This window comes from Eucalyptus grandis, chromosome 7 (genome assembly GCF_016545825.1).
Source record: "Eucalyptus grandis isolate ANBG69807.140 chromosome 7, ASM1654582v1, whole genome shotgun sequence".
NCBI classification, from domain to species: domain Eukaryota; kingdom Viridiplantae; phylum Streptophyta; class Magnoliopsida; order Myrtales; family Myrtaceae; genus Eucalyptus; species Eucalyptus grandis.
In genome coordinates this window covers 31430521-31502609 of record NC_052618.1, presented here as the reverse complement: position 1 = coordinate 31502609, position 72089 = coordinate 31430521, and the positions used below count along the sequence as shown (strand labels likewise).

General features: G+C 38.0%; 5 protein-coding genes and 1 long non-coding RNA gene across 6 annotated transcripts; 1 reads left to right on the top strand and 5 right to left on the bottom strand.

Moving 5' to 3' along the window:
- Nucleotides 1-2436: 2436 nt before the first annotated feature.
- On the bottom strand, nt 2437-2922 carry LOC104455550. Its single transcript, XM_010070322.2, has one exon. The coding sequence runs from the start codon at nt 2920-2922 to the stop codon at nt 2437-2439; it is 486 nt and encodes a 161-aa protein (XP_010068624.2).
- Nucleotides 2923-12870: 9948 nt separating this feature from the next.
- Nucleotides 12871-13362, bottom strand: LOC104454953. The gene has a single exon (XM_010069824.2). It carries the CDS (start codon nt 13360-13362, stop codon nt 12871-12873), a length of 492 nt encoding a protein of 163 aa, XP_010068126.2.
- Nucleotides 13363-29213: 15851 nt separating this feature from the next.
- LOC104455406 lies at nt 29214-29648 on the bottom strand. Its single transcript, XM_010070204.2, has one exon. It carries the CDS (start codon nt 29646-29648, stop codon nt 29214-29216), a length of 435 nt encoding a protein of 144 aa, XP_010068506.2.
- Nucleotides 29649-33697: 4049 nt separating this feature from the next.
- On the bottom strand, nt 33698-34186 carry LOC104454956. Its single transcript, XM_010069826.2, has one exon. The coding sequence runs from the start codon at nt 34184-34186 to the stop codon at nt 33698-33700; it is 489 nt and encodes a 162-aa protein (XP_010068128.2).
- A 22678-nt stretch (nt 34187-56864) lies between these two features.
- On the bottom strand, nt 56865-57447 carry LOC120296401. The gene is made up of 2 exons (XR_005553353.1): nt 57279-57447; nt 56865-56903 (listed from the first exon to the last, which is right to left on the bottom strand). It is a non-coding gene; the product is annotated as an uncharacterized LOC120296401 (long non-coding RNA).
- A 985-nt stretch (nt 57448-58432) lies between these two features.
- On the top strand, nt 58433-66833 carry LOC120296064 (uncharacterized PE-PGRS family protein PE_PGRS54-like). Its single transcript, XM_039317715.1, has 2 exons — nt 58433-58919; nt 66721-66833. Exons 1-2 carry the CDS (start codon nt 58433-58435, stop codon nt 66831-66833), a joined length of 600 nt encoding a protein of 199 aa, XP_039173649.1.
- Nucleotides 66834-72089: the final 5256 nt, after the last annotated feature.

Here is a 72089-nt window from a genome sequence, read left to right as displayed (position 1 = left end):
AGTCACTCGGATTCCCATGTGCAATTAGGCGAAAGACACGACACGACACAAGAGGTTGTCCCAAGCCTTTGTTTCTTTCCCGTGCATTGCAATGCAATTCCCAGGAAGCAACCAATATGGGGGACCCACGTTGAAATAGGGGCACTTTTGACTTGGCGACGTGTGCATGAAGGCTTTGCTTTGCCTTGTAGTCCGACTCCAATTATTAGGGTGTACAATCGAGCTGGATATACCTAGTTCCTGAACCAGTTCACTCGGAAAATAGGGTTGGGAACCGATTTTCATTTAAATAAGTCTAGAAACCGGTTCGCAAAATTCGAAATTAGTTTAAAATAGGTCTAGAAGCATTTCTAGCCAAAAAGAAAATTGTCTACAAGCAGCCGATATTGAATGATTTAAAAGATTTGTCAGCATAGCATGCCGTGGACCGAAGCCTACCTTACTTGACTTTGTTTCGTTCAAAGTGAAAAAAAACAATAGAACTCAAAAAACAGTTGATATGTATTTTGGGAAAATCACCGCATTCATTGAAGTGATATTTCACTTAAATTCTACCTTAGACTTTTTTAGTGCATATATATAAATAGGGAGATGACATTACACGTGACAAGTGAAATAAATTGGGACAGAATATAATTTCGATAATACATTAGAATGTTTAACTTAAGAGTTTGAATTTATAGATGGGGGAAATCACGTGAATATAAAGAACTTCTAAACCCCATAAATAAGCTAAACAAATTTAACAATAACCATACATATAGAAAAGTGGAACTAAGTAGCAGACAATTATTATTGTGACATAGACATCATACTTATCAAGATATAATGGGAACGATTGATATATATTATGGGAAAATTGTCACATTCATTAAAGTGATGTGATATTTCACTTAAATTCTACCTCAGACTTTTGGACTTGTGTGGAAAAGATATATATATATAGGGAGACCATTACACGTAAAATTCAACAAATGAGAAGGCTATACATGTGAAATAAATTGGGATAGAACATAGTTCTAATACAATGTTACAATGTTTAATCTGAAAGCTTAAACTTATTGATAGAGAAAAACCACTTATATGTAAAGAGCTTATAAACTCCGTAAATAAGTTAAATGACTTGAATAATAACTATACATATGGAAAAGTGGAACTAAGTGGTAGACAGTTATCATTGTGATGTAAACATCATACTTATGAAGGTATAATGGGAATATTTGAGTGAGATGAAAGGAAGGTAAGTATTCCATTAATAATATAGATCGATGAAAGATATATGGATAATGTCTAATGAATTCTTATTTTTCAAAATTTCCAGCTTACTAATTTGTATACTTGTTCATCAATTATGAAATGACAAACCATAGAGCTCAATGGCCAAAAGTGAAGGAAGCAACATAGCTCTCTATCTAATATCATCCACAAGTAGGTTAATTAAATTAGCTTTTCTTGAACACGTATATTTTCTTTTAGAGAAATACAATTCAATAGCTATAACTTGTGTGATTTCAAAAATGTGCTTATGTGTCTCTCAATAAGGCTACAATTTATTCTATCAAGCTTTAAATTAAGAGGAAAAAACATTAATCAACCATCGTAGAAGCAAAAAAGAAGGTGGTTAACATGATTAACATATGATGGGTAAATTTTGCATTTGCTATTGTAAGTCTAAATTTGAGATCTGTGCGATTGCCTAATCAAACCGTCACACTTTAAACTCAATTAGATAGTAATTTGAGAATCAATTATCACAGCACTAGTGGTCTCTTTAATTAGCTTATATTAAACATTAATTCTTCACATGAATCGAATTGAGAATGGAAGTTCTTATTTTTCAATTTCCTCTTTTATTCGTCAAATCATCAACTGTTCCCAGCCTCTGCAACCCCATTCCTTATCATGGATCATATAGCATAGAAAGATTAGTAGCTCTAGTCCTTTTCTTAAGCACTGCATATAAAAGTGAAATTCCCTCGTCTTAGGCTACATAAAAAGTTCAACACATGGAATATCACGAGATCTTTTCGTGCTTCGCACGCTTTTACACCTCTCATGTCCTTATCACGACATATATTGCTGGCTTCTATCATTATTTTACCATATAAAGCTACTTTAATCTAAAACAATAGCAACAGCTACGACGACGACCACAACAATAATAATAATAGTTATAATGACTGTGAATAATAGTGATATTTAATAATTGAAAGAATTTTTATTAGGCTAATCATAATCAGATTGATCACAAATCTAAAAACAATTAGACGAATATTAAGTCTCCCAAAAAAGAGTTGTTAATTTTAGGACGACCAAATAAAGAGTTGTTCACACAAAAAAAGGGAAAGAACAAAAAAGAAGAGTTTCTGGCATATTCTTCAAGCTCTTCCTTCTGTCATATATTCGATTCCCTCTTCATCTCATACTCCTGCACTTTCACAACTCAATTCTTCGGCTGCTCTGAACCAATTCTAGTCTCGCGGCATCGAACCTGATGGGAGCTTGACACCTCCGTTGACCCGCCATTGACGAAACCTTGTCCTTCCTTCCGTCCGAACTCGAGCTGCTCTCGAGCACGGCGCTGGCCTTGATGGCGAGCATGCAGAGCTCTTGTAAAGAGAGCGGCACTCGGGACATGGGGAGAGGCAAGAGGAAATAGAGTTGGCCCAAACAGAGGTCTTCTTCTTCGTGGATTTGGGGGATTATGGAGTCGATGAACATGGACTCTGAGCTGCAGAGGAAGCAGTTTGGGTTCTGGGAGAGGAGGTGAGAAGCCTTGATGGTTTGGGTGAACTCTTGCAGTCTTCCGTCCATGTGAATGACCTTGAGCGTGGATGGAGATGATGATGGCCAGCTATGGTGATAAGTGGTCATGGAAAGGCCACCATTTCTTGTGATCTGAGGAGCCGCACAGTTGCCCATTCTATATCTTTTGGGGAGGGGGAGTTTGGTTTTGGGGGCGTGGGTGGGGTGGTTAGATAGAGAGAGAGATTGATGTTTGTTTGGCCAAGATGTTTGACATGGGCAGGTATTTAATGGGGGAGTATAGGCGTGTTTCAGAATTTTGGATTGACCAATGACCCAACTTTTTGACCCTCAAAAGTGTAATTTGTATACAAATACTTTTTTGGATACTTTGTTCCAAATCTCCTTAAACTTTACGTCCATCGCACAATAAATTTTAAACCTTAGAAAGTGACACATTATCTCTTTCAACTTTGGCATCGTTGGCCCCATAGCCCTCAGACTTTAGATAGTTACGCATTACTTTCCTAACCTTGAAGCTTCGTTGAGCTTGGCCATGGCAGTCCAGAGTTTCTTTGAGCTCGCGGCTATGGCCACTCGGGATTAGCACTAGTGGGGTTGTTAGGTTTTACGGGTTTTGAGGTCAGCAAATTTCGTCGCTAGACCAACTGGAGATGATACTTTCAAAAAGTACATGCATGATTTCGAACCAAAAACAAAAGTAGAAGGGGAATTTTAATCTCTTGATTAAGGTATAGAGACCAACGATGATATTTTACTAATTACTTCCGTTAAATACTTTCAGTAAATTAGATCATTTGGAAGATATTTTCATCTGCTAAGTCTTTCAAATACGTAAGGATATGCGAATAAAGAAAAATCATAATTTACCGTCGATAAGGCAGTGTCATGAAAAATTGACAGATGACATGAGTTTGTTAGTCATTTGGTATGTTCTCCTTAATTACTCAGCATATTCCAAAACGGAAGAGAACAATGAAGTAATCTACTCGGATTCCCACGGGTGGTGGAATGAAAAACACGAAACAAAAGTTGTCCCAGCGGTCGACGTACAAAGAATCAAAAGCCATTAGTAGACGACATGGGGGAGTATAGGCGTGTTTCAGAATTTTGGATTGACCAATGACCCAACTTTTTGACCCTCAACAGTATAATTTGTATACAAATACTTTTTTGGGTACTTTGTTCCAAATCTCCTTAAACTTTACGTCCATCGCACAATAAATTTTAAACCTTAGAAAGTGACACATTATCTCTTTCAACTTTGGCACCGTTGGCCCCATAGCCCTCGGACTTTAGATAGTTACGCATTACTTCCCTAACCTTGAAGCTTCGTCGAGCTTGGCCATGGCAGTCCGGAGTTTCTTTGAGCTCGCGGCTATGGCTGCTCTGGATTTAGCATAGCGGGGTTGTTAGGTTTTATGGGTTTTGATGTCAGCAAATTTCGTCGCTAGACCAACCGGAGATGATACTTTCAAAAAGTACATGGATGATTTTGAACCAAAACCAAAAGTAGAAGGGGAGTTTTAATCTCTTGATTAAGGTATAGAGACCCACAATGATATTTTACTAATTACTTCCGTTAAATACTTTCAGTAAATTAGATCATTTGGAAGATATTTTCATCTGCTAAGTCTTTCAAATATGTAAGGATATACGAATAAAGAAAAATCATAATTCACCGTCGATAAAGCAGTGTCATGAAAAATTAACAGATGACATGAGTTTGTTAGTCATTTGGTATGTTCTCCTTTATTACTCGGCATATTCCAAAAAGGAAGAGAAAAATGAAGTAATTTACTCGGATTCCCATGGGTGGTGGAATGAAAAACACGAAACAAAAGTTGTCCCAGCGGTCGATGTACAAAGGATCAAAAGCCATTAGTAGACGACATGGCAAGACTGGCATCCCAAGCCTCCCCTTTTTGACGCTCAGAGGTTGCCGAAAGGTCCACGCAGTGCAATTCTGAGGCAGCAACCCATGCTTGACCGACGTTGAAAATCTAGACTTGACTGATGACGGGGAAAATTCTCACGCAGCACTGCTGTTGGGAACTTAAAATATAGGGATATGTGCCTTAGGAGGTTTAACAACTTCTCATAAAAAGACAAATAAATTTTAAAGTTTTCAAAAAATATAATCAATTTTTTTTATTAACTCCATTCAACTTAACTAACAAAAAATATCGATATATATATATATATATATATATTTATTTTCTCTCTCCTATGTGGCATTGACATGACTACAACAAGAAGAACAAGACTAAAACAATGTCATTTTTTTTCCAAATTAAACCTTTAAAACAAATTAAATTAGATTAAAATAAAAACTAAATTAAAAGAGAGAGAAGAAAAACTAGGCAAGGGCTTGCCTATAGTTAGTAGGGTGAGCGGTTCCCGGTTCCGATTCGGTTCCTTCGGAACTGAACCTACCCTCGTACAAGTTCCAAAAATTTGGAACCTGGAACCTACCCGTCAAAACCAAGAACCCGGAACCTACCCCCATCACAGTTCCGGGTCGGTTCCAGTTCCACAGGTTCTTTTTTTTTTTTTTTTTTTCATTTTCAAATTTGAATTATAACGTACACGCATACTCTACAGTAACTTGAAGGACAAGGTCTTTTGTTCAGTAATAGATTGCAAACAATCATACTAAAATCTTGCCATTGCTCTATGAGATATCGGTTGACATAATAAGCAGACATAAACATAGTGATATGTCTCCAAAAGTAAAACATAACAAGAAGAACCTTGAGTTTCACAGGGAAGGCGTCTCTATGTCGACGGTCTTTCTTTTGATTGAATAGGAGCAAAGCTTGCATTTAAAAAGGTCTTATATGAGAAGCAGCTGAAGTCCATACTGAAAGTCCGAACCCAATGAGCCTAAATGGGTTAATGCTGCAAAAGAAAAGGTACATAAGAATGGATTAGAGAAAATGGAATCATTGCGACAACTCAAAATTTGCATGTTCAAATGATGATGACAATGAAATTAATGCAAAAGAACAGACACAAGTGTCATTGCTCACTCAAATTAAGGAAGATTATGGCGTAGCACAGGGCCCAAAAAATCCTTTTTCTTTGTGAAAATCAATCCTACATGACAAATTCACTTATCTCAAAATGAATTTCAATAACTTGTGGATGCTCTGCTAAATTTACTGTACTACACATCCAGGGAATAGATCAAAAGCTTTGCTCGAAATGTAGTTACAGCACACACTTTAGAATATCAAAGAGCAACTATTTCTAACAGGGCAACCTACCACTTCGCCTAAAGCAAGAAATAGTAATTTGAAAAAATAAGCATCGCTGAAGATGTACAAGAGAGAAAGCTTGGCATCTTCACGAGCTAACTGAAGACCATATTTACCTGCAAGGTGTTGATCGACAGTTTAATGGCATCAACAGGAACATAAGATCCTAAGAGAATTGGAGCAACTACCACCTACATAAGGAAATATATAGCAAAAGATTTAACCATCAATACTTAACTTGTCTTGTGGCATCTTCACAAGCTGGCTGAAGACCATATTTACCTGAAAGGCCGACGAAGTCTAGCGAAAAACACATCGTGAATTCGATCAAAAGAAAAGAAAGGCCGACGAACCCACAACACCATCCTTTCCACGGAACTCATCGAACCCAAGAAACCATCCCACAATTCCCACAGACCCAAAACCGAAAAATTCATCGAAACAGCGCACGACCCATGAAACACGGAAACGGACGAGCCTTAATCTAACCGGAATCAAGAAACGGGAAGCCCACGTGACCAGCAATGGAGGGCGGTCGATCTTTCGACCGAAGCGCCGAGTCTCGGAGAGATCGAAAAGGCACATATGGGTCTCAGGCGAGCGGCGTCGGCGGCGGCGTCGAGCAGCGAGGGTTTGGGCGAGCGGCGTTGAGCGGCGAGGGTTCGGGCGAGCCGCGTCGGTGACTGGCGTCCAGCGGCGTCCGGCGGCGGCGGCCTCGAAGGTGAGCAGCGTTCGGCGGCGAGACTCAAAGCGGCGTCCGGCGGCGAGACTCAAAGCGGCGTCCAGTACCGTGACTCACGGATTTGGGCAGCGACTGGCGTCGAGCGGCGAGGGATTGGGCGAGAGGCGTCGGTGACTGGCGTCCAACGGGGTCCGGTGGCAGCGGCCTCCTCGAGGGCGAGCGACGTGAGTCGTGACTGTGTGAGTGTGAGGTCTGAACTTTGAAGACTGAAATCTGAATGAAGAGCTGTGGACTGGAGATTCTTTGGAGCCCTAAACCGGTTCCGCAACCGGTTCCTAGAAAAAGGAACCGGAACCGGTCCCGTAGGAACCGGAACCGGTCCCGTAGGAACCGGGAACCGAACCGGACCCTCCCCCGGTTCGGTTCTGGTTCTCGGGTAACCCGGGAACCATGCTCAGCCCTAATAGTTAGTGAGGGTGACCGCCCATTGCCCCACCATTGCTAGCCCTTTCTAGGGATAGTGTGGTAGCGATGGTAAGGGCCCTCAGGCCCTCCCTAGTTTTCCTCCCTTCCCTACTTTTTTTTTTTTTAATTTTTAAAATTATTCTTATTTTAATTTAATTTAACAAAACTTTGGGTCAAAAAATCAATTTTGGATCATTACCAACGTCATTTTAACTATATCCTTCATGTTTTAGTCATTTTAATGCCATGGTTAATAAAATGAATTGATTTCATTAATTTAACACATTTTAGGACTTTGATTATACTTTTTGAAAAGTTTTAAGATTAATTGTACTTTCCCAAAAATATGTATGACACTTTTTGACTTAGTCCAACATTTACTCTAAAGTGGATCGCATAAGAACAAGAAGACCTATTGAGATGAAGTCTTTGCCTTCTTTGAAAAGAAAGACCACATATTGCTAGTACGACAACGATTATTGGTGGTAATCTCTCTTTGAATTTTTTTTTTAATTTGATTACTTTTGAACTTGATGAAATTGTCCAATTAATACTAAATTTATTGTACAAATGTCAATTCAATCCTAAATTTTCTAATTTAATCTTAAATCTCTGTGTGAAATTCATATGTAGTCTTTTTTCTACCAATTTTAGTCGAAAATTGTTGATGTGACGCGAACCATATGATATGGTCACCGATGACTAAATTGTCACGTTAGCAATTTTCGGCAAAAATTGGCCAGAACGATTATATTGAAAGTTTTAAAAAAAAATAGAACTAAATTGGTAAACTTGAAAAAAATTAAGATTGAATTGGCATTCATATAATAGGCTGATTGGAATTTTTTTTTTTTTAAATGTAGGGATTGTTGTAGACAATTTATAAGCGATGTTTTCACTCTTTGATTTATTTAAAATTATGACAAACTAACTTCTTTTCTAAGAATATCTGATCCAGTATGACAAATCCCTTATTTTTTCCTTTCCATTCACTCTATACAATAGACTTTGAATGGCTACTATGTTAACCTATTTCAGATATGAATCTATTTGATTCAGAGGGAACCCACTGAACAAAAGTGAGTATTCATAGGACAATTGTCACTGCTTATGGAACCTAAGTGTAGTCCATCGTGTATTGATCTTTTGGATTTGGAATTTCCTATTCGTCAAAAGAGAAAAAGGGTGCGTTACACCCTAAAATTCTGCAATATGCATAAGATGTAAGCATGTACTATACCCAACTCTATGGAAATAGTAGTATCTTATAAATAATATATATATATTGGAGCCTTCATGTAAGTTGAACGTTATCTCAAACATGAAGTGGGTAGCGGGCCACTCACTAGTTGAAAAGACTCGCGTGTGTTATTTTGAGATAAGTTATGCCGCGTTACTTACTAGATAATCAACATGTTCTATTCTAATTGACCATCCGGCATGATTGATTACAACAGGTATGCTTTAATTGGCCTATTCAATTGTGAAATTTACTTAACGCTGTGTGGAACCATGAATAAGAATATCCTCTAGTAGTTGTAGCTCATTTCTATTGAAATAAAAGCCTGCATAATATTTCATCTATATATTATTGCCATAATGATAAATATTTGATTGACATAAAATAGGCACGTAATGTGTGTTTTACGTTATATATTTTTGGGGGAGGGGAGTTCTTTTATTGTAACACGATCTATAAGAAATGTGTCTAATTTTATTTTTCATTTTTTTTCTTTTTTGGTTTAGAGTCAATAGAAATAATTAGGATATTTCCCTTAATTCTCCATATCTCTTATGGTTGTGCACATACCTCAGAGATTATTCACATCTCTCTTTGAAAGTGTATATCATTGGATTGAACCTCCTAACATAATATTAGAGCCAAGTTCCATCTTAGTTTACTTCACGTGTGTGTCCCCCTAATTCATCAAATTCCATATCTAGCTTGCACATGGGAGGAAATGTTAAAAGTATCACTCATCACTTGTCTATGAATTTACATACTCTTTATATACATGTAGTCTCCCTTCATTTATGTTTAAGTTTTTGGGTTAGACATTCCAACAGAAGTTTGAGTTACAGAATTATTTGCAAGCAACTTGTGCTAAATTTTTAAGCAGAAAAAATTGACTGAAATAAGACTCAAAGGGACCATAGATGAATTCTCGGTTGCCTCTCTTGCTAAATATGGGATATGTCGCTCGACGTTCTTCGTTATTGTCGAGAATAATGGTGACTGTTAGTCTAGTGGTTGTCCATCGCAAAAACCGATTGCCTAAAAATAAATTCGCACATATTTGTAAAATTCATGTACAAAATTTGTCTAATGGACCGACCTAAAAGTTTAGAATTTTATGGTCGTTGATCATCTAGTCCCCATTAAATTTATTTCAAGATCTAGATATATCATTTTGCATTATTTAAGGCAGCCAGACAATCATTTCAATCACTTCCTCGTGCTTCGTTGCCTTCTACTTGAGCTCATACTAATACCGAGGGCTAGATTGAGATATAGAGTCCACGTGACATTAATTCTGCAGTACCAAACAGATAAAGAAAGCGTGTCCCAACATCATTTTTGTTAGGACTAGAAGCGTTTCTGGCCAAAAGGATAAAGGTCTTAAAGCATTCGATAATGAATAATCTAAGCAATTTCTCAGAATAGCATGCCATGGACCAAAGCTTATCGTGCTTGACTTTGTTTGGTTCAAAGTGATAACACAAGCATAAAAAGCTGGGTTCAAAGTGCAAACACAATCATAAAAAGCTGGTTCAAAGGTGAAACTCAATCATAAAAAGCTGAAAACAATTGATATATATATATATACACACACACGACTAATACCATTAAAATTTCCAAGATGGTACCCTAATGACACATTGAACTCAAACTAATTTTCATCTCATTAAAAATCTCAAATAGGTATCCCACGATCCATTTACCTTAAAGTAATTTTCATCTCACAAAATATCTCAAACCGGTATCCCTGACCTAGATATACTCTCTCTCTCTCTTTCTAAAGTGCATATTGGTTAGCACATGTGATAGACAACACAAGATGAACTCGATGTGGAGAATGCCAAATCATAATTGATTGAGAACTACAAGACAATCACATGAGGAATAACATATTCGATGTGTAAAATTTACGTGTTAACACGTATGCGTTTTAATAGGATATTGGATAGAAACAGAGTGTAGATTTGGATCAAGGGTACCGATTTGATATTTTTCATTAGATGGAAATTAGTTTTAAGTAAATGCATCATGGGATACTCGTTTTTTATTATATAGTATTCCCTCTCTATGTTTTAGGAAAATCGCTACATCATATGAGCTGATATTTCACTTAAATTGTACATGAGACTTTTGGACTTGAGTGACAAACAAGATAGCTCAAAGTTAAGAGAACAATATAAGGTCTCTATCTAATATACAGTTAAAAGAACTAACAGTACGAATTTCAAATCATATCGTCGCACTTTAACTTTAATTGGACAATAGCTTAATAGTCAGTTATCATAGCACTAGTGGTCTCCTTGGTTATAGTCAGCAATAGTAAAGATTAATTCTCCACGTGAATTGGACGGAGCAACAAAGTTTCTTTTTTTCTTTTAATTCCCTCTTTTATTGGTCTAAACATTTATCTTTTCAAAACTTTCTGTACCCCCATTTCTTACCATGGGCTATACAACTACTTAATAAGTTTAGGGGAAAAGAAAATCTAAAATGTCAAAACTTGACATAGGAGGGCATATAAGTGCCAAAATCGGAGTAAAATTGATCAATTAAGTGCCAATGGCGAGAAAGTCTAGGCAAAATGTTGACGTGGTGATTTTCCGATAAGACAAGTGCAAAATGATGTCGTTTTGCACACTGATGTAGCTAAACAAATGTAAAAATGATGTCATTTTGCTATTAACGTGAATAAGTAATTAATATAAATATTAATTAAATAAAATTTAAATTATTTTTTTTTTTTAAAAAAAAGCAGGAACATGGAGGTTCTAGGTTGAGCCCTCACCACCTGCAACCTCCATCTTACTTTTTAAAAATAAAAAAATAAAAATAAAAAATAATAATAATAATAAATATTTTAATTTAATTAATATTTATACTGAAATTCATAAAAAGACAAAACGATGTTGTTTTGACAACTCTTCGGCCTACCGCGTAAGTGAGTTATATTATTAAAATATTATCACATAAGATTTCTAATAACTTTTGTCGGACTTGGTACTCAGGTGTCCTATTTTTTATTTTATTTTAAAATGACACTTAAATGTCACTTTCTTAACTTTTAACACTTTAAGTGTTTTTCGTACCAAGTTTTGTCACTTCAGGCGTTTTTTCGAAAGTTTAATATTTAATTGGACAATAGCTTAATAGTCAATTATCACAGCACTATTGGTCTCCTTGGTTATAGTCAGCAATAGTAAAGATTAATTCTCCACGTGAATTGGATAAAGCAACAAAGTTTCTTTTTTCTTTTAATTCCCTCTTTTATAGGTCTAAAGATTTATCTTTTCGAAACTTTTTGTAGCCCCATTTCTTACCATGGGCTATACAACGCTTAGAAAATTTAGGGGAAGAGAACACCTAAATGTCAAAACTTGACATAGAGGGGCATATAAGTACTAAAAGTTACGGAAGTGACACTTAAGTGCCAAAATCAGAGTAAAATAAATCAGTTAAGTGCCAATGACGAGAAAATTTGGGCAAAATGTTGACGTGGCGATTTTCTGATAAGGTAAGTGCAAAATGACGTCGTTTTGCATACTGACGTAACTAGAAAAATGCATAAATGATGTTGTTTTGCTGTTAACGTGGATAGATAATTAATATAAATACTAGTTAAATAAAATTTAAATAAAATTATTTATTTATTTATTTATTTTAAAAAGGAGGAACATGGAGGTTCCACGTTGAGCCCTCACCGCCTACAACCTCCATTTTCCTTTTAAAATATATATATTAATTTAATTAATATTTATATTGAAATTCATATAAAGATAAAACAACTCTTCAGCATACTATGTAAGTGAGTTATATTATTAAAAAATTGTTTATATGGGATTTCTAATAACTTTCGTTGGACTTGGTACTCAAGAGTCTCATTTTCGTAACTTTTGACATTTAAGTGTTTTTCGTATCAAGTTTTGACACTTCAGGTGTCATTTCGAAAGTTTAATATTTATTTTCTTCTTCTTCTGTTACATGCAATAACCCCCCACCCCCCGGCGCGGGGAACAAACAAAAATTAAGCACCGGTTACAAAAATGAAGAAATTACCTCATCTTGGGGTACATAAAAAGCTAAAGAAATGAAATAATACAAGATCTTTGCAACAACAATTTAAGTAATATTCTTCACAATCTTTTACATCTCTCACATCCTTATTACGACATAAAGCTACTCTGTATTAAAATAATAATATTGAGTATAATTAATGACAAGGATGATCCGACCATGTTGATAATAATTATAGAAGCAATTATAGTTGGCAGAAACATTAAGATGTAATTCAACTTTCACGGAAAAGACCCGTTAATTTTAGGACAACCGAAAAAAAAAAGATAGTTAAAATAGAAAAAAGAGCTTATAGCATATTGTCCAAGCTCTTCCTTCTGTCATCTATTCGGTTCCCGCTTCACCTCATAGGCATGCACTTTCACAACTCAATCTTTCGACTGCTCTCACCCACGTCCCATCTCTTGGTGTCGAACGTGGTGGGAGCTTGACACCATCTCTAGTGATCCGCCCCTGACGAAGCTCTGTCCTTCCTTCTCCCCTGACGAAACTCTGTCCTTCCTTCTCCTCGAACTCAAGCTGCTCTCGAGCACAGCGCTGGCCTTGACAGCGAGCAAGCAGAGCTCTCTTAAAGAGAGCGGGACTCGGGACATGGAAAGAGGCAACAGGAAATAGAGTTGGCCCAAACAGAGGTCTTCCTCTTCGTGGATTTGGGGGGCTAAGGAGTCGATGAACATGGACTCTGAGCTGCAGAGGAAGCAGTTAGGGTTCTGGGAGAGGAGTTGAGAAGCCTTGATGGTTTGGGGGAACTCTTGCAGTCTTCCGTCCATGTGAATGACCTTGAGCATGTATGGAGGAGATGGTGACCAGTCATGGTGACGGGTGGTCATGGCAAGGCCACCATTTCTTGTGATTTGAGGAGATGCACAGTTGCCCATTCTATATCTCGGCGGGAGAGAGAGAGAAAGAGAGAGAGAGATTGGTATATGTTTGGAGAATGTGCTTGCTTAGAGTTCGTATTTATAGGGGGGAAATTAGGGCACGTCTGAGAGTTTTGGATGGACGTGTGACCGACTTTTGTCGACGGCGGAAATGTGAACAGCATCATGTCATACATGGACGACGGTCGTGTGTATTAATTACACGTGTCCATAAATGGGATTTGTATAATGCCTGTGTTAATCCATGATAGCGATTGGTCGCATATTGCATCTAGGAAATTTTCTTAAAAGAGTTGCACAACTACTCTTGAACCTCAAAACGTTTCCGATTGACTCCAACTTTGGCACCGCTGTCCAGTGGCGCCTGAACTTTGGAAAATTATAGATTACCTTGTTGAATTTTCATTTTTATTGGCAATCGTCAGTTTTTCCATCTATTTAGCCATTAAGTATTACTTGAAAATGGTTTGCGCATTTTCTTCTATCAATATAACCACTATTTCATGGTTAATGAAGTTGAGAGAAACATAAATAATGCATAACCGAAGATGTTAAATGAAAATTATCAGACATCATTTTGGTCAAGAAGATGGGTTAGTGCAATTTGAAGTAATACTTCAGGTGCGTTTATTGGACTTTTGGGGAAAGCTTTTGAAAAAATACAAAGGACTTTAAGTTAAGGGGGTTTTCTAAAATACAAATTGTGTTTGTTAAATTGTAATATAAAAGTCTATTGTGAAATACCTTTAAGTAAAATAGTGGTTGGAGAGATATATTTACAAAGGACTTTGGTGATTAAAAAAAACAAAAGAAAAATATTATCAAAAGAAAAATAAAAGAGTTGGCTGGTGAGGCAAGTGGTTGCCGGTGGCCTTAGGCAACCCCTGGAGACAACTGGCGAGGGGTGCCTGGTGCCTGGGGTTAGGCAACCTTCAGCGAGGGCCACCTAGGGTTAGGTGACCATCATTGGCCCTTCATGGAGGTCGCCCGACCCAAATCTGGCCTCGTCGGAGGTTGTGCAACCTTGCAGGGACTAGATTTGGGTCGCCAGAGGTCACGTCATTCGCCTAAGGTCGTGTGACCTCCGGCAACCCAAATTTGGTCCACCGGAGGTCGTGTGACCTCGCGGTGACTAGCAACATAGATCTGGTCGCCGCAAGGTTATGCGACCTCCAACGACCCAGATCTGGGTTGTGCGAGTTGTGCTTGAGGTCGTGCAGGTCGCGCCTAGTTCGCGGTGACGCAGGTCGTGGTGACGCAACTTGTCAGGGTCGCGCGACTGGCCGATGATCGTCGTCACAACCTCATCGGCCTCAACCGTGACCTCGCCGGCCTCTCTCGAGCTCCTCGCTAACCAGCCACACACCACCGGAGAAGAAGATGAACAATAGACATTGGGCTTTCAGCATTTGCAAGGCAAACTTTGCCTTAAGGTGGGTTTCGAAAATGAAACCAAACATCCAATATTTGGCTTAAAGATCCTTCCCAAAGCCAATTCCGAACGCAGCCTTAATGTTTATCCAAAAAGAAAGCGCAATGACTACAACAAAAATAGATGTTCAAGGAAGTAAAGTGCAACTACCCAAATTTTGTGGAGAGTACCCAAAAAGTTATTAACTTATAATATTTATGCCAATTCAATTTCAAACTTTTCAATTTGATCAATTTAGTTTTAAATCTTTTGCATTTATACCAATTGAGTCTATCTAGACAACTTTGATAGGAAATCGCTCACACGAACACTAAAGGTGCGTTTGGTAATGTTTCTATTCCAATGAACAATTTTTTTAATAAAAATAGTTTTTTTTATTTGGGTTAATATCCTAAAAAACCATAAACTGGTACACTTGTGACAAATTTACCTAAAACTATTTTTTTAACCACAAAAAACCCTAAACTGGTATATCTTTGACAAATTTACCCCAAACTGATACACTTGTGACAAATTTACCCTATGTTAGTTTTCGTTAAATTTTAATTAAGTTAAATGACACGTGACAGTTGACTAGTATACTAATTTGAGATTTTACACATTGTTTGTCACAGTTTACAATTTTTGTGATTTTTTTGTGGTATTAATCCAATTTAGCGGTGGGTATAATTGTCACAAATTTACCAGTTTGGGGTTTTTTGTGGTCAAATGAATTAGTTTTGAGTAAATTTATCATAAATGTACAAGTTTAGGGTTTTTTTATTATCAGTCGGGGTAAATTTGTCACAAGTGTACCTGTTTGGTGTTTTTTATGGTAAAAAAAAAATAATTTTGGGTAAATTTGTCATAGATGTACCCGTTTGGAGTTTTTCAAGGTATTGACCCTTTTTATTTCTATTCCCGAAAACAATTTCTGAGTATAAGAACGCGCTTGATATCTACAAAAAATTTCTACTCCAGGAATAGACATGCATTTGGTAAATTTGTATAATTTTGTTGTTTCTTTTAGTTTTTCAATATTTTTATTATATTTTTCCTTTTTTATTCTTTCTTTATTCTTTTTTTTTTTTCTTTTTCTTTGTGGCCAATCACCTGGCCATGGCGACAGCCAACGACCGGGCCGGGTGAGCTCGCCAGAGCCTTGCCAGGCCACCGCGAGGCTCAGCCTCCCCAGATTTGGGTGAGGCCAAGCCTCGCTAGTGGCCTCGGTGGCCAAGCAAGCCTCGCGTCAACCGACACGGCTTGGCCTTGCCAAGCCAGGGCGAGGCCGACCTTGCACTACCCGGGCGAGGTCAAGCCTTCTTGGTGGCCTCATGAGGCCCGCTTGGCCACCGAGGCCACCGGCGAGGCTCCACCTTGCCCAGGCTGCGCGAGGTCAGTGTTGCCCTGGCTTGGCGGGGCTCAGCCTGATGAGCCTTGCCGTGGCTTGGCATATGCGGGGGATGGCGACGCTCCAGTGAGGTTGCTGGCCCTCGTTTGGCTGGTTGCCGACACTGGCCATAGCCAAGGCTGGTGATCGGCAAAAGGAAGAAGAAAAGAAGAAAAAAAGAGAAGAGAAAAAAAATTGTTTCTCAAAATTGTTACTTTTGGAATAAAAAAATAAAAAAATTTCTACTTCTTGTTTCTATTCCCGGGAACAAAAAAAAATAGATTTTTTGTTCCCGAGAACAAAAGTTTTACCAAACACGTTTTTGTTATTTTTTTTATTCTTAGGAACAAAAGAACATAAATTTTGGTTCCGAGAAATAGAAACAAAAATAAACAAACATGGCCTAATCAGTTTACATGGCAAGCCTAGCACTGATGTGAGCATTTTTAAAAATATTTAAATATTTAATATTTTTATTTTATTCTTTTATATTATTTATTATTATTTTTTCTTCCTTTCACTGGCCGTTGGCAAGAGGTCATTGTTGATGGGGTTGCAAAGGCCCTTGCCAACCAAACCGAAAGGAAAAAAAGGATAAAAAAATAAAAAATTCATTTTTTTAAAATTATAAAAGATGTCTCTATCGTGTCGGCCATGCCATATGAGATGACTGATATCCATATCAAAGATTTTTAGTTAGAATTAATTGAATGAACTGAATTGGTATAAATACAATAGATTTATGACTAAATTAGTTAAATTGAAATGTTTATGATTGAATTGTCACAAATATAATAGGTTTATAACTTTCTTGTTACTTTCTCCTTATTTCTTACGGTGTTTCCCTCACTGATGTCCACTTTAGTGCAAATTGAGTCAGTCGCCAGTGTCGTGTGAATGAGGAAGGAGAGAAGACGCCGCAGCTCAAAAGGAATTTGTCGCCACTTGGCTCATGGTATTCACGGGTCGCCGAGTCGCGGACTCGGTTTTGGTTTCGTTCAAGGAAAGCCGCTGAAATCCCATGATCACTCGGAAACTGATTGGACAAACCGAAACAAGATGATAAAGTTGGAGAATAGAGAGACGGCACTACCTTCGCAGCCTTTTCTAATGGTGCTTCTTACTTCCTTCTCTAGTGGTCCCCGGGGACCGAAAATTATGAAATTTCGTTTTGCTTTTTCGACCGATCCGCCCTTGCCCCCGTGAAATTCGGTCTAAGCATCAATTCACCTTTAGAACAAATGAACTCAGCAGCCCCTGGGAGCGGTCGGCAACCAATCAGCGGCTGCCACCACGCATCGCATTCAACGCTAGACCGCAAGGGCATTACCGGACCGGTGCACCCACGCATGACCTTCGCTCATGGCTGCGGCGGTCCCCAGCTCGTCTCGCGTTTGCTGGGCTTCTGAAGCCTGGTTTGGCATGCATCCGACCTTGTCTAGTATTTTTGAGCCCTTTCACTACGTTTGCCTTATGCTGTGCATCAGCTTCCCTGATGGGATATGTCATGCCCATTGGTTTCCAAAATTTCACTAAAAATAATTCTTCATCTGTTCAATTCAAGGAGATTAACTCATTCCAGAACTCTCTCTTTCAATTACATTTTCTCAAATTCATGGTGCCAATCATCTTAACCTTATCTTGTCATCATGTGAATTTTTTTCGATCCGTATCTTCCTGAGATTGCCAAGATCTTTGAAATTGAGCCTCAACACTTCAACGACAAAGAAGTGCTTACACAATTGTTACATATATAAGAAAGGATGGCCCAAAGATAAAATGTTATTTTCTTAGAGTTGCATGATCATTTGGCATCAACAAACCAATCAATCACATCAACAAAATGCCTGCAGCCCTCTCTCTCCTAAAAAAAACCCTCCGTCAAAAAAATTGCATCCACAACCTCTTAGCTTTAATTTCTGAAGCTCAGGGCCTACTTTGAACTACAATTCTCTTTTAGGCCTTGATTTTCTTTTTCCACTTCCAATCTAATTTAGGACTCTTTTCGATTTGTTTGGCATCTTCTATTGCTCATTGTAGTTATTTTTCTTTTTCACTCATAAAGATTAATAAATTTGGTTGCAATTGAAATTTTTTGTAATAACGTCATGACCGGTTCAACCAGCAGAATGCTAGGGATATGGTTCTATAACTTTTCCAAAATTCAGTGGAAGCTTTTTTTTCTCAATTAGGTGTAGATCTAATACTATGAGCTTTTGTCTTTGATATAAATTTAAATGTAATAGTTTCTTGAGGCATTCGATCTATGGTGCTTTAACATGTTATTGTTGTCGTCTCTGTATGGCGATGGTGTTGAGGACACCAAACCTAGGGCGCCCTGCAAGCTATAGTTTATGGAGGGAAAGATCTCAATTGTGCCCACCGCTGATGGTTTGGTAATTGGCCGTTGATTTTTTATTATTATTATTTGTCACAAATTTGGTCTTTTGGGATGAAAGTGCGTTTATAACTATAAGCTGTCTCTTTTGTTTTTTCTGAGTTTTATTTTATTTTGTGGCTCTTTTGAGATTTACTTTATTTGGAAGCTTTTTATATTCCTCTCTTGTTTGATTATGAAAATGAATGAAATTTTCTTTCGATAGAAAAGAAGAAGAAGAAGGGGAGATATGGATTGCACAGCAAGTTGGAAAGCAAGCGGAATTTACCCAATCTTCTGGTTATGAGTATGACAAAAAAGATATTTTGAATTTTGGAAAAATTATTAAAATTATATATGGTATACATTAGGGGTATGCAACCAATCCAGTTCTACCCTATAATCGGACTGAACCACCCATAAAAATACGTTCAGTTTTTTATTCCAAATTTTTGGAATTGCTATTAGGTGTTGAACATACCACCCATCCACTTGGGAATTGGTTAGAACCTATTTTTTGAAGTTAGAAGAAGTTGATTTATTATTCTTAAAGGAGCTTAACTTCCTTGTTACTTTATATTTCTATTTTTTTTATATTGATATTTTTCTTTGAACTTTTTATAGCTCTTACTATTTTGCTATAACTGCTATTTGTCTTCTTCTTCTTTTTTTCAAATGAGGCAAAAAAAAAAAAAAAGTTCTCGATTAGCATCTAGAATCGGACCAAACCAACATGGTAAATTCCCAGGTAAGTTCTAGAACAAACAAAATAGGTTATGTGTTCTGAAAAATGGAAATCGATTCTAACAGAGTATGCTTCAAGTTTCACGTCCGAAATCTATCCATCTTAAAACCAATTACTCTTATATGTGATTTTAAATGTTTTTTTTTTTTTTTTTTTTGCTAAGATGAAGTCATGATATGTGAGAGGCAAAACTCACAAAAGGTAATGACGCGGAAAAAATAACTCACCCACTAACCCCAAAAAGACCGAATAAAACATATCATAATTAAGGTTGATTTCAAATCACTTGAGTGTACACTAGTGATGGTGCATATATGTCTAGTTCCTTGGAAGCAAGACAATTTGGGAAAATTATTCAATCAGTTATAAACTTTCCAATTTTGTCAATTTAGTACTAATCCTCTGCACAAATTAATATTTCCAATTGATTTTCATAGAAAATCTAGTGTGTTACGTAGGATGGCTGGTAATGACTGTATTGCTACTTCATAGATTTCTAATCAAAATGGACTAGAATGACACATTGAAATCTTGTGTAAAGATTTACAATTAAATTAGCAAAATTGAGAAGTCCATCATTGAATTGACATATGTACAATAGTTAAGGACTGATTAAGTAATTTTCCTGAGACAACTTAAACCTTCCCTTCTAGCATGCATTGGGCCTCTATACGCATTTCACGTCTGTCCCCGGGAGTTAGTCTCAGTAATTCTCTTGGATTTGTTTTAAATCATCACATTATAAAAAATAAATAAAAAATGCCTAAAACAAGTTTTTTTTTTAACAGGTGTTGTCACGACATTTATTGAGCAACAAAATATATAAAGCTTGTAGTTCTCAATACACAGGTATGTTATGTTTAGTAAATGTTTTAAAAAATTCAAAATATTCTTATGTTAAGTCTGTTTAATAAATGCGTTAAGAGCACTAGGTTACCAAACGTTTGACCCAAAAAAAAAAAAAAAAAAAAACACTTACCAACAGGATGATTTGGTTAAACACAAAAGAGAAACATAGTGCAGTTAATTATAGTAATTTCAAATTAAGTTGTCGAACATCGAGCGCAAGAATCGGGGCCTTAGGCATGATCTCAGTCAATCCAAGCACTAGTGTTGAGGACCCGAGAACGAGCATTAGAATTTCCATGTCCAAGAACAGAATTTTTAATGTAAGTGTAGATATTTGGTTATATATTGAAAAATGATTTTCGATTTTTTAAAGAGGACATCATTTTTCTGAATTTAAACATGAATTTTGCTTTGATTAGGAAAACATTGTTCGTTGACTCATTTTTCTAAACAATTAAAACACAAAAAAAAATGAGGGAAATATTTTCCACGAAATAAATAGAAGCTAATATCTGCTCTAAATTATTCAGCCATAACAGAATATTACTGGTATAAGTAAATAGAATTATTTTGATGTACCTCAATTTTTCATTAATAGTTGGATCTGTAATCCTAAGACAAGCTCTACTACATGTGGCTTATTCGATTATGCTAAAAAAAAATATAGATATTGAAAATCTAAGCGTGTGAAGGATGACAAGGTTAGCAAAATAAAATGTATTTTTATAATAGATGCAAATTAAAAAATAATTTTTTTAGTTTCTTACCAAACATGAAAAGTGAGCATTATTAGAAGGTTTGGACGATACTTTTCATAAAATTTTCAATATTTATACTTTCACTCATCCTTTGGCTTAGATACTCACTTTTTTGGTGTCTTGCTTATGCTATCCCTTGTGGGACCCACCACTTATAGTATAACTTTATAAAAGTGATCTTTTTTTTTCAAAATTATTTGGTCATCGTTTTTATTTTGTTCCTTCTATTTTTTTTTTTTTTGCAGGTCCACTTTCCTTCTTCTTCTTTCTTTCCATGCCTTTGGCTTCTCAATTCTCTATTCTTGCAAATCGTCTATGTGTTTTGTCTGTTGCAGGCCATTATGTTCTTTCTATGCCTCCCACTCCTCCTTCTTTTCCACAAATTCCTTTGCATCTATAATATCCAAAAGAACAACTTACTTCAACACTCAAACATAACATTGAAACCGCAATCAAATTAAACCATTAATTCGAATCCCACTTCATATTACCTAAAAGAACACAACTCGCATATTACCCTCTACTTTTATGCCTACACATGGTGGAGACGCCTTTTCTTTCTTTAAACACTCACAAGTGCAATAAATTGAGAGAAATATAGAAAAAAAAAAAGGAAGAGAGAGAGAAGCAATGCTTCTTAGTGTTATCTTCCATGATGCAAAAAGAGCCTGTGTGTGGCGGAGAAAAAGGGCTCGTTGGGGTGGTCACCAGTGAGCCCAATGTCAGTGCTAGTGAAAGTGTGGAGGATGATAGGGTTGGCATCATAAATAGAAAACAAAGGACGACAGGTTTGTGGAAGGATGATGAGGAGGAGGAGTGAGAGGCATAGGAAGAAGAGAATGACCTACGAGAGAAAAGAGAGAGAAGATTTGCAAAAGCGAAGACTAATACATCAAAAGCATGCAAAAAAAAAAGGAAGAAGGAAAGTGGGATCTGCAAGGAAGCAAGAAATAAAATAAAAAGCATTGACCAAATAATAAAAAAAAAATCACTTTTATAGATTTGTACTAGAAATGCTGGGCTCCTCAAGAGACATTTGGTAAATAAATAAAAAAAAATTAAAAAGGGAGAGTATAAGCTAAAGGAGGAGTGGAAAATGCACAGCCCTTTAAATATACCCTTCCTAACTTATCCCATCAAGGGGTTTTAAATTTATACCAACCAATTAAGTTGTGTGTATTTAAAAATTATTGAGCTCAGTTGATGACATAGTGCTGAAAAGTTTGCTGTTCGTTACTTAATGTTGTTTTCAAATACCCCTTAATATGCTACAACCCTATCAAGCTACTGTCGCTTGCATCGCGAAATAATGGATAACTACATATCTCGACCTGAGAACGCTATAAGCAATGGCAGAGGAGAGAAGGGAAGAAGACTCTCAAGAAAAATCGGTAATCTCTGCTATAATGAAAGCAATCTTATTTCCATTTTCAAGCTCAAACTTCTTCTTTTTCCAAAAAAAAAAAAGTTTGTCAAAATTGGTGATCACTACTATATAAAAAGTTATCTTATATTAATCATCATATTATCACTACGATTCGGTTTTTGGCTAAGGAAATTCGATTGATATGAGAAAATTTACATCATGTAAAGCAACTTAGCATAGCATGCCATGGACCCAAGTCTATCACGCTTGACTTTATTCCTTTCAAAGTGAAAAAAAAAATAGAAGAAGAAAAAAACTCAAAAAACAATTGATAAGCTAAGTTTTTTTCTTAGCATATCATTGAAATGATATTTCTCTTAAATTCTACCTTAGACTTTTGGACTCGTGCAAATATATATATAATGAGATGACACTACACATGAAATTTGACAAACGAGGAGCCTTTACATGTGAAATAAATTATATGTAAAGAGTTTATAAACCTTATAAATAAGTTAAATGACTTAAATAATGGCTATACATATAGAAAAGTGGAACTAATTGGCAAACAGTCATTACTGCCATGTAGACATCATACTTATAAAGGTATAATGAAAACATTTGAGTTAAATGAAAGGAAGGTAGATTTTCCATTAATATTATAGATGGAAGATAGAATTAAGGATAATGTACAGTGGAAACTTCTTTTTCAAAACTTCCAACTTACTATCTAATATCATCCACAAGTAGGTCAATGGTCAAAAGTATCTTATGAAATGACAAACGATAGAGCTCAATGGTCAAAAGTGAAGGAAACAACATAGCTCTCTATCTAATATCATCCACAAGTAGGTCAATTAAAGTAGCTTTTCTTGAACATCTACATTCTTTATTTTACGAAAGTATAGTTAAATAGCTATTAATTGTGTGATTTCAGAATTGTGGTTATACGTCTCCCGATAAGCTACAATTGATTTTATCAAGCATTAAATTAAGGGAGAAAAATTCAACGACCGTCATCGTAATAAAAAGAAGGTGATTAACAGGTTAACATATGATGGGTAACTTTAGCAATTGTTGTTGTAAGTCTAAATTTGAGATCGATTTAGTACGATTGTCTAATCATACCGTCACACTTTAAACTCAATTAGATAATAATTTAACAATCGATTATCACAGCACTAGTGGTCTCCTAGGTTCTAATTAGCTATAGTGAACGTTAATTCTCCACATGCATCGAGTTGAGAATAGAAGTACTTATTTTTTAATTTCCTCTTTTCTCGGCCAAATCATCCACTGCTCCTAACCTCTTTGTAACCTCATTCTTTATCATGGGCCACCACTTCGCTTGGGAGAGTTGATCATAGTTTGACATTCCTCTCATTGGTTTGTTGTTTGCACCTTTGGCGGTCACGTGATTTTACAACGGATGGAGAGGATGTGTCAATGCATGAACTCTCTTAGGAGTTCTAAAAAAGGGAGAGCTACAATTTTACCCTTCGTTGCTTTGTAAATGATTAACTAGACCTCAGGCCCTAAAGTATGAAGAAGATATGAAGTCATGCACTTTTGGCTTTATCTTTTGGCTTTCTTAGGTCAAGTATTCTCACATTTTTGCATAAGCAAGAGAAGCAAAATTATTTATTAGTTTTTTTTGTTTTTTTACATGGCAACCTTGTTGCCATTTTTAGGGATTGAATCTCGGTCGTTCTTGGATTGCTTCATACCCCATACCACTAGGCCGAGGTGGTGGTAGTGTTCATGGGGCACTTCTCTCTTTATTAAATTGAACTGGCTCTCAGACGACACGTCTCTTTCACACTAAGTTAGATGAATTTGATATGAGTTACTCCCATGTGCTTGTTTGGCCAGTATTGATTTACTCAAATTAAATTATTGAGTTTGTTCCTTGAATCCCGATACTTCTTGTCAAACGGGGAAACTATGTCAAAAGTGAAATTAGAGGGAAGAATATTATAAATGATACCAAATTACCTTTCTCTAGAGTTTATATTTGACGACTTCTTAGAATGTTTTGAATGTTGGTGACAGCCATTTTGTCTTGTCACAGCTCGGCATCTCTTTTGATTGGCCATTGTCATTCGTGGCTATGTATGCACGACAGATGATTATTGATCCATCTTCAATGCCTTCTTTTTGCAAAAAAATTTTCTCTTGCCTTTGATTATATGAACATTAGTAGCATTGAGCAAAGTCATGAATCTCAAGCTTCCATAGAATTTGAGATGGATAGTGAAAATCTCCATTATTATTATTATTATTATTATTATTATGGCAATCACTTCTCGGTAGAATATGTGTCTAGAACAAGAAGGAAACATTTAAACAAGACAAAAAGCCTAAGTCCATAAAAAAAACAAACAAGGCTAGGCCTATTTTCGACTAAAAGAAATGCCCAGCCCCATAAACTAAACCGAAACAGGCCCACTAAAGCAGAAACCCAAGCCCGGAAAGCGCCCCACGCGCGAGTTGGACAGCCACGAAGCTCCGGCGCAGCAAGGTCGAAACAGGGCGTAACACAAAGCCCTGGCTTACCGGTGCTTGGGGTAGGGGGAAGCGAGCGCGGCGGTGGAGCCCCAGATCTATCTAATTTCTCTCTCTTTCAGCCTTGGTTTCTCTCTCTAGAGCCCCAGTCTCTCTCTCTCTCTCTCTCTCTCTCTCTCTCTCTCTCTCCGGCCTTGGTGCGGCCGAACCGGCGTCCCCTCAGCCGCCCGCCTGCTCTGCTTTGAAGGCGCGTCCCATCCGTTGCCGGCCCACTCCGCTCTTTCTCCGCCGTACGCTGTCCTCGCGCGCGTCGTCGTCGTCGTCGCCGTGCGTGAGTTGCAGAGGCGGAGAGGGAAGGAGGAAAGAAGGAAGGAGAAAGAAGGAGGGGGCCGGGCCGAAGGAGAGAATACGTGGAGTGGGCCGGGGCGAAAGAAAGAGAAAAAGGGGGGGCTGGGCGAAAGCCCAGCCCCAGCCCCGCAATTTGTTTTTTTTTTTTTTTATAACTTTTCTATTTATCCGAAATGCAGTAAAATAAGGGGAAAATGAAAATGAAAATAAAAATAAAAATTAGTAGGTGCAAATGATATTAATACCTAGGTGATGTGAAAATTATTTTTGTTAGGAAAAATTGGTTTATGATTTTTTTATGTAATTTTATTTTAAATATTTAGTCAAAATTTAGGTGTTGACAATAAGAATCTAAAGTGGGCCTGATAAGAATAAGAAGACTCTAGATCTGGGCATAGTCAACATGAAGTTTTTGCTTTCTTTAAAAAGAAAGGCCATATATTGTAGGTACGATTACGATTATTGGTAGTAATCTCTCTCTGAGAAATTCTTTAATTCGATTTCTTCCCTAATAACCCGTTTACAAACTCGAGGGAACTTGTCCAATCAATTGTATAAATGCCAATTAAATCCTAAATTTTTCAATTTAATCCTTAATCTTTGTGCAAAATTCTAAGGTAGTCTTTTTGGCTAATATTCGCCAAAAATCATTAACATGGTGGTGAGTCATGTAAGAGGGCCACCGAATGACTACATCGCTGCATTAGTAATTTCCGATGAAATATAGCCGAAATGATTATATTGAAATTTCATAAAAAAATTAGAATTAAATTGGTAAACTTGAAAAATTTATAATTAAATTGACATCTGTGCAGTATATTTTCGATTTTCTTTTTTAATGTTCTTTACATTGGGATTGTTGTAAACAATTTAGGAGCAATTTTTTCACTCTTTCATTGATTTGAAATTTTGAAAAACTAGTTTCTTTTTCAATAATATTTCATACAGTAAGACAACACACTGAAATTCTGCAGTACGCAAGAGATATGAGCATTACCCAATTCTATGGAATTTTAGTAGTATTCTTATATATTATATTATTTTTTTGGAGACCTTATACAAGTTAAATATTATCTCAAACGTGTCATGAGTAGCGGACCACTCACGACTCGCTAGTTGAAAAGACTTGCATATATTATTTAACGAAAAAAAGGCATTCGAATCTTGCTGCATTATTTACTAGATAATCAATGTGTTCTATACTAATCGACCATTCCAACCATGATGATTACGACAGGCATGCTTTAACTGGCCTATTCAATTGTGAAATTAACTTAGCACAGGGTGGAACCATGAATAAGAATTGCCTCCAGTAGTTGAAGCTCAATTTTGCTGAAATAAAATTCTGCATAATATTTCATCTCTATATTATTGTCATAATGATAAAAATTTGATTGACATTAAATAGGCACGTATGTGGGTTTTACATTTTATTTTTTGGGCAAGGTGCGTTCTTTTATAGTAACACTATCTATAAGAGATGTGTCTAATTTTTTTCTTTTTTCTTTTTTGGTTTTTTAAGTAGATAGAAATAATTAGGATTTCTTTTTCGATTCTCCACATCTCTTGTGATTGTGCACATACCCCGGTGATTATCCATATCTCTTTGATCATGCTTATGGTTGGATTGAATGTCAAAAGTATCACCATTGCTTATTTATGGGATTTATATGCTCTTGATATGCATGTGGTCTCCATTCACTTATTAATTTAAACTTTTGGGTTGGAAACTCTAATAAAAGTGTGAATTACAAGATTCTTTGCAAATAACCCAAGCACCTTTTTTAAGCAGAAAAAAATTGACTGAAATAAGACATAAAAGGACCATAGTAAAACTCTCGGCTGCCTCTCTTGCTAAATACGGGATGTGTCCCTCAACATTCTTCATTGTTGTCAAGAATAACCGTAACCGTTGGCCTATTGGTAGTCCATGGCAAAACCCAATTATCTTAAAATAAAATTCACATTTCTTTGTAAAATTCATGTGCAAAATGTGTCTAATGAACCGACAAGTTTAAAATTTTATGGCCGGCAATCTTCTAGTCCCCATTAAATTTATATTAAGATCTAGATATGTCATTTTGCATTATTTAATGCAGCCACCCAATGAGTTCCATCACTTTCTCGTGCTCTCGTTGCCTTCTACTTGAGCTTATACTAATACCAAATGCTAGATTTATATAAAAAGTCTACATGACATTAAATATAGAGCGCCAAACTGATAAAGAAAGCGTGTACCGACATCGTTTTTGTTAGGTCTACAAGCATTTACGACCAAAAAGGGAAAACTCTAAAAGCACCCGATAAGGAATATCCTAAGCAATTTCTCAGCATAGCATGCCTTGGACCAAAGCTTATTGTGCTTGACTTTGCTTCGTTAAAAGTGAAAAAACAGTCACAAAAAGCTGAAAAACAATTGATATATATGTTTGGACTAATACCATTAATATTTCAAACAAGTACCCTAACGACACATTGAACCCAAGCTAATTTTCGTTTCACTAAAAATCTCAAATAGGTATGTCATGATCCATTTACCTTAAATTATTATTATTATTATTATTATTATTATTATTATTATTATTATTATTATTATTATTATTATTATTATTTATGCCGAGAAAGACCTTAAATCACGGAACTGCTCTGAGAGTTATGGCAGACTCTGGGAGTCGAACCCCTGACCTGGCAGTCAAGAGGCCAGGCCTCAACCAGCGCAGCCATGCGTGGGTGGGTTACCTTAAATTAGTTTTGATCTCACAAAAAATCTCAAATTAGTATCCCTAACCCAAATGTACTCTCCCTCTCCCTCTCCCTCTCTCTCCCTCTCTCTCAAGTGAGTACTGGTCAGCATATGTGATAGGCAACAAAATGAACTTGACATGGAGAATGCCAAATCTGAATTGATTGACAACTGCAAGTGTTCACGTAAAGAATAACATATTCACATGGAAATTTCAAATATATTGACACGTGTACATTTTAATAGGATATTGGACGAAAATAGATGGTAGATTTGGGTCAAGGGCACTAGTTTGATATTTTTCATTAGATGAAGATTAATTTAGAGTAAATATGTCACAGGGTGCTAGTTTGTGATTTTCAATGCTAATACCTCTATATGTTTTAGGAAAATGGTCACATTATATGAGGTGATATTTCACTTAAATTGTACATGAGACTCTTGGACTCAAGTGACAAACAAGATAGCAAAACATTAAGAGAACGACATAGCTATCCATCTATATTTTCTGCAAGTAGGTTAATGAAATAACTCTTCTTGAATGTATATAGTTTTTACTGTAAAAAAATACAGTTAAATAGCTAATATTACGATTGTCAAATCATATCGTCGCACTTCAAACTTAATTGGACAAGAGTTTAATAGTTAATTATCATAGCACGAGTGTTCTCCTGGGTTATAGTTAGCTAAAGTAAAAGTTAATTCTCCACATGGATTGGAGGTGACCACCAAAGTTTTTTATTTTTTGGTGCTTCCCCCTTTTATGGGTCCAATTATTTATCTTTTCGAACCTTTTTGTCACCCTATTCCTTATCATGGGCTATATAGCATAGAAAATTTAGTAGCTTTTTTGACCTTTTCTTAAATGCGATAACTTTTTCCCCGCTGTTCAAACAAAAATTAAGCACAGCATATAAAAGTGAAGATGTTACCTCGTCCTAGGTTACATAAAAAGCTCGAGAAATGGACTATCATGAGATCTTTGCTATACCAATTAAGTACAATTCTTCACATGCGTTTACCTTTTTCATGAGTCAAGACCCTATTCCGACATAAATTTATTTTGTTTTGAAATAATGATATTAGCATAATCATGATGATTGTGACATAATAATAAAGACGAGCATGATGACCGCCATGATGGCAATAATAGAAGCAATTGTAGTTGGGGACGTAATTCAAGTTTCACTAAATAGACTTGTTAATTTTAGGACAACTCAAAAGAAGCTGTTCAAAGAAAGAAATAAAATAAAATAAAAGAGACAAGACAACAGAGCTTATGGCATATTCTCCAAGCTCTTCCTTCTGTCAACTGTTCGGTTCCTCCTTCTTCTCATAGGCAAGCTCTTTCACAACTCAAATCTTTCGACTGCTCTCACCCAAGGCCAATCTCGTGGCGTCGAACCCGGTTGGAGCTCGACACCATCTCCAGTGACTCGCCCCCGACAAAGCTGCATCCTTCCTCCTCCTCAAACTCGAGCTGCTATTGAGCGCCGTGCTGGCCTTGACGGCTAGAATGCAGAGCTCTCGCAAAGAGAGCGGGACTTGGGACATGGAGAGAGGCAAGAGGAAATAGAGCTGGCCCAAGCAGAGGTCTTCTTCTTCGTTGATTTTGGGGACTATGGAGTCGATGAACATGGACTCTGAGTTGCATAAGAAGCAGTTAGGGTCCTGGGAGAGGAGGTGAGAAGCCTTGATGGTTTGAGTGAACTCTTGCAGTCTTCCGTCCATGTGAAAAACCTTGACCGTGGACGGAGGAAATGATGACCAGTTATGGTGACGGGTGGTCATGGCTAGGCCACCATTTCTCGTGATTTGAGGAGCTACACAGTTGCCCATTTTATGAGAGAGAGAGAGAGAGAGAGAGAGAGAGAGAGAGAGAGAGAGAGAGATTGGTGTATGTTTGGAGAATCTGCTTGCTTAGGGTTCGTATTTAAGGGGGGAATTTAAGGCACGTTTGAGAGTTTTGGTTGGACTTGTGATCAACTTTTTGACCCTCGACGGCAGAAATGCGAACAGCAACATGTCATACGTGGACGACGGACGTGTGCATTAATTACACATGTCCATAAATGAGATTTGTATAATGCCTGTGTTAATCCACGATAGTGATTGGTCGCATATTGCTCAATTCCCACATTGGGCCCATTAATCTAGGAATTTGTCTTAAAAAAGTTGCCCGTTGCTTTATTGGAATGACACTAATTATAGTATGCTTAAAATTCTCTCCCGACTTTGCAATTGATGCACAAAAACTCTTGAACCTTAAAATGTCATCGATTAACACCTCCAACTTTGGCACCGTTGCCCAATGGCCCCTAAACTTTGGAAAATTATAGATTACCTTCTTGAATTTTTATTTTTATTGGCAATCGTCAGTTTTCCATCTGTTTAGCCGTTAAATGTTACCTGAAAATGGTTTGCTCATCTTCTTCTATCAATATAACCTCTATTTCATGGTTAATGAAGTTGAGAGAAATAGAAAGAATGTATAAGTGAAGATGTCAAATGAAAATTATCAGACATCATTTTGGTCAAGAAGATGGGTTCGTCCACTTTAAAGTAATACTTAATGTTTATCCAAAAGGAAAGCGCAATGACTACAACAAAAGCCGATGTTCAAGGAAGTAACGTGTAACTATACATATTTCGGGGAGAGTAATGAAAAAGTTATTAACCGAATATATTGATGCCAATTTTGTATTTAATTTTTAATTAGAATAATTTAATCTTAAACATTTTGCATTTATGTCAATTGAGTCAATCTAGACAATTTTGATCAAAAATTGCTAACACAAATTCCGACTATCTTACATGATACAACTAGCACCAACGTCTACATCTTTAATAATAATAATTTTATTTTTTTTATTATTTGATTTTCTTTATTATTATTTCTTTTTTTCTTTTATTTTGGCCAGCGAGGGCTAGCAAGCCTTCCTGGCGACAGTAGGGAGGTCATGGTGGTGAGGGCTCCCTACTGTCGGCGAGGGCTAAGCCCTCAGCCGCTATTCATTTTCTTCATGCTTTTTTTAGAAAAAAATGATTTTAAAGTTAGTTTAATTAAATTTTAAATTAAAATATAAATACGTGCCAAAATGACGTTATTTTTGTATTTTTTTTATTGAGTCAGCTCTCCGGTGAGTCACGTAGATGAGAAAATTAATAAAAAAATTGTCACGTAAGATTTCCGACGAAGTTCACCAAAGGTAGCATTCAAGTGTCTTATTTAAAAAAAAAAAAAATGTGACACTTAAGTATCACTTTCCTAACTTTTAACACTTAAATGTTCCATTGTGCCAAAGTCAATTTTTGGCACTTGAAATGTTCTTTTGCCTCATTAAATTTATAGTATGATCTAGATTTTTCCTCTTGCTTTATTACAAGCAGCTAGTACGTTCCCGCGCCCTGGTAGCCTTCTAATTAAGTATGTGCTAATACCCAATTCTAGATAGTAGACATAGAGTCCACATGACGTTAAAATTACGATACCAAACTGAAAAAGAAAGCGTCCTCTTTTTAGGTCTGGCAGCAATTATGGCCGAAAAGGAAAAGGTTTAGAAGCACCCGATAATGAATAATTTAAGGAAAAAAAAACTCAGCTTAGCATGCCATGGACCCAAGTCTATCACGCTTGACTTTGTTCCATTCAAAGCGACGAAAACAATAAAACTCAAAAAAAATAAAAATTGATATATATTTTGGGAAAGTCTCCACATTCATTGAAGTGATATTTCACTTAAATTCTATCTTATACTTTTGGACTTATGCAAATATATATAGGGAGAGATGATATTACACGTGAAATTCGATAAACGAGGAGGCTTTATAAGAAAAATAAATTGGGATAGAACATAATTCTAATATAATATTAGAATATTTAACCTAAAAGCTTAAATTTATACATAGAGAAAGACAATGGAACTCAGTGGTAGGCAGTTATCATTGTGACGTAAACATCATACTTATGAAGGTATAATGGGAACATTTGAGTGAGATGAAAGGAATGCGAGTTTTCCATTAATAATATAGATCGAAGAAAGATATATGGATAATGTCCAATGAATTCTTATTTTTCAAAATTTCTAGCTTACTAATTTGTACATTTGTTCATGACTTACGAAATGACAACCCATAGAGCTCAATGGCCAAAAGTGAAGGAAACAACATAGCTCTCTATCTACTATCATCCACAAGTAGGTCAATAAAATTAACTTTTCTTGAACATGTACATTTTTTACTTTACAGAAATACAGTTCAATAGCTCTTAATTGTGTGATTTGAAAATTCTGCTTATATGTCTCCCAATAAGGCTACGATTTATTCTATCAAGCAGTAAATCAAGGGGAAAAAGCATTCAACAACCGTCGTAGTAATAAAAAAGAAGGTGGTTACTAGGATTAACATATGACAGGCAACTTTTGGAATTGCTATTTTAAGTCTAAATTTGAGATCTACTTCAGTACGATTGTCTAATCAGATTATCACGCTTTAATCTTAATTAGATACTAACTTAATAATCGATTTTCACAGCACTAGGGGTCTCCTAGATTCTAATTAGCTACAGTAAACATTAATTCTCCACATGCATCGAGCTGATAATAGCAGTACTTGTTTTTTTAATTACTTATCTGGGCCATTAGTATAGAAAGATTAGCTCTATACATGCAATATCTTTTTATTTTAGCAAAAAATAAGCATCAATATACCAAAGTGGGGCTAATTTTGCCAAAAAAGTCTGAACATTAGATCTATTATCAATTTTAGTATGAATTTTTCTTTTGCATAAAAAATCACAAATTTTTACTTAAATCCCAAATCTGACCTCCATTAATTCGAAATTCAATGTGACACTTTCCCAACAAGATTTTTTTTTTTTTGAACAGAATTTTCCCAACAAGAATGAACGTCAGCTTTTTCTGTTTTAACTTCAGATTTTTTTATTTTTTATTTTTATTTTTTGCATTTTTAGGATCTTCTCTCTTTATTTGTAGGCTAGAATTTCTTTTGTCCGGGCAACCCTAACAACAGCCTGGCTTTGTCATCTCTAGTGTCCATCACGTAGTGGTAGCATCTGTCGAATTTCCCCCGCCCCCTTTGTGTTCTGCCGTGTTGGTGGTTGACGCGGTGGTCAACATTGATAGGCGACCACCACAACGGTGGTTGTTTCGTAACGGGGGTGGGGGTGTGGCCGGCGCTTGGGCTCGTCACGGTCGACAACTAACTCTTCCAAATTAATGGGGTTAGATTTGAGTTTTGAGTAAAAATTTATAATTTTTTAAAGACAAAAAAAAATTCAGAATAGAATCGGCATTAGATCTAAGACTGATGCTTTTTCTTCAAGGAATTAGCACTATAAAATTGAGGGAATTCTTTTGTCTAGGCTAGATAAAAAGCTCAAAAAATGGAATATCATGAGATATTTTCAACACCAACTAAGGAACTATGCTTCGCTCGCTTTTACACCTCTCATGTCCTTATCACGACATATGATGCTGGCTTCTATGATGATTACTTAACCAAAAAGCTACTTTAAATTTATAATAATAATAATAATAATAATAATAATTGTTGTTATGATGATTGTGAACGATGACGATGACGATAATTAATAATTGAAAGAGTTATAATTAGGTTAATCATAATCAAGATTGATCACAAATCTAAAAACAATGAGACGTATATTAAGTCTCCCTAAAAAGAGTTGTTAATTTAACGACAACCAAAAAAAAAGATTTGTTCACACACACAAAAAAAAGAAGAAGAGTTTCTAGCATAATCTTCAAGCTCTTCCTTCCGTCATCTATTCGATTCCCTCTTCATCTCCTACACATGCACTTTCACAACTCAATTCTTCGGCTGCTCTTGACCAATTCTACTCTCACGGCGTCGAACCCGGTGGGAGCTTGACACCGTCTCCCATGACCTGCCACTATCGAAATTCCGTCTTTCCTTCCCCTCAAGCTCGAGCTGCTCTCGAGCACGGCGCTGGCCTTGATGGCGAGCATGCAGAGCTCTTGTAAAGAGAGCGGCACTCGGGACATGGAGAGAGGCAAGAGGAAATAGAGTTGGCCCGAACAGAGGTCTTCTTCTTCGTGGATTTGGGGGACTATGGAGTCGATGAACATGGACTCTGAGCTGCAGAGGAAGCAGTTGGGGTTTTGGGAGAGGAGGCGAGAGGCCTTGGTGGTTTGAGTGAACTCTTGCAGTCTTCCGTCCATGTGAATGAGCTTGAGCGTGGATGGAGATGGTGATAGCCAGCTATGATGATGGGTGGTCATGGCAAGGCCACCATTTCTTGTGACCTGAGGGGCTGCACAGTTGCCCATTCTATATCAGAGAGAGAGAGAGAGAGAGAGATTGATGTTTGTTTGGCCAATATGTTTGATATGGGCAGGTATTTAATGGGAAAGTAAAGGCGTGTTTGAGAGTTTTTGATTGACTGATGACCCAACTTTTGACCCTCAACAGTGTAATTTATAAACAAATGCTTTTTGGGCATACTCGTTCCATGTCTCCTTAAACTTCACGTCCATCGCACAAGAACTTTCAAAACCTCAATAATTGCACATTATCTCTTTCAACTTTAGCACCGTAGGCCCCATGGCCCTCATACTTTTAATAGTCACACATTACTTTCCTGAGCTTTAAGGTTTGTTGAGCTTGGCCATGGCAGTCAGAATTTCTTCAAGCTTCCGATTATGGCCGCTTGGGATTTAGCATTGGTGGCCATGTCAGGTTTGCCAGGTTTTGATGTGAGCAAATTTCATCACGAGACCGATCAAATGATACTTTTAAAAGGTACATGGATGATTTTGACCCAAAAACAAAAGTACAACGGCGTTTTTTTTTTTTATTTTGGCTAAAGCATAGGGACCAACGGCAATATCTCACCAATTAAATCTGCTAAATTCTTTTGGGGAATATTAAATCATTAGGAAAAAGAAATTTCCATTTCTAAAAACTCTTCAAACACGTAAGGACATGCGAATAAAGAAAACTCATAATTGATCATGGATTAGACAATGTTATCGATAATCATAGATGACTTGGCGTTCGTAAGTCATTAGGTATTTTCTCCTATATTATTCGGCGTATGCCAAAAAAACGAAAGAGGAAAATAAAGTAATTTACCCGGATTCTCATGGGCAGTGGAATCTAGAACACGACGCAAAAGTCGTCCCAGCGGTCAATGTACAAAGGATCGAAAGCCATTAGCGGACGACATGGCAAGACTGGCATTCCAAGTCTTCCCTTTTGATGCTCGGAAGCTGCTGGAAGGCCCTTGCAGTGCAATTCTCAGGAAGCAACCCATGCATGACCAACGTTGAAAATCTAGATTTTGACAGATGACGTAGGCAATTCTCACGTAGCATTGCTGACGGGAACTTCAAATATAGGGATAAGTGCTTATGAGTTTTTAAAACTTATCATCAAAATATAATTAAATTCTAAAACTTTCAAAATTATAATAAAATTTTTCTATTAACTTCATTTAATTTGGTTAGGAAAAAATGTTGATGTGATTTTTTTTATTTTCCGTTTTCTATGCGGTGCTGGCATGATTAAAATTATTATTAAAAAAAAAAGATAAAAGGAAGGGAAATCATGCAAGTGCTTGCTTGCGTCGGTGAGGGTGACCAGCCATCAACCACCATTATCAGCCCTTTCCAGCGGTAGCATGGTACCTGCAAGGGCCCTTCCCAGTTTTCCTTCCTTCCCTTTCGTTTTTATTTTAAAATTAGCAATTTTTTATTCTAATTTAAATAAACTTTAGGTCAAAAAATCATTTGGACCAAAATGACAACATTTGAACTTTATACTTCATGCTTCAGTCACGTCAGCGTCGTGTTGGAAAATTAAAAAAAAAAAAAAATCACATTGGCATTTTTGTTAATCGAGTTAGATAGAATTAATGGAAGGACTTGGTTATACAAATTTTACAAATGTTAAGACTTGATTGTATTTTTGTAATAAGTTTTAGAATTTTAAATGTATTTATTCCAAAAGTACGTATGAATCCTTTTCAACTTAGTCCAACGTTTACGTCAAAATGGGTCGGATAAGAATAAGAAGACCCACTGGTCATAGTCAACATGAAGTCTTTGCCTTCTTTAGGAAGAAAGGCCATATATCGCTAGTACTACTACGACTATTGGTAGTAATCTCTCTTTGAAAAATATTTTAATTCGATTTCTTTTCCTAATAACCTATCTACAAACTCGAGGGAACTTGTCCAATTATTACTAAACCTATTGTATGAATATCAATTCAATTATAATTTTTCCAATTTAATCTTAAATCTTCTTCCAAAATTCTAAGGTAGTCTTTTTAGCTATATTTAACTGAAAATCATTGATGTGACTGTAAGTGATGTAAGAGGGCCATTGATGACTAGATCGCCATGTCAGCAACTTCCGACAAAATATAGCCTAAATGATCATATTGAAATTTTGTGCAAAGATTTAGAATTAAATTGGTAAACTTGAAAAACTTATAACTTAATTAATATTTGTCCAATAAGTTTAAGATTGATTGGATAATTTTCTTTACTTAGAGATTGTTGTAAAAAATTTATGAGCGATGTTTTCACTTAGGATAACATTTCATTTATTTCAAATTTTCAAAAATTAGTTTCTTTTTGAAGAATATTTTACACAATATGATAACACGCTAAAATTCTGCAATATGCATGAGATTTAAGCATGTCCCATTTTCACCTATACCCACTCTATGGAATTTTAGTAGTATTCTTATAAATTATATTATTTCTTTTGGAGACTTTATCTAAGTTGAATGTTATCTCAAACATGTCATGAGTGGAGGACCACTCGCACACTACTCGCTAGTTGAAAAGACCCGCATGTATTTTTTGGACGAGGGGAGTTCTTTTATAGAAACAATATCTATAAGAGACGTGCCTAATTTTTTTTTCCTTGTTTCTTTTTTGCTTTGAAGTTGATAGAAATAATTAGGATTTCTTTTTTGATTCTTCATATCTCTCGTGATTGTGCACATTCCTAGGTAATTACCCTTATCTCTTTGATTGTGCATATCCTTGAATTGAATGTTAAAAGTTTGACCCATGACATGTTTTATGGGATTTATATGCTCTTTATGATCTCCCTTTACGTATTAATTTAAAATTTTGGATTGGAAATTATAAAAAAAGTTGGAGTCACAAGATTCTTTGTGAGTAACCTAAGCAAAATTTTTGGATAAATTCACTAGAAATCTTATAACTTCTTATAAAAGTACAATTGAATCTTAAAACTTTAATAAAGTGCAATCAAATCATCAAACTTGTCACATTGGTACAATCAAGTCCTTCCATTAATACTGTCAACTTAACTAACATAAAATGTTAATGTGACTTTATCTCTCTTATGTGGCATTTATCATCATCATCATCTTCATCATCATCATCATCATCATCATCATCATCATCATCATCATCATCATTATATTCAAATATTATTTATTAGTTTTAAAAAAGAAAATGCTAAAATTTTATTTTTAATATAAAATTGAAAATAAAGAAAGGGAGGGGCAATTCGCCAATGGAAAGCCGACGCCGCCATCACCCATTGCCGAAGGGACCATTGGAGGCCGCTAACTTTAGGCGAGGGTGGTAGGCCCCTGACAAGAGCTAGTGACCCTCGCGAGATCCAAGCAAGGGTGCCTAGATTATGGCATCGTTGGCCCCCCTTGGGGCCGGCAACTATCACTTGCCCTGGGCAAGACCTTAGTGATTCAAAAGGAGGGCCAGCAACCCTTGCCCAGGCAAGGCTCACCCAAATTTGGGCATACACTTAGTATGATAGGCACCCAACCCAAGTATAAGCATAGTCATACTCATACTAATGATGCATAGGAACTCTAAAAAAGGGAGTGAAATGAAATCCAGTAAATGAAATCCCTAGGTCTAAGGTGAAAGATCATCTTAATGCTCAACTTGGTGCAAACATAGTGAGTTCAAAGACATGTAAGATAATCATGAATCTTACATGCAAGAATGGGAGCCCTATCCTTACTAACATCATATGCCAATGAACACGTTAACAACAATACCATGGGTCCTCCACTTAAGAGGAAGAGAAAGAAAAATTAATTCATAATGCACCAGTATTGTAACGATCTAATCGATGAGGGTTGAAGTGACTCCTAGGGCCAAGAAGGGCTTGGACAAGGTGCAGTTCCCACTCTAGGATGGCATGGGGGCAAGAATAAACCGAATCTCATATCGCCTAGGTATTGGTGAGGTGATGTGCTATATAAGGAGTAGCATCAATCTTAATTACCAATGAAGCCTTTTCCAGCGAAGCCTAAAGAACAAAATTATGTGAGCTCTAGAGCAAAGCAGACAATATCATTGATAAGTGAGGCCAGAGGTTGACCCTTACAAGTATAACCTAGTGTCTCACTATTATACATATGGAATATCCATCATATGCAAATAAATGGCATAATATCTCATGATGCATGGTTGCCATTAGTTAATGACTTATAAGAATATGTATGAACTATGCACACGCATGAATATGCATCATATTTATCATCTCTCCTCCTCTAGAATACTCTCAAGGCATCCCGATCACACAGGAGGAATTCTAATCACACAATAGGGCATCTCAACTCTGAGGCATCCCGCACCATTTGCCCATCAGGCATCCTAACCTATGAGGCATCTCGACTCCCAAGGCATTCCAAAAAATCCCTAGGGCATTCCAATCACACAACGGGACATCTTGACATGCGAGGCATTGTCACAAACTACTATATGGGTGACGAAATACATCACACTTCATATTTGGTCATATGATGCCATGCACACATCATTGATATTGCATGATTTCACATGCATCAAGAGTGATACCAACACTCATTTCAACAATTGGCATCCATTTCACAACACATTTGCATACATCATAAGGAAATATTCACATGCTTACCTCTTTTTCATATCTCATGCAAACATGTTCAATACTTAACAATTAGTATGCCAGACAATGAATTTGAGCAGCAAAACAAATGAATCTAAACATTTGCAATTGGTTCTAAATGAAAAGTCCAAAATATAAATGTGATTCTGAACAAAGAGTCTGACACATAGGCAAATGATTCTGAATGGAAAGTCTAAAACATAAGGAAGTAATTTTGAACAAACATAAGCAAATGATTCTAAATAGAAAGTCTGAAACATGAGGAAATGATTCTGAATAGAAAGTCTGAAACACAAGAAGTGATTTTGAATGGGAAAGTCTGATCATAAGGAAATTATTCTGATTGGGAAAGTCTGATCGTAAGGAAGTTGTTCTAATCGGTGAGTGAATATACTCAAAAAATAAATCAAACTCTGAGAGAGTCCAACTCAAAAAGCAAGTCCGATTCAGAGAGTATCTCATACTCAAGAGCGAATCAGACTTAGAAATGAATTATATTCAAAATTAATAAGTGAATGTTATCAACGACAGTTACATTTGCAGTTTACAAAAACATCACTCTCAAATTCAAATTCATCGTTTACACATTCATATGTCGCCACACCTAAAAGAAATAATCAAACACATTCTAACCATGCATAGAATCCACAAAATAGATTAAACTATCACAGCACATTCACATCCCTATTTTACATACTTGCACTAAGTTCACACATTGCAACCAACCAATTTAAAAGCACTAAGAAGTTCAATATAACTTAGTGACTTGGGGTTTCACTTACCTCGAAAATGACTTCAAATTAAGAGCTCTAAATCACCTGCAAATAGAATAAACCAAAACCAAAATCAACAAAGCTTGATTTGAAAACAATAAAATCCATTGATAAAATGTAGTGAAATCAAATGATTAACCTAGTTCAAACTCAGAAGATTGAAATAGAAACTTTTATCAATTTGAGTGTAGGACCTCCATTTCTAATTATGAGTTCTTGAAAATTAAAGCAAGAAGAAGTGGGTTGATGGTTGAAGTTAATGAAGTGAAACCTCGAAAAAGGAAAGCTTGCCATCGTTTTTCTTCACGAAATCAAGGCAAAAGAAATTTTTAAAGAGCCCTCAATGGTTATCAAGAAGGAGTAATGATTCAACCAAGGTTAAAGAAAATTAGATGAGCCTCAAATGTCCCTATGAAGCTAGTTAGAATACAAATGGTTCAATAGAACTTGGACACTAGAAGATATTTTGATAAGAATGAAGATGGGCCTCTCTCATCTGGCCAAGTAGGGGTGTGATTCAGCAATCGCATTAATGGACCAAAATTAAATTCGATGATGTCATGAATGATATGAAAGCTTCCAAGTTCAGTGTCTCAAAAAGCATGAGTTTATAATCTTTGGTAAAGAAAATAGAAGTGACTTGTAAATTGAAGACGAATGAGATTCAAGAAATCTATTTCATTCAAAACATCTAATTCAGGAAATATTTTCATTCTAAACATCTGACAATTTGAAAATAGTTTCATTCTGAACATCTTATTTTGAACATTTATGACTCTGAAAACATTTCCCACTAAAATTATTAATGAACGATATAAAAATTGGGATAATCTCAATATAATAAATTTAAAACTCGAATATCTTCAAATAAAAAGTTTAAAACATACCAACCCTACTTTATCAATAATTTGACAGCAAATTCAATATTCTTGTTCGACACCACTAACGTACACGTCGAAGTCTATCAACTTAATTCTAGTGCCTCAGTATCCTAGCAATCTAATTGTTGATATTAATCCTAAGTATTATTATCAAAAATGGAAATTTCCAGATGTCACAACATGCCCCTCCATTTCATTATTTTCATTTTCTTAAAAATAAAACTTTTGCATCTTTTTTAGTTCTTTAATCTAATTTAAATAATATTCGAATAAAATAATAATAATAATAAATGCCATGTTACTCCGAGAAATAGAAGAACTCAACGAATTTGGGGTATTGATCCGGCCATCTTTGCGGACTAAGTGCTTTGGCCTTTGCTGTTTCATCGGCTACCAGCGTGTCAAGGTCTCATTGCCTTTTCTTTCGGAGGGTTGGTGTTGTTCTTGTCCGTTGGCTCCTTTTGGTTGTTTTCGCTTGTCTGGTTGTATTTTCTTGTAGCTTTTCTTTCTATTTGGCTCTTTTGTGGATGCCGTTTGGCCTCCTGTTGCTACCTTGGTAGCTTTTGGCTTCTTTTTCTGGCTTCCTTCCACTCGACCTGGCTTATTACCTCGTTGAGTGGAAGTTTTTTATGCTAGTTTCCGAGTTGTTTGTTTGGTTTAAATCAATAAATTCTTACCTCACCAAAAAAAAAAAAATGACATGTTAACATTTTCCATTGGTTAAGTTGACTGTGTTAAAGAAATATTTGATTACACTAATTTGATAAATTTTATGACTCGATTGCACTTTTTGAAACTTTTAGGATTCAATTGTACTTTTATGATAAGTTTTAGGATTTCTAATGAACTTATCCACAAAATTTTTAAGTAGAAAAAATTGATTGAAATAAGATATAAAAGGACCATAGTAGAACTCTCGGCTGCCTCTCTAGCTAAATATGGGATATGTCCCTTGACATTCATTATTGTCAAGAATAACGGTAACCATTAGCCTAGTGGCAGTCCATCGCAAAACCCAAGTATCTTAAAATAAAATTCGCACTTCTTACAATTCATGTACAAAATTTGTCTAATGAACCCGCCTAAAAATTCGGAATTTTATGGCCGGTGATCTTCTAGTCCCCATTCAATTTATATTAAGATCTAGATATGTCATTTAGCATTATTTAAGGCAGCCACACAATGATTTCAATTACTTCCTCGTGCCCTTTGCATTCTACTTGAGCTTATACTAATACCAAATGCTAGATTTAGATAAAGAGTCTAAATGACGTTAAATCTAAAGTGCCAAACTGATAAAGAAAGCGTGTACCGACATCGTGTTTGTTAGGTCCATAAGCATTTCCGGCCAAAAGGGAAAGGTCTAAAAGCACCCGATAATGAATAACCCAAGCAATTTTTCAGCATAGCATGCCATGGACCAAAGCTTGTCGCGCTTGACTTGTTTGGTTCAAAGTTATAAAAAAAAAAAATCATAAAAAGCTGCAAAAAGATGGATATATATATGTTTGGACTAATACCATTAAAATTTCCAAATCAGTACTGCAAAAACACATTAAAACCAAACTAATTTTTGTCTTACCAAAAATCTCAAAAAAGGTATCCCGTGTTCCATTTGCCTTAAAGTAATTTTCACCTCACAAAAGATCTCAAATCAGTATTCCTGACCCAAAATATACTCTCTTAAAGTACAAACTTCTTAGCACATGTGCTAGATGATGCAAGATGAACTTGAGGTGGAGAATGCCAAGTCCGAATTGATTGACAATTGCAAGATAGTCATGTAAAGAATAACATATCTGACATAGAAAATCCACATATATTCACATGTATGCATTTTAACAAGATATTGGATGGAATCAGACAATAGATTTGGGTCAAGCGTGCTGGTTTGACATTTTTCATTAGATGAAAATCAATTTAAAGTAAATATGTCATCGGATACTAGTTTGTAACTATTAATAGTATTGCTTCTATCTGTTGATACAAGGTGATATTTCACTTAAATTATACGCGAGATTTTGGGCTCAAGTGACAAACAAGATAGCTCAAAGTTAAGAGAACAATATAGTTCTTTATTTAATATCATGCGCAAGTAGGTTAATGAAAAACTCTTCTTGAAAAGATATACAGTTTTTACTGTACAAAAATACAGTTAAATAGCTAATATTACGATTGTCAAATAATAGTGCCGCACTTTAGAGTTAATTGGGCAAGAGCTTAATAGTCAATCATCATAGCACTAGGGGTCTCCTAGGTTATAGTTAGCATAGCTATAGTAAAAATTAATTCTCCACGTGAAGTGGACTGACCACCAAAGTTTTTTATTTGTTGGTAATTCCCTCTTTATGGGTCAAATTATTTATATTTTCGAACCTTTTTGTACCTCCATTCCTTATCATGGGCCATATAGCATAGAAAATTTACCACTTTTTCCCTTCTTTTGTTAAATGCAATAACTTTTTCCCCTGCCGTCAAAAGAAAATTAAGCACCGCATATAAACGTGAAGAAATTACCTCGTCTTAGTCTACATATAAAGCTACTTTGTATTAAAATAATAATATCGACGATAATCATGATCAGTGTGACAATAATAATGACGAGGATGATGATGACCATGAAGATAATGATAGACGCAGTTGTAGTTCGCCTGAAACATTGACACGTGATTCAAGTTTCACTAAAAAGACTTTGTTAACTTTAGGACAACCGAAAGAAGTTGTTCAAAAAAAAAAAAAAAAAGAAAAAAAGAAGAGCTTATAGCATATCGTTCAAGTTCTTCATCCTGTCATCTATTCGGTTCCCGCTTCTTCTCATAGGCATGCACTTTTACAGCTCAATCTTCCGATTGCTCTCACCCAAGCTCAATCTCGTGGTGTTACACCCGGTTGGAGCTCGACACCATCTCCAGTGACCCACCCCTGATGAAACTCCGTCCTTCCTTCTCCTCGCAATCGAGCTGCTCTCAAGCACGGCACTGGCCTTGACGGCAAGCATGCAGAGCTCTCGGAAAGAGAGTGGGACTCGGGACATGGAGAGAGGCAAGAGGAAATAGAGTTGGCCCAAACAGAGGTCTTCTTCTTCGTGGATTTGGGGGACTATGGAGTCGATGAACATGGACTCTGAGCTGCAGAGGAAGCAGTTTGGGTTCTGGGAGAGGAGGTGAGAAGCCTTGATGGTTTTGGTGAACTCTTGCAGTCTTCCGTCCATGTGAATGACCTTGAGCGTGGATGGAGATGATGACGACCAGCTATGGTGAGGGGTGGTCATGACAAGGCCAGCATTTCTTGTGATCTGAGGAGCTGCACAGTTGCCCATTCTATATCACAGACAGACAGACAGACAGACAGACAGACAGACAGAGAGGGAGAGAGGGAGAGAGAGGGAGAGAGAGATTGACGTTTGTTTGGCCAATATGTTTGATATGGGCAGCTATTTAATATGGGAGTGAAGGCGTGTTTTGAGAGTTTTGGATTGACTAATGACCCAACTTTTTGACCTTCAACAGTGTAATTTATAGAAAATTACTTTTTTTAGATACATTGTTCCTAGTCTCCTTAAACTTTACGTCCAATGCACAATAACTTTTGAACTTGAAAAAAATTACACGTTATCTCTTTCAACTTTGGCACCGTTGGGCCCATAGCCCTCAGACTTTAGATAGTGACACATTACTTTCCTAAACTTTAAGCTTCGTTGAGCTTGGCCATGGTGGTCTAGAGTTTCTTCAAGCACGCAGCTATGGTTGCTCGGGATTTAGCATTGGTGAGGATGTTAGCTTTAATGGGTTTTGATGTTAGCAAATGTCATCATGAGATGATACTTTTAAAAAGTACATGGACTATTTTGAACCAAAAACAAAATTATAGGTTCGGTTTTTATTATTTTGACTGAAGTAGAACAATCAACAGTGATATTTCATCAATTAAATCCGCTCAATCCTTTAAGGGAATATCAAGTCATTTGGGAAAAAAAAATTCCATTTCTCAAGTCTCTTCAAATACCTTAAGGATATGCAAATGAAGTTATTTACTCGGATTCTCATGGGCGGTGAAATCAAAAACACGACACAAAAGTTGTCCCAAGGTTGAAGTACAAAGAATCAAAAGCCATTAGCGGACGACATGGCGAGGCTCACGTCCCGAGTCTTCTCGTTCGACGCTTAAAGGTTGCTGGAAGAAACACATGCATGACCAACTTTGAAAATCTAGACTTTGACCGACGACGTGGACTATTCTCACGTAGCACTCCCGTTGGGCCTTAAAAAATAGGGATAAGTGTACGAATATCCTAAAACTTATCAAAAAATATAATTAAATTTTAAAATTTTCTAAAAATATAATTAAGTTTTTTTCTAAACTCCGTTCAACTTGGCTAATATAAAATAATATATATTATTTTTATATATATTTTCTCTTCCGTATAAGAAGAACCAAGTGAGGGCTTTTTTTCTCTAACGTCATTTTTTTTTGTCTAAATTTGATTTTTTTTAAATCCAAATTATATTTAAATTAGATTATAGATTAAAGTTAAATGAGAGAGCGAGAGAGAGACATAGAAGGAAGGAAAACCAGGTGAGGGCTTACTTGCATTTGGTGATGGTGATCGGCCATCGCCCCACCATTGCTAGGCCTTTCTAGCGATGGTAGTGGGGAGGGCCCTGAGGCCCTCCAGTGATTTTCCTTCCTTACACTCTTTTATTTAATTTAAATTTAGCCTCTTAAAATCTAATATAAATAATTTTTTTGGTAAAAAAATCGAATTTGGATCAAAATAACGTTGTTTTAACTTTGTCTTTTATGTTTTAGTCAAAAGTGCTATGGAGGAAGAATAAAAAAAAAAATACATTAGTATTTTCCATTAATCAAATTAGATGGAGTTAATATAAGGACTTGATTAAGCAAATTTAACAAGTTTTATGGATTACACATTTTGAAAAGTTAGAAGATCAATTGCACTTTTGTAATAAGTTTTAGAATTTTTAGTATACTTGTCTCAAAAATATGTATAAACACTTTTTGACTTAGTCCAACGTTTAAAATGGGTCAGATAAGTCATAGTCAATATGAAGTCTTTGTCTTCTTTAAAAAGAAAGACCATACATTGCTAGTGCGACTACAATTATTGGTAGTAATTTCTCTTTGAAAAATTCTTTAATTTGATTCATTTTCCTTACAACCTATCTAGAAACTTGAGGGAACTTATTCAATGAGTATTACATTTATTGTATGAAGGTTAATTTAATTCTAGATTTTTCAATTTAATCTTAAATCTTTGTGTAAAATTCTAGTGGTTTTTTTTTTTTACCAAATTTCGCCGGATTGTTAACATTTGTGATTAGATCACATTAGCAATTTCGACAAAAATTGCCCAGAATTATTATTTTGAAATTTCAAGCAAAAATTTAGAATTAAATTGGTAAACTTGAAAAAATTAGAACTAAATTGATATTTATACAAAACATTTATGACTAATTGAATAATTTTCTTTATGTAAGGATTGTTGTAAATAATTTATGAGCGATGTTTCCACTCTTTCATTAATTTGGAATTTTCAAAAACTAGTTTATTTTCTAAGAATATTTGACACAATATGACAACAAGCTAAAACTCTGCAATATGCATAAGATGTAAGTATGTTCCTCTTTTCATCGGGAAAATTCCAAATAAGAGTAAAAGGTCTAAAATGGACATTATTTCAAATAAGAGCCTAAAGTGCTCTTATCTTCTCAAATAAGGGTTTAAAGTAGATTTGTTTCAAGTAATAGCTTAAAGTGACTAGTTAGTCTCAAAGAATGGCCAAACCTCACCGGCTAGTCAATGGTATCTTTGCCATTTATTTATTTTTTTTTTTTTTTTTTTTCCATAAAAAAAGACAAACCCAAAAAAAAAAAAAAAACTAAAAATTAAAAAAGAAAAAGAAAACACACAAAAAACAATAAAATACTCAAGCCCTTCACCTGTGGTCGCAACCCATCGTCAGGAGCGATGGCCATAGGCAAGAGGACTACAGCCAACCCTCTCACCTGTATTGTTTTCTTTTCTTTCTTTTATAAAAACTTTTATTTTTCTTAATTTTTAATATAATTTAATTGAAATTTAGGTTAAAATTGTCTTTGGATGAAACTGCCCTTGATCAATCATAATTTTTAGTCGGAGGTGAGGTTGGACCCTTGGAATTATTTTGGCTATTTCAGATCCTTATTTGATAAAATGAAGGCATTACAAGCCCTTATTTTGAATTTTCCCAATTTTTACCTATACCCAACTCTATGGAATTTTTGTAGTATTCTTATAAGCTGTATTAATTTTTTGTTTGGAGACTTTGTACAAGTTAAATATTATTTGAAATACATCATGAGTAGCGAACCACTAACGACTCACTAGTTGAAAAGAACTACATGTATTATTAATGAGATAAGGCACTCGGGTTATGCCCGCATTGATTACTGGATAATCAATGTGTTCTATTCTAATTGACCATTCCGACACGATTGATTACAATAGGTATGCCTTAATTGGCCTATTCAATTTTGAAATTAATTTAACATAGTGAGGAATGATGAATAAGAATTGCCTCTAGTAGTTGTAGCTTATTTCTACTGAAATAAAATTCCGCATAATATTTCATCTATATGTTATGTCATAATGACAAATATTTGGTTGACATAAAATAGATCCGTAAAGTGTGTTTCACGTTTTATTTTGGGTTGAGGGGACTTCTTTTATATTAGCACTATCTATAAAGAGATGTGTCTAATTTTGTTTTTTCTTTTTGTCTTTTTTGGTTTGAAGTTGATAGATACATTTAGGAAATTTTTCTTGATTCTCAATATCTCTTGTACATACCTAGGAGATTATTTAGATCTCTTTTTTATAGTGCATATCTTTGAATTGAATAAATTAAAAGTATCATACATCACTTGTCTATGGAGTTTGTATGCTCTTTATATATGTGGTCTCCCTCCATCTATTAATTTAAACTTTTAGATTGAACAATTTAACAAAAGTTTGAGTTACAAAATTATATACAAGTAACCTAAAGTAAATTTTTAAGAAGAAAAAATTGGCTGAAATAAGACACGAAAGGACCATAGTTGAACTCTCGGTTGCCTCTCTTGCTAAATATGGGATATATGACGCTCAACATTCTTCGTTTTTGTCGAGAATAATGGTGACCGTTAGCTTAGCAGCGGTCCGCCGCAAAACCCAATTGCCTGAAAAATCAAATTCGTACTTCTATGTGAAACTCATGTGCAAAATTTGTCCAATGAACCGACCTAAAAGTTTAGAATTTTGTGGCCGGTGATCATGTCCCCATTAATTTTTTATTAAGATCTAGATATGCCATTTTGCATTATTTAAGGTAGCCGCACAATCATTTAAATCACTTCCTCGTGCCGTCGTTGCCTTCTACTTGAGCTTATACTAATACCAAATGCTAGATCTAGAGTATCAAACTGATAAAGAAAGCGCGTACCGACATTGTTTTTGTTACGTCTAGAAGCATTTCCGGCCAAAAAGAGAAAGGTCTAAAAGCCTTCTACTTGCCAAATGCTAGATCTACAGTATCAAACTGATAAAGAAAGCGTGTACCGACATTGTTTTTGTTACGTCTAGAAGCATTTCCGGCCAAAAAGAGAAAGGTCTAAAAGCACCAAATAATGAATAACCTAGCAATTTCTCAGCATAGCATGCCATGGACCAAAGCTTATGGCGCTTGACTTTGTTTGGTTCAAAACAATCATAAAAAGCTCAAAAACTATTGACATACATGTTTTGGACTAATACCGTTAAAATTTCCAAACTAGTATTCTAATAACACATTGAACTCAAACTAATTTTCGCCTCACCAAAAATCTTAAACAAGTATCCCATGATCCATATACCATAAAGTAATTTTGGTCTCACAAAAGATTTCAAACCAACGTCCCTAACCCAAATATACTCTCTTAAAGTGCGTACTTGTTAGCGCACATGGTAGACCTCGCAAGACGAACTTGGCATGGAGAATGCCAAATCCAAATTGATTGACAACTGCAAGAATGTCACATAAAGAATAACATATCCGACATGGAAAATCCACGTACATTGACACATATACACTTTTAACGGTGGAAATGGAGCGTAAATTTTGGGTCAAGGGTACTGGTTTGATTTTTTTCATTAGACTAAAATTAATTTGGAGCATATGTGTCACAAGATACTAGTTTGTGATTTTTAATAGTATTACCTCTATATGTTTTAGGAAATCACCACATCATATGAGGTGATATTCACTTTAATTGTAGATGAGACTTTTGGACTTAAGTGACAAACAAGATAGTTCAAAGTTAACAGAACAATATAGCTCTCCATCAAATATCGTCCGCAAGTAGGTTAATGAAAAACTCTTCTTGAAAAAGTATACGGTTTTTACTGTATAGAAATATAATTAAAAAGTTAAGATAATGATTGTCAAATCATATCATCGCACTTTAAGCTTAATCGGACAAGAGCTTAAATAATCAATTATCAAAGCACTAGGGTTCTCCTAGGTTATAGTTAGCTATAGTAAAAATTAATTTTCCACGTGAATTTGACTGCCCCCTAAAGTTTTTTATTTTTTGGTTATTCCCCCTTTTATTGGTCAAATTATTAATCTTTTTAAAACTTTTTGTACCCCCATTCCTATCATGGGCTATATAGCATAGAAAATTTACTACTTTTTTTCTTCTTTTGTTACATGCAATAACCTTTCCCCCCACCGTACAAACGAAAATTGAGCACCACACATAAAAGTGAAGAAATTACCTCGTCTTAGGCTTCATAAAATGCTCAAGAAATGGAATATCGCGAGATCTTTGCAACACCAATTTAAGTAATATTCTTCGCATGCTTTTACATCTTTCACGTTCTTATCACAATATAAAGCTACTTTGTATTAAAGTAATAATATTGACGATATTATAATGATTGTGCCAATAACAATGACTAGGATGATGACGACCATGAAGATAATAATAGACGCGCAATTGTAGTCCGTCTGAAACATTGACGCGTAATTCAAGTTTCACTAAAAAGACTTGTTAATTTGAGGACAAACGACAGAAGTTGTTCAAAAAAAGAAAAAGAAAAAAGAAACAAGACATAAGAGCTTATAGCATATTTGATTCAAGCTCTTCCTTCTGTCTCTATTCGGTTCCCGCTTCATCTCATAGGCATGCTCTTTCACAACTCAATCTTTCGGCTGCTCTGAGGCAAGTCCAATCTTGTGGTGTTGAAGCCGGTCGGAGCTCGACACCATCTCCGTTGACCCGCCCCTTACAAAACTCCATCCTTCCTCCTCCTCAAACTCGAGCTGCTCCCAAGCACCGCGCTGGCCTTGACGGCTAGCATGCAGAGCTCTCGCAAAGAGAGCAGGACTCGGGACATGGAGAGAGGCAAGAGGAAATAGAGCTGGCCAAAGCAGAGGTCTTCTTCTTCGTGGACTTGGGGGACCATGGAGTCGACGAACATGGACTCCGAGCTGCAGAGGAAGCAGTTAGGGTTCTGGAAGAGGAGGTGAGAAGCCTTGAGGGTTTGAGCGAACTCTTGCAGTCTTCCGTCCATGTGAATGACCATAAGCGTGGATGGAGGAGATGATAACCAGTTTTGGTGACGAGCGGTCATGGCAAGGCCACCATTTCTTGTGATTTGAGGAGCTGCACAGTTGCCCATCCTGAGAGAGAGAGAGAGAGAGAGTGAGAGAGAGATTGGTGTATGTTTGGAGAATATGCTTACCTACGGCTTGTATTTATAGCGGGGAATTTAAGGCGTGTTTGAGAGTTTTGGACGGAAGTATGACCAACACTTTTACCTTCGACAGCGGAAATATGAACAGTAACACGTCATTCATGGACGACGGACGTGTGTGTTGATTACACGTGTCCATAAATGAGGCTTATATTAATCCTGTGTTAATCCATGATGGCGACGATCGCATATTGCTCAATTCCCACATTGGCCCCATCAATAAAAGAAATTGTCTTAAAAAATTGCCAATTACTTTGATGGAATGACACTTATTATAATTGTTGGGATATAATATGCGAAAACACCAGGATCTTGCAATTTACATCAACACAAAATCACCCCAGAGAAATTAACGAGAAAAATAAGGACACCAGAAATTTACGTGGTTCGGTCCGAGTATCGGTACCTACATCCACGGGAAGAGCCAGCAGCAAATAATCCATTAAAATCAGAGAATTAGAGTTTACAATCGCTCAATCGCTCAAGTGTTTCCCACACCTAGATTTAACAACAAACCTAAGGTGTATAAAATTACCACGCGTTCAAGTCGTACGCCAAAAGAACAGAAAAGATCTCCTCCGTAATTCTTCGTGCGGCTCCTCTCTTTGGCGGACTTCACGCGGCTTCTTACGTAGGACTTAAGCGGCATCTACCAGCAAAAGCGAAAAACCTGCACAATCTTTCCTCTTTTATACGTGTGCCCAGGTCAAAGTTTGACCTGAGCCCACCTCCCTTTTGTTTCTACGATGCAGAGAATTACACTTCCTTTCTTCAGCATAGACATTTCTGTGGGCCCACCAATGTTGGGCTTCTTCACGGTGAATTTGTGTGTGCGTGAGTGTGCCCAAGATCAAAAGTTTGACCTTGGGCCCCACCTAAACAATCTTCAATTGCCGAAGATAATCACATGTAGGGATTCACAATTTATTTTCTTCAATTTGGATTCCACAAGCTTGCGGCGGCAAAGAGGAAACATTGCTTTCATTTATTTCATATTTCCTCTTTTGTAATTCCAGCGAATTGCGTTTTTGTAAACACTCAAACTCGAGTCATAATTTAACAATTCTCCACCTTAACTCGATATTTGAAAGTCAAGTTATAGTGCTTATCATCTATACTGCTCTCCCAACACCCTAATGGGTGCTCACTCTCCATAGACGCCAATAGAGCTCAAGCAGAGCTTGAGCTTCGCCAAATGAACAGACTTAGTCATCATGTCTGCTAGGTTATCTGTTGTAGCAATCTTTTTAACAATAACAACACCATTCGCCAAGACATCTCGGATGAAGTGGTACCTATTGTTGATATGATTTGTTCTCTTGTGATAAACTGGATTATACGCCAAATATATCGCACCTTAGTTATCACAGTGTATTTCAACACTTTTCTGTTCTAACTCAAAGTTTGAGAACACACTTTGTAACCATATCGCCTTCTTCGCTACAAAGTTAGTGCCATGTACTCTGCCTCAGTCGAAGACAAGGCAATGTGATCCTGTAAAGATGCTTTCCAACTAACTACACCACCCGCTAGCGTAAACACGTACCCTGCTAAAGACATGCAATCATCCAAGTTACCAGCGTGATCCGAATCCACAAAACCAATGGTCTCACTGCCATTGCTGTCCCTCCAGTATACTATACCCACGTCTGTTATCCCCTTCAAATATCTGAGAATCCACTTCACAGCTTCCCAATGAGCTTTACCAGGACGCTTCATATAGCGACTAACCACGCTCACAGCTTGTGAAATATCAGGTATAGTGCACACCATAGCATACATAATACTACCCACGACACTAAAATAATGAACATAAGACATATGCTCCTCCTCCTCCTTAGTCTATGGTGATAATTTTTCTGAAAGTTTAAAGTGCTTCGCTAAAGGTGTACTTACAAAATTTGCCGACTGCATATTAAAACGTGCCACAATCTTCTCAATATATTTCTTTTGAGACAAACGTAAAACTCCTGCTGTGACATTTAGATTTTTGGGTTCTAATTTCGACTAGATAAATAGGGCCATTTTCGTTCAGTTGAAGTCGGGGATTATGAAATTGAGGAGTATGATGGATTCTTGGATAAAGAAAATAATCAATTTGATAAGTGAGACATCAATTGATTTTATGAGAGTCATTTGAGAGAAATTCAAGAGGGATATTGGATGTAAAAATACAAGAGGGGAATCAAGAACTCTAATATGAAATTCTTTTGGGAATTTATGAGCTTATTCAAAAGAAATTGAACTAAGAATTTTCTATTTGAGAAAATTCTTGTCTTTTGAATTTATTCTCATTTCCCATTTTCCTATTTGGCCAAACACCTTTCCTCCTTTCTCTCTCTCTTTCTTTCTTTCTTTTTCCTTATTTTCTTTTTCTCTCTCTCTCCTTTTCTTTTCCCTCGTGCGCAGCCCCCCTACCGGACACCAAGCTGTCTTCAACTTTGCTTCTCTTTTTCCTTTTCTACTTTTTGACTTTTCAACACTTATCTTCTCTCTCTTTTGTCTTCTTCTCTCTCTCTGAAACCTCACTCCCTCGAAGCTCTCGAGAAAATATTGGGTGGGTCTTACCCTCCACGTAGGCGTATGGGTAAGACCACTCAATGATCGACACGTGGCTCCATGTAGGCGAGGACGTCAGGCGTTCAAAATTCACGCGGGCCGCGTGTGGGGCCCACCACTCTGACGCTCCCTCTGCTCTGCTCTCCTCTGCGACGCCTGCGCCCTGTCGAATCGTCCTCTCTCTCCTCTCTCTCTCTCTCTCTCTCTCTCTCCGTTCTCCGTTCCATTCCGTTGAGGGGGAGAACAAAAGTTGCACAGCTGCTTCTCTTCCCCCTCCTCTGCTCTCTCTCTCTCTCCATTCTCGCCGACGAGCTCTCTCTCTCCATTCTTGACTCCGATGCCCCTCAAGCTGGTTGCCTCCGTCGCCCCCGACTCCGACGCCGACGCCGACGACGCTGCCTTCACCTCCGCCTCCGCCCCGACGCCCTCTCGCGACTCCGACGCCCCGACTCCGACTCTCTTCAAGCCGGTTGCCTCAGACGCCGACGACGCCGCCTCCGCCTCCGCCCCCGACTCGACGCTCCTCAAGCTGGTTGCCTCCGACACCAACGATGCCACCTCCGCCTCCACCTCCACCCCCGACACCCTCTCGCGACTCTGATGCCCCCGACTCCGACACTCCTCAAGCCGGTTGCCTCCGACGCCTCCGATGCCTCCGACGCCGCCTCCGCCCCCGACGCCCTCTCGCGACTCCAACGCCCCCGACTCTGACGCTCCTCAAGCCGGTTGCCTCCGACGCCGCCTCTGCCTCCGCCCCCCGACGCCCTCTCACGACTCCGTCGCCCCCAACTCCAACGCCGACGCCCACCTCCGCCTCCGCCTCCACCAACGCCCTTTCCACCTCCGCCGAAGCCTCGACCGATCGTTTGACTGGGGACTCTGCTCATATCTCACAGCGTCCTCGTCAAGTACCGCAGTAGCTTCTCAGTCTTTGTTTATCGCTGCTTGTTGTTATTCGGGAGCGTTATAGAGCCAGATACTAATTGATCATTTTTGACACAGCGAGTTGTTGAAAGGGGAAGCAGAGGGGCTGCTGAAACTGCCAACTGACAAGGCATTGCTGGAAAATCCTGCATTTCACCCTTATGTTGAGTTGTATGCGAAGGTAAATAAGCTTTTCGTGTGGTCTTGTGACTCCATCGATAAATCTATAAAATTGAATTGCAGTTACATGGTTTCCTTTTGTAAATTTGTTTTTGATGAAACTACCCCGCCCACACCACTATTTCGTTTCCTTATGCTCATGGTCCATAACCCTTTGATGCTACTGTCCTTGGTTTTGCCGAGAATGAAAAGAGATGGAAAGTGTTTTTCATGGAATTTATGCTGTGTAGGCTTGTGATGCTTAAAAGTAAGCATTCAGTCTGTTCCATCACTATCTTCTATGTAGAGACCAGGAAATATTCATGATGAGATCGCACATCAAATGTTGGGTAGATACATACATGTGTTGGGATGGATATATTATGTGGTTCCCTGAAACCTCTAGGCTAGAGCATCATCTTTGTGCTACTGGGAACACCTGATTTGATATTTGAATTGGTTGTTGTTCCCGCAACTCTCTCATGGTGGTTGGCACGACCTTGAAAAGAGACAAATGGACAATTTGATACCGTGCTTCTTTTCCTCCTCGTTTTCTTTTGCTATATGCTCTTCTTTCCCTAATGTTGTCAAGCATGTGGCAGGATGAGGATGCAATTTTCAGAGATTATGCAATCTCGCATAAGAAGCTCTCTGAACTGGGGTTCACGCCAAGTTCTTCAGGCAGCAAGACAGTAGCGAATGGTGCCATATTGGCACAAGGTGCTGTTGGAGTGGCAGTGGCTGCGGCTGTGGTGATCTTGAGCTAGCGCAAGAAAATGAAGCGAATGCTGTTCTCTGATTTCCCTTTGTACCTAGCATATATTTTAGCGCTTAGTGCTGCCCGCCCCATATATCTTCATCCACAATAATGGTCAAAGCATTGTCGATGCTTGGATGGAACAAGCCAGCAAACTCTTTGAAAGTCACAGGAAAAATCTATGCCCATTTTCAACACATCTTTTGTTGCGTGATACTACCTTTTCCAGTTGGTTAGTAGTTAAACATGCTGCTTTGAGTGAGTTGCAATATGCGTATGACGCCTGGTAATATGCATTTATGCGATGCTTGCCCAACTTCCAATCCCTCGAGCAAATTTCTCCAACCTAAGAAAAATGTTTAGCTGGATCAAGATTTCTTCCCATGTGCAAGAGATGATTATTAAGAATCTGGGACGTGTGATGCACCTTTTCCGTCATTGAACAGCGAACATTTTCACCACTTGGAATCTTTCATTGGTGGATTTGTTCTTTAACGCACGTTAGTGTTTTAACTTTGGTTGAAGAACCACTCTAGCCCTTTGTCCATCTTTTTCGAATTCTCCTCTCAGCTTGTGGATGGCTGTATTGTTTCGTCTGCTTCAACGGGGAATCAAGTCAGAGACGTGGTTTCGACCTCTCGTGAAGAAGTATGGGACGCGCGCACCTCTTAATTGACACAATGGCTCTGGTAATTTGGACATCGCTTCTGATTTGAAAACAAATAATTCTGTCAGTGAATTAAGGAGATTAACATGAAAAAAGAATAACGAACTTTCAAATTAAAATGAAAAGCATACACTATCCGGTTCAACACATCTGGGGAAGAAGGAGCGCGCTAGGATTCCTCTGGGTTAAAAGCCAGTCTTCGAGCAAGAGGAGCCTCCTCATTGCACGCTGGGGTCCTAACTTTGGTTGAAGATCCAGTCTCGCCATTTCATCTTTCTCTCCTCTCAGCTTGTAGATGGCTGCATTGTTTCGTCTGCTTAACGGGAAATCAAGTCAGAGGCGAGGTTTCGACCTCTCGTGATGTCATATGGGATGTGTGCGCCTCTCATTGACACAATGGCTCTGGTAATTTGGACATTGCTTCTGATTTGAAAACTAATTAGTCTGCAAGTGAACTGTGGAGATTAACATGAAAAAGGGATAATGAATTGGCAAACCAAAATGAAAAGCACGAACTATCTGGTTCAACACATCTGGGAAAAAGAAGGAGCGCCCTAGTTTGGCTTTAGTCGAAGGTAATTGTTGAATGGGAATAAGAGGGGCAGCTGAAACTGCCGACTGACGAGGCATTGTCGGAAGATCCTGCATTTCGCTCTTATGTAGAGTTGTATGCCAAGGTAATATAAGGCTTTTCGCGCGGTCTGGAAATGAAATGAAAGCGTGCACGCATACACATGGAGGCATGCGCCTGCTTATGTACATACGCATGTATACTCAATTACCAGAATAGCACCGTACAACAAACCAGAAACTCTTTTTTTTTTTTCCGTGTAACTACAGAAACAAGAAACAGTAACAGGAGATACATATCTATGCATCTATTGGCTATAATTTCAAGATGTCAAAATCAGCTCCTATACTAGTCCATTATCCCCTCGAAAAAAACAGTTGACAGCAACACAATTACTCAAGCTAAAATCGCATGTATTTATCAGCAAAAATTTCGAGAAGCAAATTTACGAATAGCTCATTTTTGTAAGTTCAAACAAGACCAAATTCTGAGCTGCTAAATTCAAAAGACCTCAAGCCAGAAACTTACTTGAATTAGCCATTCCATCAGGCGCCATTAAATGGGATTTTAAAGGAGAACATAGAGAGATAAGTTCATTTCACAGATAGCTGGCATCTTTCAAAGCTTATTCATCATCGTTGTCTATGAAATTTGTCACAAGTACAGAGACTAAACACTTGAGTATAGTCAGAGGTTCTCAAACAAGGAACCCAAGCCCAAAACTATCAAAATGGGCCTGAGCATCATAGAACACAACAAAGGTAGATCGAACTTCAAGATATCTGCAAGCCAGAATGTCTTCAATGTGATTCATATTACTCAACCTTCATGCTTATGTTGATAATCAAAAGTGCTGCCACGCACTATCCAAGACTACATAGCTAGTGGGCGAAAGCCAGACCTAATGCCTAAAAAATTTCACCATATATACTTACCTCATTGAAGTATCCCTCACAACAAGGTTTGCTGAGTTGTCCTTCACATCTTTGTCTATTTTTTTTTTATTTCCTCCTCATTTCCTTCTACAATGTGCCCTGGCTGGTCATACAAATAGCAGGATTAGGATATAATACTGAGTGAGTCAGCACATTAGACTTTAAAATATATTTTAAGGTGGATCTCAGCTGACTGCCAGAAAATTAATACTGCATCCTCCAGTTAACCATCCAGGAAACAAACCAGGAAATTCTCATAAACGAATATATAAAACATGACTTCATCTTATCCGGTGAAAAGTCACTCAAGTGCTCTAGTAGTCTTAAAAGATCTGCTCAGTTTTTGAAAATAAAGCACAGCAAACAACATAGCTTCCAGTAAAAAGAGGAAATCTCATGCCCTGATGTTATAGGTTTCACAAAGTTTCAGCAATGTTGATTTTCAGGCCTATCACAGCGAATGCTCTGATACTAGTACCTGATCCAGCAGATGCAAAGAGTCAACATCACTCATGATTGTTTCATCCCTTCCAGCACTATCTTCTTCATCATCATAACATATATCCTGGTCCTTTTCTTCTTCGACGAACTATATCAAAGGAATCCAATAAGAGAAGGTTAATATCGCATCATGGACAATGCACACTTACAATACTCAATAAATGACACGCTAGGGATGAACTTTTGATTAATGTGTCAACTAGTTGCACAAAATTCTCCAGGGCAACATGTAATTGGTTCCAGAAAATTTGTATATGCTGTTTTCATTTACATTTCAGAATGCGGCAGCTTCAAAACACGTTTGGAAAGACACTGGAAATTATTTTACAACTTCGACAATGGAAAGCATGTTATGAATGAAAAAAGAGTTCAACGCTGAAAATGACATTTTGGTGTATCAAGTATTTATTCATTCTAACAAAAGCACAGATCTTTGGAAGGAAAAAGAAAAATTCTATTTTACAACTTTGATGGAATACAAGCATATACTCCCATTTTTTATCCCGTTAGAGAATTTTCATTTTCATTCACACGTTTCCAAGAAAACAGAAAACAAAAATTAAAATACTACCAAAGTACTTCCACTTGCACTTCCAATCAAGGACCAAACATGTAAAGCCAGGAACCACAATGCAGGCAATTGGCAAGATATTATTTTGGCTTTCAGATGCAAGAGAATGAAGATGATCGTGAGAAAAGGAGCTGACAGAAGCCAAGAATGACAAAGAGTAAAATCCATGGAAGGAATAAGACTAAATAGGCACACTCCTAAGTGGTCCAAGCATGAACCAGAATAATCAATTATGGTCAGCCACTAGGTCTAACACCAAATTAAGCAGTTGGACAACACAATGTTAACAATTTGCAAATCATCGTGAATCACTATACCTTGTCCATATCATCTTGCTCTTTTCTAGTAAACCCACTAGCAGCAAGTTCTTTGTCCAGAAAACCAATAGATTTGCTTATTGAATAAAAACAAGGTCTACTGCTTCCTTCTGAATCTTCCTCTGAATTCTACTGAGTGGAATTCTAATGCAAATGTGCTCCATCCTTATCCAACTATAAACCTTAACATGAATTCTATTGAGTGGAATCCAAAAGAAAAAGAAAAAACGAACCTCCAGACGTATGGGAGTCACCAATGGGGTGCCTATCGGTGGGGCTTGGGAAGGCGACGGCGGGAGGCGACGGCGTCGGCGGTGTCCGTGTTCGTTCAGAGCAGGGGGCGATTCGCGGAGGAAAGAGAGAGAGAGCGACCTTTGTTCGCGGAGAGGGGAGGCCAAAACGCAATCGGGGTTCATCGGCGTCGGGGTTGGCCAGCAAGGGCGCTCCGCAGAGGAAAGAGGGAGAGAGCGGAGCAAAGGTCACGAGAGGGAGGCGAAAGAGCATCGGCGGCGGTGTCGGGGCGGAGGCGGAGGTGGAGGGGCGGAGGCGTTGGCGTCGGCGTCGGAGTCGGGGGCGACGGAGGCAACTCGCTTGAAGGGCGTCGGCGTCGGAGTCGGGTTCAGGGGTGGAGGCGGAGGCTACGTCGACGTCGGCATCGGAGTTGGGGGCGACGGAGGGGCGTCGGCATCGCGGTTCACTGGAAAGGGTGTCGGCGTCGGCGTCGGCGGAGGTGGAAAGGGCGTCGGCGGAGGTGGAAAGGGCGTCGGCGTCGGCGTCGTGGGCAACCAGCGGAGGAGAGCAGAGCGTCGGCCGGAGGTGGAAAGGGCGTCGGTGTTGGCGTTGCGGGCAACCAGCGGAGGAGAGAGAGCGTCGGCGTCGGCGTCACGGGTAACCAGCAGAGGAGAGAGAGCAGAGGCGTCGGCGGAGGTGGAAAGGGCATCGGCGTCGGCGTCGCGGGCAACCAGCGGAGGAGAGCAGAGGCGTCAACGGAGGTGGAAAGGGCGTTGGCGTCGGCGTCGCAAGCAACCAGCGGAGGAGGCGTCGCGGGCAACCAGCGGAGGAGAGAGAGCAGAGGGGAAGAGCATTTGGAGAGAAGCCCTGCGATTTTGTTCTCTCGCAAACGGAACGGAGAATGGGGAGAACGGGGAAAGAGAGAGAGAAAAGAGAGAGAGGATGAGTGGACATGTCGCAGAGGAGAGCAGAGGAGAGAGAGCGTCAGAGTGGTGGGCCCAGGAGCGGCGCGCGCAAATTTTAAACGCCTGACGTCCTCACTTACGTGGAGCCACGTGTCGATCGCTGAATGGTCTTACCCTAAGCCTACGTGGAGGGTAAGACCCACCTAATATTTTCTCCGAAGCTCTCTCTCCCTCACCTTTCGAAGAAGACAGAAAACAGAAGCAGAATAGCAGCGCCGAGAGAGGGAGATTGGAATAGCTCGCCGTCGCACTGGAGCTGCCGTGTCGTCACTCGCGCGTCACTCGCGCGCCACTATTGCCGTGTGTCTCCGCCCCTTTCCTGACACCATCCCTACTGCAGCCGCATTCCAACAGCTCCCCCGAATAGCTTGGGCCACCGCCGTTCATCGCTGCTTAGACCCGTGGCCAACCCCTGCTGCCTCCGCCACCTTTGTCTTGCCATTTTAGCCACCAAAGCTGCTACAACCAGCCAAGAGCAGCAGCAAACAGAGAGTGCGGAAATGGGTATGGCAGCCTATGTAGCACCGACACGGACACGCGACACGCGACACGACACGACACGACACGCCGACACGTCATTTCTTAAAAATAGAGAATTTCGACACGTTCCGACACGTTATATATTAACTATTTTTATAATAATAAAAATAGCCTAGAATTAATTTACATGAAAAATATTGAATAATATCATTCATTATTTTAATTTGTTACAATAATACATAAAACTTAGAGGAAAAAAAAAACATTATTTAAAGAAAATGCTGAAATGATATTTTAAAATTTATTTATTTATCATATATGGCATTTTTTATTACTTCTTTCATAGTAAAAGACTTTTAAAAAAACTAAAAAATTATAAAAAAGCAAAACTGAAAAAAAATTGACCTGTGCGTGTACGTGTATATTTATAGCAAATTTATTATTTCTTTTATTACTTCTTTTGTGTATATTTATATTTTGACCCTTCAAGTATTAGAAATTTTTAAAATTGACCCCGTGCGTGTCGGAATTACGTGTCGGAATTCTGGACTTGCGTGTTGGAGCGTGTCGAAAAGAGTTGACCACGTGTCGGATTTTTCGACACTCGTTGACCGCGTGTCGGAGCATGTTGGGACGTGTCGGAGTGTCGGACACGACACGAAAGCTTCCGGAGAGTGTCCGTGCTACATAGATGGCAGCCCCTTCGTGGGCCGTTTTGGTTGCCTTCCCGAGCCCGGATGCTCAGCCCGCTTTGAGGAAAGTTGATTCTCGCGTCGAGCTCGTCGTTTTGAGTGAGTTTTACTCACTAATGCCTTCTTAGTGTGATAATTACACTTAAAGGTTGATTAGTGTTAATTAAGTGTAATTAGGTGGTTAGATTATAATTGATTAGTGATTATTAGTTAATTACATTGCATGTTAGTTATTTGGTTAGTGTAATTAGATAGAGAATTGCCTATAGTATTTATTGGATGTTTCTTGGGATTTTTCCTGTCCCTTATCGGGTGTTAATTAAGCAAATCGGGCCTAGGTGGAATTTTTAGGAATTAAATATTAATTTTTGAAATTAATTATTTAATTATTTATTTCCGGAAATTCAACTGGGATGGCCAGTGACTGGGATTTTATGCTGATGATTGTGGTACAACCGTTTACTTAATTGAGCTTTATATTGTGCTAAATTGAATTTATTGTATTTATTTATTTAATTTTCGAAATTAATTATTTTATTAATTATTTTCCGGAAATTCAACTAGGATGGCCGGTGACCAAAATTTCGTGCTGATTTTCGTGGTGCGGTTCATTTATTTATTTGAGCTCTACATTGCGTGGAATTGATTTGAGTTGATTGTGCAATTTTAGGGATTTATCCCAAATTGAATAAAATTGAATGATGGATTGGTTGATGGCCGAGTGTTATTATTTAGCATCGATGGTGCTGTAATGATCGGTAAAGCAGAGGGATCTTAAAGTGGTCGAGTGGGACCGTAAAGCCATTGAATCCTGAAAGTGGTCGAGTAGGACCGACCGTAAAGCCATTAAATCTTGAAAGTGGTCAAAGTGGGATCGTAAAGCCATTGAATCTTGAAAGTGGGACCGTAAAGCGGTTGGGACCGTAAAGCCATTGAATCTTGAAAGTGGTCGAGTGGGACCGTGGAGACCGTAAAGCCATTGAATATTTGAAAGTTGCTTGGTGGAGCCGTGATTACCACCTATAGCAAGTTATGTCCTAAGGACCGTGATTCATATTTGTGAATTGAGTTGGAATAGTTGAAATGACCGGAAGTGGTCTTGTGATTATGTAATCGACTAAGTCGATTGACCTTTGCTTTGATTTGATTGTTGTGAATTGATTGATTGAGTGGAAATGACCGTGAGTGGTCTTGTTGGCGTGTAATCGGCTAGGTCGATTTGATCGATGCTTCAATCTATAATGTGATTGCTTGGGTGCCTATTTGATATGTGCTAACATGCAAGTGGAATCTGAGGTCAAGGTAAGTCCTCTGACTCATGTTGTGCTTAGGCAGCCCTAAGGTGTATTAACTTACTAATCGGGTCTTAGGGGGTAGAACTTGCTAAGACATAGTCTCATCCCGGTTTGGGGAAATCATTTCAAGATCTTGATGAAGAAGCTAAGGAGAAAGAACTCGAAGATAAGTATTTGAAGGAGAACGTCGAGGATGATCCAAAGTAGGATCCCGATGACTGTTGCTGTAGAATCTATTAAGTAGAAACCAACCTTTTTAGCATGGTTTGTATATGTACATGTATGACTGAGTCATTATAGATGTACATAAGGGTGTTGGTTTTCAGGTTCAATTTTCTAGTCCTACTTATATATCCCATTGCTTTATTGTCTAGGGATTTTTATAATTGCTTCCACATGTAATCCTAGGATATTGCATAAGAAAATCTGTGGCATCCCAAAAATTCAAAGCCAAGCCTTAAGGTGTGTTAAAGTCTTTAATTAGGTGGTAGAATTTTCCTGGCTTATGTTTTAGCCATTAGTCTTTTAATTTGATGATTTGTGCTTTTGATTGTGGAAATTTAAATCTAATAGATTAATGCTTGGCCATATGATTTAAATTTCAATAATTAAAATATCCCAAGACTTTGGCCAAGATGAAAATTTGGAATTCAAGAATATTTATAAAAAGAATTTCAAAAAAAGAAGGAAAAAGGGGTTGAATTTTCGAAATGGGCCTTGGGCCCATTAGCCTAAAGCTTGGTGGGCCAAGCTAGTCGGCCCACTAGAACCCAAGAAGAGGATTCGACCAGCCCAAGGGGAGTGGCCGGATGGGCCTAAGCCCAAGCCCAAGCCAAATTTAAAAAGAAAACCCAATGTGACAAGTGGCATGGAGGAATGGCATGCATTGGTGGGTTTGTAGGCAATCTCATGATTGCTAATCATGAGGATTGGGGAGTATAAAAGGGATGAGGAGAGAGAGAGAGTGGCCGGTTCTTTGCTCATTCGTCCGTGCGAGAGAGAGAGGTGTGCGAGAGAGAGAGTTCGAGAGAAAGGGAGGAGGAGCTGAGAGGAAGGAGTCGCCGTTCGCTCGCCGTCCGTCCGCCCGTGTGCCGCTCGATTCGCCGCCGTGTGCTCGTCGCTAGTATGGTTTAGAGGCAAGTGGAGTCCTTTAACTTCTCTTGCATGTGTGTATATGGCTTTGCATGTTCGGTTTTGAGTGTGTTTGTGAGAGAAACCGAGGTAAGGGTTGGTTGTTTTCAAGCCGTGTGACTGTTCTTGCTCGGTTTGTGGAAGTCAGTAGCTTGTTCGAGCTTGCATGTGTGTTTGGAGTCCGATTTTGGCTTTGGTGTCTTCATGAAAGTTGAAGCTAACATCTTGTAGTATGACATAATGAAATTTCGTAGAAAACGATGGAGATTTTAGGGGTCAAAAGTTCTATCATACGGAGACCCTAGATCTGCGAAATCTTCACTGACTTCTTGTTGATTTCTTGACTGCATGTTGATTTCTGTTTGAGATCTCATTTCGATGTCTTCATTAAAGTTGTCGGTAACACCTTAAGCTACAACATACTCAAATTTTAAGCAAAAATAACAAGTATAGCTTGGTGAATCGGTTAGATCTTGGAAATGATGGTTCTGGTGAAGTATTTCGAGACACCCGAGACTTCATGGACCTAAATGGTGACCATACTTTTGTTATTTGACCTAGATCTCTTCATGAAACTTGTAAAGGACACCTTGTTACATAACATACTCAAATTTCAGAGGAAAAGAAAGAGAATAGATGGGTGAAATATAAAAATGTCGAAGATGTGTGTTCTGGACGACGCGGTAATGGTTCCAGAAGTTTCGTGGGGTTGTATAAATTAATTTAAAAAGAATCTGCCTTGGAGTTCTGCATGAAAGTTGTGCGAAAATGTCTTGGCTATCACTCTGTAAAATTTCGTAATTTTGGAGGCCATATGAGTATTTTAATCGAATTTATTTGGAAACTGTGCAATCTGGCCATTATCCGAATATCATGTGCTATTTTGTGAAAATTGTGAAATTATGTGAAATTCAATTTGGCCATGAATTTTGTATGGAATTGTCATCTTATTGGTTTGTTTAATGATTGCTTGAATATTATGATTTTGGGAAAATCATAAATATTAAATGTAATATTTATTTATGAAAATAAATAAATAAAAATAATAAAAATAATAAAATAATAATAAAATAAAGGTGGATTATTTTATTGGCCATGAATTCTATTGAATTTATTATGCATTGTTATATGACATTGGTGTATGTATGATCATGAATTGTGATGCATGTGTGAATCATATGCCATGTAATAATGAGAATAAATGGATGATGCAGAAAGTGATATGTGAGTAAGAGGTTGTGGTGGAGGATGTGGCTGGAATGTACAGAGATGCATTGCTGGAATTCCCTGGGAGATTCAGGATGCCCGGAATGTGGGGGGCCGGAAGCCTTATCGGAGGTCTTTGCCTGAAAGGAATGCCTCGCGATGCCAGGAGTTGGGTGCGGGACACTTGGCTAGAAGGGTAAAGGCCGAAAGCCCTGTCGGAGGTTTCTGCCCGAAGGGAATGCCTCGTGATGCTAGTTGAGATGCGAGATGCCCGGAATGTGGGGGGCCGGAAGCCCGGTGGCCATGGGATGGCTGAGTTTGCCGGAGCCCCGTCGGAGGTTTCTCGCCCGAAGGGTTGATGATGAGATTGATGAATGGGTGATGTGGTGATCAAAATTGAAAGATAAAGATGAAAATTAAACCATGATATGATATGCATGATGATATGCATGATGATGATGATGATGATGAGATGTGATGTGATATGATGATCACCTATGATAATATATGCATGATGATGCATGATGATGATGAGAAGTGATATGATGATCACCCATGATATGATATGCATGATGATATATGCATGATCATGATGATATATGCATGATATGCAAGATGATATATGCATGATGATGATGACGTATACATGATGATGATGAGATATGGTGTGATATGATGATCACCTATGATATGATATGCATGATGATATATGCATGATGATGATGAGATGTGATATGATATGATGATCACCTATGATATGATATGCATGATGATGATGAGATGTGATGTGGTATGATGATCACCTATGATATGGTATGCATGATGATATGCATGGTTATATGTATGATGATATGCATGATGCATTGGGTTGTTATTGGATTTCCCTATCTGCTGAGTGGTTGTACTCACCCCTTTTGGGGAATAACATTTCAGATTAGCAGTATGCCGCTTCCTGCCGTCTCGCGGGGGGTATTCTATGGTCTACCGTCTGATGTAGAGGTTGAGTGTGCGGAGATAAATTGTCCCTCTGTTCCCGGACTGACTTTTATCCGAGTGCAATGTCTAGTGATGTATGATATTGGCCTGGCTGGGGGCCCTGTCATACAAGAGTTCATTTCTGTGCACGTTCGACGGGATGGAGCTATGCGAGGGATGCTGCCGCCGCCACCACCTGATGCACCGGGTTGGGTGTGAGACCTGCGCGCGACGAGTAGGAGCTGGATCTCTTTTTGATGTAGATAGTCGACACTTTCGATGGGGGGTTTTTGTGCTCGCATGATGTTGAGGGTCGAGGTCTCTTTTTGAGGTTTTAGGCTGGACATGGCTGAGTCCTAGCTTTTCCTTGTTATGTACCGACCCGAGAGTAGTCACATCTTGAAATATATGTAAATAATGTGTCGATGTTTGTTTATAAAAAAATCCCTATGTTTAGCTGGTGTGTATTTGTATCATGGATTGGTAGAGGGATAGATGGTGATGTTTAATTTGCTTCCGCTATGAGTCGCGTTGGGACCGCTTTGTTTTAAAAAAAAAAAAAAATGTGTCTGCAAATCAGGACGCTTGTTCGAAAGAAAAAGAAAGGTAATAAAGTGTAACATCGGCGCTGGTGATGACCTGCGAAGGGTTCGGGGTGTCACAAAATCGACCAAGGGTAAGGGATGTGCGCATGTCTGAGGATAGGGGCGTGACACCTGCAACTCTGTCACGCAAAATCTCCATACCCAATATTTTCTTTGCAGCACCTAAATCTTTCATCTCAAATTCAGCATTTAACTGCCTCTTCAACATATCAATATAAGACATATTCTTAGCTGCTATCAACATATCATCAACATATAAGAGTAGATAAATCAAAGAACCATTCTCCAATCTCCTAAAGTAAACGCAGCTATCCATCTAACTTTTTGAATAGTCTTGACTAGTCATGAAAGCATCAAAACGTTTATACCACTACCTAAGAGACTGTTTCAGCCCATACAAAGATTTCTTTAACAAGTAAACATGATCTTCCTTACTCGGAATAGCAAATCCCTCCGGTTGCCTCATGTAAATCTGCTCCTCCAACTCACTGTGAAGAAACGCAGTTTTAACATCTAGCTGCTCTAACTCAAGATCCCGCGAAGCAACTAAGGCAAGTAAAACACGAATATAAGTATGTCTTACCACAGGAGAGAACACTTCATTGTAGTCAATGCTTTCACGCTGTGTATATCCCTTCACCACAAGTCTCGCCTTATACATCACTACATCGACACCAGGAATGCCCTCTTTCCGTTTGAAGACCCATTTACTTCCAACAATCTTTTGGCTCTTTGGTACTTTGACCAGCTCCCGTATCTAATTTCGATGGAGTGATTCCATCTCTTCACTCATAGCCCCTAACCACTGTGACAACTCCGAACTAGCCATCGTCTTAGAATAAGACGAAGGCTCATCTGTCTCCACCTCATCACCTATAGTCAATGCATAAGCAATATTTGTATAACCATAATGTACCGGTGGTTTAATTTGCCTTCTCTTTCTATCTGCAGCTATAGTCTGCTGCGGCTTTGCTGGTTGTTCACTATCACCGACTTTAGGAACTGTGGCTTCATCTGCAGTCTCAACCTCTGTTACCTTCGAGGTCTCCGGAGTCTCTACCTGAGGCTCCACCTCACTTATGACACCATGATCTATCTTCTCTGCTGGTTATGTCTCAGAACTCCTCTGTTGAAGCATTGCAATCTCGTCGAAGATTACATCTCTGTTGATTAGAAAACCGGGTGATTTGGGATCAGTGCACCACAGTCGGTAACCTTTCACCCCATGTGCATAACCCAGAAATATACACTTATTTGCCATCGGCTCAAGCTTACCATCACTCGCATGAGCATACGCAGACATCCGAATATACGTAATCCAAAATAATCAACAGGTTTTCCCGACCATACTTCCTCAGGAGTCTTCCACTCGATAGCAGACGATGGAGATCGATTTACCAAGTAACATGACATATTCACTGCTTCGGCCGAAAATTCCTTGCCAAGTCCTGCATGCGAAAGCATGCATCGAGCTCGCTCAAGCAAAGTTTTGTTCTACCATTTTGCCACGCCATTCTGTTGTGGTGTCTCAGGTACTGTGCGGTGTCTTACAATACCTTCTTTCTCGCAGAACTCGGTAAAATCTTTACCACAGAACTCAATGCCATTATCGGTTCTTAAGCACTTGATTTGCTTATCTGACTGCTTCTCAATCAAAACCTTAAATTTCTTGAACCGATCAAACACATCATATTTGTGCTTTAAAAAGTAAATGTGGCATCCCAAAATTCATGGCAACCTCTAGTCACATTAAATTCTATGAATAGGTGATGGAAGTACCATCAAGTTATTTTATGGCCATTTAATCCATAATTTGCAATAAGATATATGGCCAAGCTTTTAAGGGATAATTATGTGATAGGAAAGAAAATTCTATCATTGGCCATGTGCATCATAAATTGGAATTTATGGATTTGTGACTATAAGTTTAATGGCCTTATTATTTATGCAATTAGATATTATTTAAATGATGATTAAGTTATATTATAAATAAAATAGAATAAAATAAACTTGGGCCATTTAAGTTTGGGCTTTAGGCCCAAGTGAGATGGGCCTAAAGTGGGCCATAAGCCCGGCCCATTGTCGCATGGAGGGGTAGCCGCATGGCTTCCAAGTGTCTTCAACCAAGGAGACACTTGTCTCCTTCTTAGGGACAAGTGTCCCCCATGCAAGAGAAGATTGCATGCATATATAAAGATACAACCAGAGAGAGAGAGAGAGAGAAAGGGAGAGAGAGAGAGTGGCATTCGGCCAAGCCAAGTGAGAGAGTGAGTTGCGAGAGAGAAGAGGGAGGCCGAGAGAGGAGGAGCTTGCCCGTCGCCGCCCGCACGCCGTTCGTCCGTCGCCGGTGTGCCGCCGTTCGTGTGGTCTAGAGGCAAGTGGGAGTCCTCTAGCTTCTCTTGCATGTTTGTATGTTGCTTGCATGTTGAATCTTTGGGTGTTTAGGTGAGAAAACCGAAGCATAGATGATTAAAGTTTGAATGGCATGGCTGTTCTTGCTCGAACAGTGTGAGTCAGAAACTTGTTTGAGCTTGCATGTGTGTTTAGAGTCCGATTTTGGCTTCGATTTGTTCATGAAAGTTGTAGCTAACATATTTTAATACAACATACTAAAATTGAGTGGAAAATGATAGATATTTGAGGGGTCAAACTCTCATCTTACGGAGATGTCATATCTGGAATGTTTTCGCGTGAATCCGCTCGAGTCAGAATGTTGTGAGAGCTTTCATGCATGTTTATAGTTCGATTTTGGCTTTGATTTCTTAATGAAAGTTGTATTTAACATCTTAAACTATAACATACTAAAATTTTGTGGAAAATTATGGAGATTAAAGGGGTTAAAGTCTCATCCTACGGAGACCCCAGATCTGGAAATATTTTACTGACCTTTGGTTTGATTTGTGGTTGCATGTTGGTTTGTGTTGAGAATATCACTTCGATTCCTTCATGGAAGTTGTAGGAGACATCTTAAACTACAACATACTCAAATTTGAAGTGAAATTAACAAGTATAGCCTAGTAAATCAACTAGATCTTGAAGACGATGATTCTGGTGATGTATTCCGAGATACCCGAGACTTCAAGGACATAGATGATGACTATACTCTGGTTATTTGACCTAGATCTCTTCATGAAACTTGTAGAGGAAACCTTGATGTATAACATATCCTAATTTCAGAGGAAACGAAAGAGAATAGGTAGGTAAAATCTCAATATTGCGGAGATGTGTACACTGGACGATGCGGTAGTGGATCCAGAAGCTTCATGAGACTGTATAAAATAATATAAAAAGAATCTGGCTTGGAGTTCTTCATGAAAGTTGTACGAAAATGTCTTGGCTATAACTCTGTAAAATTTCGTAATTTTTGGATGCCATATGGATATTTTAATCGAATTTCTTCGGAAACCGTGCATTCTGGTTTCATCCGAAAATTATATAATGTTTTGTGAAAATTGGGAAATTGTGTGAAATGCTATTTGGCCATGTATTTTGTATGAAATTATCATCCTATTGGCTTGTTTAATATTTGCTGTAATTTTTATAATTTTGGGAATTTGTGGATATTAAATTTAATATTTATGGAAATGACAAAAGTTGGAATTTAAATAAATAAATAAATAAATAAATAAATAAAAATAAAATAGATTATTTTATTGGCCATAAATTCCATTAATTTTATAAATAATTATACCATGTTGCATTGTATGATGAGGTCTTGATGTATGCATGACATTGAATTGAGATGCATGTGTGAATTCCATGCCAAGTATAACTTGTTTGATGTCACGTCATATGCCATGCTAAATTAAGACCGAAATTGGTGAACATGAATAATGTTAAAAGAGGAGATTGTTGTGGTGGATGATGATGCTCGGTGGCCTAGTGGCGTAATTCCGGAGATTCCCCGGGAGTGTCGGGATGCCCGGTGGTATACGGTACGTAATTCCAGAGGAGGGGGGGATCCTGGTGGTATGTCGGTACATAATTCCGAAAGCCTTGTCGGAGGTCTTTGCCCGAAAGGAATGCCTCGCGATGCCAGGATTGGGATGCGGGATGCCCGGCCAGGGAGTGTAAATGCCGGAAGCCCTGTCGGAGGTTTCTGCCCGAAGGGAATGCCTCGTGATGTTAGTTGAGATGCGAGATGCCCGGAATGTGGGGGCCGGATGCCCTATGTGGCTGGGAGGCTGAATGCCGGAAGCCTCGGAGGTCTTTGCCCGAGGGGATGATGAAATTGATGATTTGAGGAATGGGTGATGTGGTGATCAAATTGAAAGCTAAAAGTGGAAATTAAACCATGGCATGATATGCATGATGATATGCATGGTGATGATGATGATGATGATATGTGATGTGAAATAATGATGATCACCCATGATAATGATATGCATGATGATATGCATGATGATGATGAAGATGATATGTGATGTGAATTAATGATGATCACCCATGATATGATATGCATGATGATATGCATGATGATGATGATGATGATGATGATGATGATGATGATGATATGTGATGTGAAATAATGATGATCACCCATGATATGATATGCATGATGATGATGATGATGATGATGATATGTGATGTGAAATAATTATGATCACCCATGATATGATATACATGATGATATGTATGGTGATGATTATGATAATGATATATGATATGACATGTGTAATGTAATGTTGTCATGATGATGATGACATGTATGATACGATGATGATACACATGTATGTGTTATAAATTGATATGATGATGCATGATAGTATGCGCATGGCTTCAAGGTAAGTAACGCTTGCAATGCATGTATGATTTGCATGATGCATTGAGTTGTTATTGGATTCTTTACCTGCTGAGTGGTTGTACTCACTCCTTTTGGGAAATAACATTTCAGATTAGTAGATGGTTTGAGCTGTTGGATATGACCGTAAGGAGAAGGATAGCAAATGAGGGAACCTTTGGACGCCGACACTGGCTGATGGACCTTAAGCATACGATTGTGGGAGGAGATGTCGGTCATCTTTTGAAGTATAGCCAAGTATAGAAACATTGGCATTTCGATGTACTAACTAAAGATGTCCATCTGCTTTATGTAAATAAACGTGTTCGGCTTTAACTTATATAAGATATTTAGTAGGTGTGCATCGTTTTCTGAATGTAGGGAAGGGAGTTTGTTAGATGTGCTTCCGTATGGGAATTGCGCAAGGGACCTATCAAAAAAAAAAAAAACGTAAACCCCCTATGTTGTATGGACCCGTTGCAATTGAAATGGTATCAGAGCGACATGTTATTAGGAAAGTAAATGGTAAGCAAACTGTGGCGACCCAAATCGGATCGGGGGCCATCGAGGGGTGTCACAGTAAACCCATACCTTCCTCGAATAATCGTCGATAAAAGTCAGCATATATCGGGCACCTCCTTTTGAAGGAATTGAAGACGGGCCCCAGACGTCTGAATGAATATATTCAACCGGTCGTTTGGTCGAATGAATAGCTGTAGTAAACTTAACTCAGTGTTGCTTCCCATATATGCAGTGCTCACATAAGTCCAGCTTTCCGGTCTTCTGACCCTTCAACAACCCCCTTTCACTCAACATTGTCATACCTATCTCACTCATGTGCCCCAAACGCATATGCCATAATTGAGTCAAGTTAGAGTCTAACTCACCTGATGAAACTGCAGCGGTTCCAGTCACGGTCTCTCCCAGTAGATGATAGAGAGTATTCACTTTCTTTCCTTTCATCACTATCATAGCACCTCGAGAGATCTTCAGTACTCCACCTTCAGCGGTGTACCTACACCCGATGTCATCGAGTGTCCCCAGAGAAATAAGGTTCTTCTTGAGAATTGGTACATGCCTCACATCTGTCAATGTGCGAACCACCCCATCGTGCATCCGGATCCGGATTGTCCCTATCCCCACAACCTTACAAACTGCATTATTCCCCAAAAGAACCCTACCACCATCTACAGCTTGATAAGTAGTAAACCAGTTCTTATGAGGCGTCATGTGATAAGAACACCCTGAATCTAGCACCCATCCGTCTCCTGACGAAGTAGCAGTCACACATAAGACAGCTTCTGCATCACTAGTGCTCTCCTCAGCAACGTTTGCCACACTACTTGTAGCATTCTGCTTATCAACTTTATTTCTCCGCTTTGGACAATCTCTCATAATGTGCTCCTCCTCGTGACATTCAAAGCACTTCACGCGTCCCTTGGACTTTCTATTGCGTGATTTCGATATGCTTTTACCTCTACTGCTACTAGGCTCTCGATGTTGTTCTCTACTCCGAATTGTCAATGCTTGCGCTGCTCCT

Bases quoted from the DNA above. Each gene is read 5' to 3' on its own strand.
- LOC104455550 (XM_010070322.2), bottom strand. From the start codon at position 2,922: ATGGGCAACTGTGCGGCTCCTCAGATCACAAGAAATGGTGGCCTTTCC.
- LOC104454953 (XM_010069824.2), bottom strand. From the start codon at position 13,362: ATGGGCAACTGTGCATCTCCTCAAATCACAAGAAATGGTGGCCTTGCC.
- LOC104454956 (XM_010069826.2), bottom strand. From the start codon at position 34,186: ATGGGCAACTGTGCAGCCCCTCAGGTCACAAGAAATGGTGGCCTTGCC.
- LOC104455406 (XM_010070204.2), bottom strand. From the start codon at position 29,648: ATGACCACCCGTCACCATAACTGGTCATCATTTCCTCCGTCCACGGTC.
- LOC120296064 (XM_039317715.1), top strand. From the start codon at position 58,433: ATGGGAGTCACCAATGGGGTGCCTATCGGTGGGGCTTGGGAAGGCGAC. The intron at 58,920-66,720 runs GTGGAAAGGGCG...TTCTATCTGCAG, and splicing joins CGGCGTCGGCGTCGGCGGAG to CTATAGTCTGCTGCGGCTTT.